The sequence below is a fragment of the Rhizophagus irregularis genome, chromosome 31 (genome assembly GCF_026210795.1).
Source record: "Rhizophagus irregularis chromosome 31, complete sequence".
Lineage (NCBI taxonomy): Eukaryota > Fungi > Glomeromycota > Glomeromycetes > Glomerales > Glomeraceae > Rhizophagus > Rhizophagus irregularis.
In genome coordinates, this window is record NC_089459.1 from 1141440 (window position 1) to 1213528 (window position 72089).

The following is a 72089-nucleotide window of genomic DNA, read 5'->3' on the forward strand; positions in this document are numbered from 1 at the left end:
ACATAATTAGTGAATAATTTCGTAAAATGAATAAATATATGCCAAATAATAATAAAATCTAATGAAATTTAATACACAATAAATTAAAACTAAATTTAAGTTATTTGTGAAATTTGAACATATTAATTATTATGTAGATTTTTTTAGCAACGGTATTTATATTATGTGATAATTGAATAAATGATCGGCAAATGATCGACAAATGATCAGTCAGTATTGTGACTAGGGAAACGGGAACCGTTGTAAGTCCAGAGCAATAAGTCGTTTCGTCACCCAAAAGCTGCCTAAAATCTGCAACTAAAGAAACAAACAAAATATTAGCAGACGTTACATTTTGTTAAAAATAAAAAAAAAGACAAAGAAAAAATATTTAAACACATACCGTAATGCATTTATGGAGAACCGGATTTCCAACCTTACCGAAATTCATGTCCATAGATATTTGAAGAAACTGTCTAAAAAAAAGTAATAAAACAAAATGTTACTAGTAAAAGTTTCGTTATTTTGTTAAAACAAATAACAAAGTAAAAAAAATATCTTACCTAAATCTAACGCGTCCAGATGACTCTAAAAAAGTGGAAGATGAAATATTAGCAAACATTTCGCTAAAAGAATTGATTTAAGTAAAAAGAATACTTCACTTACCAAAATATATGTCCCAAGAGACTCAAAGAATCACCTACAAAAGAAAAAAAGAAAAGAACTATTAGTAACATTTCATTAAAAGAAAAATAAAAAAAAAAGTCTGAAAGGGCCAAGTTTACACCAAAATTTATTCATAAAAAACCATTTTTTCTTGGCGCTGCTGGTAACTTTCAGTATTTTGTTTTAAACATCAACCATCTAAAAAAAGAGAAAAATTGAATGTTAACAATGCTTTGTTAGAATAAATAAATTCGAAAAAATACATTTGCAGATGTTAAAATACCTTAAGTTTATGTATCAAGGCAAAGGGCAAGAAACAATGCCTAAAAAAGAAAAAAATGTTAAAAACCGGTTAAATCAAGATAAAAAAATTAAAGAAAAAAAAAATGAAAACCTGAAATATTACGCTCAAGGAAACTAAACACCAGAAAAAGTGAGAGAAGTAAGGGGAAGGGTAAGACGAAGGAAATAGGAAAGTACTTTTTTTTTTCATGTGACTTATTTGTTTGATTATTGATCTTATCAGATGTGATACGCGGAGTAACGCGACGCGACAAAATTTTTTCAAATACGGGGTCTTTTTTTTTTTATATAATGAACATGATACATTTTGCTTTATCAAGTAATCAAGGACATTGCATACAATGTTACTAAAAATAAAAAGTATAAAGGGAAATAAGCAGGGGCATTATGTTTCAAAAAGGAAATTGTGGTAATGACGTAGGTGGAAGGAAGGAAAAATTACATGGGTTAAACCGGTACTACAAATTTATCTAGTTCCGTACAATAAATAGTCCTTCGCTACGCTCCGGACAATAAAATAGGGATGTCCGCTATGCTGTACCCGTGTGGAATGGAATGTTTTGGGTTTCGAGTATAACAAAGTTGTTCAGCAGGAGGATATGTCCCTTCTTTTATAATTTTGTAATTAAAGCTTTTTTTTTCATCAAAAAGTTTAATAAAAGGACTCTTAGGATAATTACTTTCTTCCTTCATTTTAGTGAAATTTATTTGCTTTGTTAAAATTCTGTTCACGGTATAAGTATCAACTCGTAATTTAAGTTTTATTGTTTATGGCAGGTACATGGCAAGGTACCTACTATATTACGTAGTATTATAAATAAACAGTGCAAAAATAACACGAGACTTACTATTTTTGGAAAATTTTATTTTTAGACGATATTTTTTGTTTACAAAGAATTGCTAGTATGCTACACAAAAAAAAAATCAGATAAATAAAAAAAAATGGTAAATTTAAATTTATTTTTTTATTAAATAATTTTTTTGTATAAACATTAGTGGTATACACGATTAAAAAAATTATTTTTTCATTAAATAAATTTTTGTATAAACATAATGCTATACACAATTAAAAAAAACACATTCTTATTATTGTTTATTTGATTTTTTTCACTTTTAAAGATGGAAAGGAGAAACTTGTGACAGCATAGAAAAAATTTACAAAGTTTATTAAATACCGTATATATTTTTTCATATAGAGTTAAATATTAAATAAATATCAACAAACTTTAAATTATCTTCCAAATTCCAATAACTTTCAATTTTTGTAAAGCGATTATTAATTGTTATTATTTACGATTAAGTGGATGTGTAGAAAAATGAAAATTATAATGTAAAAAGTAGAAAATAATGAGTAAAAATTATAATTTAAATAATAATGTAAGGATATTATTCTATTATCAAATCTACAAATCAGGTTTTATTAATTCCAAAATCAATTTATAATTATTAAGGATTTACGAGAAATAAAGGTTTTAATGTGAGAGAATTAGAATATAAGATAAAATTTTTAATGTGGGCGAGTGAAAAGAATATTGTTTAATATCAAAACATTATTATATGACCAAACTTTGGTAATAAACGTGAATAGAGAAATTTTATTTTGAATTTTTTTTGGAATATATTGTTTTTTGAAATTATCCTATATTCTAGGATTGCATTACCAACTGAAGCAGAAATTCAAAAGTGAAATGCAGGATCAGTGAGCATGAATAACAAGAGATCATTGTTCTTAAATATTAAAAGGCAAAAATCAGAGCTCAAGAAAAGGTATTAATAGTTTTAAATAGAAAGACTACTCAGATTGGAAGGTTAAAATGGGTTAATGAGCGTTAAAATGAAATATTATATATATATGATTTATAAATAATATTAAATTAATGCAGTAACGGTAATAATAATTCCGTTTATTAATGAAAAATTTATATGAGAGATGAAAAGTAGTGATGGGACTATGGGAGACGAAAAGGAGTGATGAGAGATGAAAAGAAGTAATGAGAGACGAAAAGAAGTGATGAGAGACGAAAAGAAGTGATGGGAGACGATGAGGAGTGATGGGAGATAAAAAGAAATGATGGGAGAGATGGAAGATGAAGAGGACGAAAAGAAGTGATGGGTGCAATATGTTTATATTGGTAAATTTTACAATGATAAATTTTTAATGTAAGAAAATTTAGAAAATACTAAATGAAATTTAGATTATTTTTTTTTAATTAGTTATTTAACTAAAATTAGACGTTTATTTATTTATTAAATTTATTAATAAATTTGTAATTACTTTACGCAAAGCTTCCTAGATAATTAAATTATTATTATCTTAATTTCTTTTTAAAAAGGCAGTAAGTAATAAAAATTTGTTCAATTAAAGAGTTCTATCATTTTAGTAAATTTAGTCTGATTTTTTGATTGTTTTATTATTTAAATTTCGCCATGCGTCCCCAAACATATCTAAAAAAAAAATTCACAAGGAAATCTTGCAAAATTTAGTTCTATTATTTTCACATTCCCATATTTAAGATATTTTAAATCTGACATTGATCCAAAAAAAAACGAAATTGAGCAGTACCCGCTTCAAATTTATGATTTTCCTTGTCTACACCACCCATTATCTTCCATGTGATAGTCATCTCGCCATTTTCTGATAACTTTGCTTTAGTTTTCCTCTTGTTACTAATATTTGAATTATCAATTTCAGGTACATGTAGACGAACAAAACTTAATTGTCCTTGTCCATAATTACGTTCCCCCCAGTTCTTATCATTTAGTATTTCTCCAATTTCATCAAATGCATTTTCTCCCTTGAAACTGCAAAAATAATAAGATCTACACGAAGAGTAACGAGTTATATGTGACCTGAAAATGCCAATGAAAGCATCCTCACTACAATGTATTGAAAAAGATTGTTCTCCTATTGCATTATGATGATTCTTGAGTCGCTTTTGTAGTTCTTTAATTATTGCTTTTTTTAAATGTGTAAGTTCCGAATCTGGAACAGGTTGTATATGAGGCGGGAGATTATTATATGAACTATGTTTTAATGTTTCATGTCGTTGCAATCCTGACTTACTTTTAAATCCCTTAGTACGCTTTTACAGATTGAACAATAGAACCTAACCGAGGCTTGGGATCCTGTCATTAAAAACCTGAGAGAAAATAAAAATATGAGAAAAAAATAACTAAAAATAAAAAAAAATAAAAAAAAATAAAAATAATGCAATTTTGCAGCTTCAGAAGAAAAATTGGTCGATATATACACCTAGTTCAGTCGGATGAGAAATCGTAGTGGTGGGATGAGAAAAGCGCGTTTTTTTTTATTAATTATTTCGATTTGCAACTGGCCAAGATAATGATAATTTTTTTGATTGATCATCTATTCACCTGACATTTCACCTGATATGAAATTCGTGTATGCGGATCAGTTTTGGTGTGAGCAAAAAGACTAATAAAGGAAATTATATTAATGATTCAAATCCGCCCATATGTTGATGAAAGAGAAAATCAGGGGATCTCAGTACTAGCCTGGTATAATCGTCAAAATATTACTTTTTGTGAGAATAACAATAATCCTGACAATTATTTACACACTTATTTAAGGATCATTTCTGTAATCCCTTCAGAATCAGTCAATGGAAACATCAACTGCGAAATAGGAAACAAAAACAAGGTGAAACAATTTAAGAATATATCGCAGCAATTACAGAATTATGGAAAAGAGTAAATTTCACTGATAAATGAATGGAATTGGATAAAATTCATGAATTTATCAAAGGTTTAAGACCTGAATTTGTTGTACCTGTACAATCTGCTATGCCTCAAATAGTAGAAGAAGCAATGGAAAAAACACAGGCATTAGAAACTGCTTTTTCAATGGGAATGAATTTATCAGTCTATCAATGATGCCAGGATATTTACAAAATATGAATGGAGGAATGATTTCTGTTCGAACTAACTTAGCCATGTATTAACCTGCCTATTCAATGAGTTATTCCTAACCAGAAAGTGTAAAAAAGATAGTTGAACGAAAAATCAGTGAAGGAATTACTGCAGCATTAAGCCAAATGTACACAGAAACTAAACCAACCAACCCTACTCCAAATAATAACAACAATAATAATCAAAACAAAAATAATTCAAGATGTTATGTCTGTAGAAGAACTAGACATATCGTGAAAAACTGTCGTCAAAGAAATAACCAGCAAAATAATAATAACCGTAATAATAATGGAAGAGATTTAAGAAATGTTGATTGTTACAATTGTGGTAGGAAAGGACATATTTTTAAGAACTGCAGGTCACCATCATCAAACAATAATAAAAGTAATAATAATGGAACTAATAATGGTTTCCAAAGTAACAGTCGTTTAAACTACTAAATGCATCTCTAGAGGGGGAGAGTGCGAATTTCAGAAAGTCCTCTAATAAAAATAGTGCAAAAAGAGTGAATTGGAAGGACCTATTAGAAGAAATCAGACCTATTGAAAAGCCAATTCAACTGTTAAAAAGACCTATATATGTTCTTAACATCTTATATAATAATTTTAGAATTTATTTATCAAAACAACTACAAAAAAACAAAACAATGTATAATTTATGGCAAGTAGAAGGAGGAAAAGTAGAAAATCGTGAAACTTCTCTTCAAGCTGTGCTTAAAGAAACAAAGGAAGAAACAGCACTAGATATTAAGAAAGATGAATGCATATTTTATTCAACGATCCAGCTTTTAATTGTGATGTATATTTAACTAAAGTACCTGATTATCAAGAGTTACAGCGAACTGAACCTGAAAAACAAGGAGCTTGGACAATTACTTCTTTCAAACAATTACAATTTATGGAGAAATATAATGAATTAATCCCAACACTAGTTAATTATTGTACTAATATTCTTAACCAATTAATTAGAGAAGAACCAGCATATCTTAATCAAAAAGAAAGAGCTAAAGAAGCCTTATATGGAGAAGTGATTGTATATGGACAACCTGTTAATGTTTTAATAGATTCAGGAGCTGTAGGTTGTATTATTTCTAAAAGATTCCTAGACAAAGTCAATAAAGGAATTGAATTACCTACAAATATTAAAATCATTGATGTAACAGGATAAAAATTATCACCACTAGGAATGGTTCAGCAAGTTCCAGTACAAATGAGAAATATTAAAGTCTATATTAATATGATAGTCACAAACTCAGCTAAATATAATGTTCTGCTTGGTAATGAATGGTTAAAAAAGGTTAATACAAACATCGATTATGAACAGAATGCTATTACCATTAAATATGAGGGAATTCAATAACAAATTCCTGTCACATACTATTCACAAAAATTGGACCCAGCAAAATATACAATTATTGACCCATGCCAGTAGATGAACTAAAATTAGAAAATGAGTTAGAAGACATCATAGCAGTTCTATTTTATAAGACAGAAATAATCGAAAGTACTTTTCAAATCAATGATCAGGAATATCATCCAGGGTATTTGGAATATATTAAGCAACAAAGTCACAATAATACTGGCGTAATTAATAGTAAAGAGCCAGGAAAATGCCTATGTAAAACCTTAGGAGATCAAGAATTTGTGATAATTGTCAAATAGTTCAAGAAGATTGGAATATTTATCACATGATGCAAGAATCAGAAAATCCAAATGTATTTAATATTTAACTAGACCAGAAAAAGTTGTACCAATTGGAAAATTAGAGGAAAGTCAATATCAATTGCTTTATCAATTATTGGATAAAAATAAAGACTTATTCACTAAATCATTGCAAGAGTTAAAACAAATTCCAGAAGGGAACATATTATTATCACTGAAGAAGTGCCACCTATCAAAAAGCAAGCTTATAGGACAGCACCAAAGGAAAATGAATTTATTGAGAGTGAAATTAATGACATGTTAGAACAAGGGTTAATAAAACCTTCAACTAGCCCCTGGTCATTTCCAGTAGTAGTAGCGAAAAAGAAGAATAGAAAACTTAGGTTTTGCGTTAATTATAAACCTCTTAACGATATTACGAAAAAAAATAATTACCTGTGATGCACAATGGTTCACCACTTTAGATTTAGCATCAGGGTATTGGCAAATAAAAGTAAGGGCAGAAGACCAGAAAAAAACAGCCTTTATCACAAAATTTGAAATATACGAATTCAAGGTTATGCCTTTTGGACTTTGTAATGCACCTGTGACATTTCAGCGAACTATGGATAAAGTTTTACATGGGATAAAAGAAAAGTTTGTTTTAGTTTACCTTGATGATGTCATTATATATTCAAAAACTTTTAAAGATCATATTTAACATTTAGAAGAAGTTCTGAATAGAATTCGTAAGGCAAATCTAAGATCAAAAGCAGAGAAATGACATTTTGCAGCAGCTGAACTTCAATTTTTAGAACATGTTGTAGGAAAAGAAGGTGTTAAATCTGATCCAGAAAAAGTCAATAAAATGGTTAATTACCCAGAGCCTCAAAATATTAGAGAATTGTGCGGAGTCCTAGGATTATTCTCTTATTATTGATGCTTCATCAAAGATTTTGCTAAAGTTGCTGATCTAATGTACAAGTTATTAAAAAAAGATGCACTCTATGAATGGACAAATTTACAACAGAAAGCATTTGAGAATTTAAGAGATAAATTAATGACAGCACCTATTGTACAATATCCAGATTTCTTAAAACCTTTCTTTTTATATACTGACGCTTCAATTATAGGACTAGGTGTAATACTTGCACAGAAAACTGATGATCAAGAGCATATTAGTCGAACTTTAATACCTGCGGAAAAGAATTATACCATCACAGAACTGGAATGCCTTGCGATCACTGGTCAGAATAGTCCATTTTGTCTAAATTTCAAATTGATGAATATTGGACGAAAGTTGGTCTAAATTTGGCCAATCATTGCCAAAAAAAATTGTCAAAATTATTATGGATGATTTGCACAGTTCGCCTGCCATTTGGCAATCACAAATCAGCAAAAATTTATTAAAAATTGGAAATAAACTATTCGTCAACCTTTTACTAGACATTCGTCCAAATTTCAAATTGCTGAATGTTGGACGAAATTAAGTCTAATTTTGTCTAATTGTTAATGATTATATTTTATTATTTCGCTTTATTAAAATTACACATTAAAAATTATCATATTAAATATCTAATATCTACAGTATCTGTCTATTTACACCTACCATCTACCATCCACCATCCACCATTCACCATTCACTATTCACCATTCATTGTCAACTATCATCAACCACCATCAACCATTGTTCACATCTCAAAATTATCTACGACTTACTCTATCTGACGAAAGTCTGAAAGAGAAACTTACAAAAAAAAAATAAAAAACGGTTAGTAAACCGTTATTATTTCAATAAAAAAAAGTCAAAGTTTTGAAGATTCAAAACCTACCTATTCAATAGAAGTCCGAAAGAAAATTTACAAAAAAAACATAAAGAAACAGTTAGTAAACCGATTCTTTAATAAAAAAATTTATATTTTGAAACTTATCTAACCAAAAATTCGAAGTGAAAACCTACAAAAAAAAAGAAGAAATGATTAGTTAAAGTTTCTTCAAAAAAAAAATAATTTTGAAATATAAAACTTACCCAATCTGTTCAATATAAGTTCAAAGTGAAAACCTACAAAAAAAGGAAAGAAATGATTAGTTTTTTATTAAAAAAGTTTTGAAAAGAAAGTGAAATTTCAAAACTCACCTATCCAAAGCCCAATAACTGAAAGCTGAAATTTACAAAATAGAAAAAAGAAATAATTAAAAAAATGTTTTTTTTTTAAAGTTTCAAAGTTTACTTCGAAACTTACCCATATATCCAAAGCCCAAAAACTGAAAGTCGAATCTACAAAATAGAAAAATAAATTTAAAATAAATTTAAAAAAAAAATATTTTTTTTTAAAAAAAAGCTTCGAAGTTTTCACTTCAAAACTCACCCATATATCCAAAATCCATGAACCGAAATCTATAAAATAGAAAAAAGAAACAGTTAAAAAAATATTTCTTTTAAAAAGTTTCGAAGATTTTACTCCAAAATTCACCTGTATATTCAACATCCAAAAACCAAAGGCCAAACCTACAAAATAGAAGAAAAAAAATTAAAATATTTTTTTAAAAAAAAGTTTTGAAGTTTTATTTCAAAACTCACCCATATATCCAACATCCAATAAACGAAAGCCGAAACCTACAAAATTGAAGATAAAAAATTATAAACATTAAAAAAAATTATTTTTTTTTAAAAAGGTTTCGAAGTTTTAACTTCAAAACTCACCTGTATATTCAAAGCCTAAGAAACAAAAGCCAAAACCTACAAAATTGAAGATAAAAAATTAAAAACATTAAAAAAAATTATTTTTTTAAAAAAAGTTTCGAAGTTTTAACTTTGAAACCTACCTATATATCCAATGCCCAAGAACTGAAAAAAACCTACAAAATAGAAGAAAGATACAATTAAAAAAAAAATTTGTTTAAAAAAAGTATAAAAATTCGTACCTACGAATCTTTGAGTATTCTGTTTTTTGGAATCCCACCTGAGACACCTGAGACCTAAAAAAAAAAAAATAGAAAAAGAACGGTTAGAAACTGTTTACAATATTAAAATAAAAAATAAAAAATCAAGATTTATAGTTACTTACGAATCTTGATTTTTCGTTGTTCTTCAAAACTCGAAAGCCCACTGAACCTATAAAAAATAAAAGAAAAAGAACGGTTAATAACTGTTCATAATATTAAAAAATAAACAAAAAAAAAGATAACCAAGTTTTAAACTTACAAAACTTAGTTTTTTCCATTCTTCAGAAGTCACCCGAGAGCCAAACCTAAAAAAAAAGTAAAAAAGAACGGTTATTAGTATAACTGTTCATATTTTATTAAAAAAAAACAAAAAAAAATCCAAAGAATTCATACTTACGAATCTTTGGATTTTTGTACTTCAGAAGTCCACCCGAGTACTGAAACTAAAAAAAAAAAGTAAAAAAGAACGGTTAGTATTAACTGTTTATATTTTATTAAAAAAAAGGGATGAAAAAAAGTGAAAGAGGAAAGGGGAAGGTAAAAGGAAGGGAAAAGGGAAGGAAGGAAAGGAAGGGAAATGAGAACGAAGGAAGGGAAAGTAGAAGAAGAGAAAAAGGAAGAAGGAAAAGGAGAGGGAAAGAAAGAAATTAAAAAAGTTTAAAAAAGGATGCATTAGAAATTCTTTTTTATACGTGTATCATGTACAGATGGTGATCAAAAGTATACGGACATTTTAATTTGCCAAAATTATGCCGATCATCACGTGATGACGTAATATAAACAATACGTCATTTAACGCCTTATATCATAATAAAAACCTCCCCAATGTTTTTTTTTTAGTAAACATTCACCAAATATGTTCTAAGCTCACCCCAAAAACCCGATATGCGATTATTTATGGTTATAATTGTGGACAATCGGGCCGTTTAATTGCAGAACACTTGGGGTGTAGTAAAACTGCTGTTTATGATGTACTTAAACATTTTCGTGAAACTGGCTCTTTCACACCAAAAAAAAAAATCAGGTCGCCCTCCACTCTTTGACTCACCAGCACGACAAGAACTCAAAGCTTTTGTTAAAGAAAATGGTGAAAATCGTCGACTTTGTTCAAAAAAGCTTGCAACTGTTTGGACAGCTCGTAAAAAGCAACCTATTTCTGTGTGTACCATACGCCGAAACCTCAAAAAGGTTGGACTTAGTGCCTGTATTCCCCGTCATAAACCTGCAATGACAGAAGCACATCGTCAGGCTCGTCTTGAATGGGCATTCTTGCACACGAGATTGGACAACAAGAAAATGGAGAAGAGTGCTTTTTTCAGATGAAAGCACTTTTACACAATTTCAGAAAGGTCGTCAGGGGAAGGGTTTGGCGTGAACCAGGAGAAGAATTGAATCCTGATTGTATTGCAGTTACCGTTAAACACAGTCCTAGCAGAATGTTTTGGGGGTTGTTTCTCCATGGCGGGCTTGGACCAATTGTTCCGTTAAAAGGCTCAGTTACAGGTCAAACTCATGCTAAAATTATTCAAAACTATGTTGTACCTACTTTGGATGAGCATTTTCCACAGGGTAATGGAATTTTTCAAGAAGACAATGCTCCACCACATCGTTCAAAAGTCGCTAAGGCCACCCGTGAAGATGCCAAAATTGTGGAGCTTCAATGGCCAGCAGCAAAGCCCCGATTTGAACCCCATAGAGAACATGTGGGCAGAAATGAAAGCAATGGTGCATCGACGTCGACCCACCACCATCTAATATCAAAGTACTTGAGAAATATGTTAAAGATGCGTGGGATGATATTCCTCCAGAATATTATAAAAAATTAATTGATAGCATGCCACAGAGAATTGAGGCAGTTATTGCTGCAAATGGATATAGTATTAATTATTAATATATAATTTTTTTTACATAAAATTAATAAAGGACAATCAGATTAATATATTTACTTAATAAATTTTATTTTTATTATATTATTTTATATGAAATTTTTATTTTAAAAAATGTCCGCATACTTTTGATCACCATCTGTAACATGTAACATTTAATTAGTAACATAATTCAATCATAGATCATCGAATATAGGCCAATTTGTATTAAGGCTGGTCGATTTATGGTTTTTTTTTATGTTACAACTCAACCAAAAATCAACCAAAAATCAACCAGTTGATTTATACCAAATTTTTCCAATTTTTGTAATTAACCGAATGTGTGACGAATTATGTGATCGATTTGCCGAATTATTGCCGAAAGGTCTTATTGATAAAATAAATGATTTTGTGACATTATCTTTATGGAAGTAAATTCATCATCATCACTGACCATGCAGCACTCAAGTGGTTACTAAATTCAACAACGGAAAATAATAATAAAAGATTAGAAAGATGAAAGATTGCTTTATCAGAATATAAATATGACATTGTATATCGAAAAGAAACTAAACATGCGAATGCTGATGCATTCTTTTATCTTGACTCAACCTCAACTAATAATCACACCAATCCTTCAATCTCACATAACAATCATGAATGAACAACTATACAATGAATTAATATTATTTTTAACAACTCTTACTTTTATGGACAGCATAACTGATAAACGGAAAACCCAAATTCAGAAAAACTCAATCCAATATATTTATCAAAATAATATTTTATTTAGGAAAACAAAGGATGGTATAAGAAAAGTAATTCTACGTGAACAAGTAGAACCCATTTTATATCACTTTCATACAAATATGAGCGGTGCTCATTTAGGAATAGACGCTATAATTGGAAAATCAAAGATCAATATTATTGGCCACAATTAGGAGAAAATGTAAAAGAATATATAAGAACTTGTGATATTTGTCAAAGAAGAAGACCTATTAATCGGCGAGAAGAACTGATACCAATATTGGTTAAGGGACTATTTCATAGGATAGAAATTGACATTAAAGGACCATTACCGATCACTAGTAGTGAAAATAGATATATTATCATCGCCATGGATTATTTTACAAAATGGCTGAAAGAAAGAGTAATACCCAATATTAAAGCAGAAACAGTAGCTAAATTTATTTATGAAGAAATTATTTGTAGACATGGAGTTCTACAAGAAATTCTATCAGATAGAGGAACATCATTTATAAATAAATTAATTGATGAATTATGCGAAAATTATCAAACTAAATATTGTCTTACATCAGCTTATAAGCCTTAAACAAATGGAATGGTTGAAAAATTTAATCGAACAATTGGTGAATGTATTGCAAAATTAGTTCAAGATAATAATAAGGAATGAGATCAATTAATCGATGCAGTACTTTTAGCGTATCGAACAAAGAAGCATCACTGGTCGAAATAAAAACTTTCGGTCATGTGACAAATTGGCTGATCTGTTACACATTTCAGCTAAATTTCAGAAATTATTAAAAATCGGCCAAATTTTGACATATATGATTTATAGTCAATTTATTGAATTATTTAATCAAATGTTACGTGTTATGCATTACGCATATTAAAAGTTTAAAAAAGAATCATCTTATACATCCTTTTTTAAACTTTTTTTAATTTTTTTCTTCCCCTTCCCTTTCCTTTCCTTCATTTTCCTTCCCTGTTTCTTCTTCTTCCCCTTTTCCTTCCTTTATTCTCCTTTCCCTTCCTTCCCCTTCCCCCTTCCCCTTTCACTTTTTTACTTTTTTTTTATAGGTTCAGCTTTTGGGTAGACTTTCAAAGTACAGAAACTCCAAAGATTTGTAAGTACAAATTCTTTGAAGTTTATTTTATTTTTTTTTAATATGAACGGTTACTAACTGTTTTTTTTTTCTTTTTTTTAGATTTGGCCATTTGAGTGGGTTTCTGAAGTACAGAAACTCCAAAGATTCGTAAGTACGAATACTTTGGAGTTTATTTTATTTTTTTTCTTTCTTTTTTTTTAGGTTTGGCCGTTCGGGTGACTTCTGAAGAATGGAAAAAACCAAGTTTCGTAAGTTCAGAACTTGGTTTATTTTTTTTTTAATATTATGAATGGTTATTAACCATTCTTTTTCTTTTATTTTTTATAGGTTCAGCATTTCAGGTAGGTCTTCCAAGTTCTGAAGAACGAAAAAAACCAAGATTCGTAAATATATACGAATCTTGGTTTTAATTTTTTTGTTTTTTTAATTTTATTAATGAATGGTTACTAATAATCATTCCTTTCTTTATTTTTTAGATTCGGGTGGGCTTTTGAAGAATGAAAACCTAAAGATAAAGATTCGTAAGTACAAATCTTTATAATTTTTTTTTATCATTTTAGAATGGTTACTAATAACTGTTCCTTTCTTTATTTTTTAGGTTTGGATGGGCTTCTAAAGAACGAAAATCCAAAGATAAAGATTCGTAAGTACAAATCTTTACTTTATAATTTTTTTTTTGTTTTATTAATCATTTTGGAACGGTTACTAATAACCGTTCCTTTCTTTATTTTTTTAGGTGCGGTAGACTTCTGACGAACAAAAACCCAAAGATAAAGATTTGTAAATACGAATCTTTATAATTTTTTTTTTGTTTTTTCTTTATTATGAACGATTACTAATAACCGTTCTTTTCTTTATTTTTTAGGTTCAGTGGGCTTCTGAAGAACAAAAACCCAAAGATTAAGATTTGTAAGTACAAATCTTCATAATTTTTTTTTGTTTTTTCTTTATTACAAACAGTTACTAATAACCGTTCTTTTCTTTATTTTTTTAAGTGTAGTGGACTTCCAACAAACGAAAACTCAAAAATAAAGATTTGTAAATACGAATCTTTATATACAGTATATATATATTTTTATTTTTTTTATCATTTTGGAATGGTTTATTAACCGTTCTTTTCTTTATTTTTTTAGGTGCAGTGGGCTTTTGACGAACGAAAACCCAAAGATAAAGATTTGTAAGTACGAATCTTCATAATTTTTTTTTTGTTTTTTTTTATCATTTAGAACAGTTACTAATAACCGTTTCTTTCTTTATTTTTTAGGTTTGGTGGGCTTCTGAAGAACAAAAACCCAAAGATAAAGATTCGTAAGTACAAATTTTTACTTTATAATTTTTTTTGTTTTTTTAATCATTTTGAAACGGTTACTAATAACCGTTCCTTTCTTTGTTTTTTTAGGTGCGGTGGCTTCTGACGAACGAAAACTCAAAGATAAAGATTCGTAAGTACGAATCTTTATATATATATATTTATTTTTTTTTTGTTTTTCCTTTATTACAAATGGTTTATTAACCATTTCCTTTCTTATTTTTTTAGGTTTGGTAGACTTCGATGAACGAAAACTCAAAGATTCGTAAGTACTAGTACGATTCTTTACTTTTTTTTTTTTTTTAATTTTATTAATGAACAGTTACTAATAACTGTCCTTTTCTTTTTTATAGGTTCGGGTAGACTTAAGAATGGAAAAAGGAGAACCTTTAAGATTTGTAAGTAATATACTTACGAATTTTTTTTTTAATATTATGGAACAGTTACTAACTGTTCCTTTGATTTTTTTTATAGGTTCAGGTAGATTTCCGTCTTTCTAAGGAACAGAAAAAACTAAAGATTCAGTATGAATCTTTATTTTTTTATTTTTGTTTATTATTACGAATGGTTTCTAACCATTCTTTTTCTTTTTTTTTAGGTCAGTGTCTTCTGAAGAATGGAAAAAACCAAAATTCGTAAATACGAATCTTGGTTTTATTTTTATTTTTTTTTTATAATATTAACGAATGGTTACTGATAACCGTTCTTATTTTATTTTTTTTAGGTTCAGTGGGCTTCTGAAGAACAATGGAAAACCAAGATTCGTAAGTAAGTACGAATCTTGGTTTTTTTTTTATTTTTTATTTTTATTTTTTATTACTACTACGAACAGTTTACTAATAACCGTTCTTTCCTTTTTGTAGGTTTTGGAATCTTTAGAAAAAGTAAAACCAAGATTCGTAAGAGGCGTGCCAGAAATCAGCTGATTTGAAAGGGGTGGGCTTCAGATCAGGTCTATATATATCACGTGACATTTATATATCTAAAGTAATTTAATTATTTTTATATATAATTACTATAATGCAATTATCTTGACTTCTAGTGATTTAATTTTAATAAACTTTTTTTTTAATTTATAGCTCTCATTTAGCTCTACAAATCTAACTTTACAAAATAAAAAAAGTTTGTTTAAATTGAATCACTAGAAGCCAAGATAATTGTATTTACATTATAATAATTATTATAATGCAATTATCTTGACTTCTAGTAATCCAATTTTAATAAACTTTTTTTTATTTTATAGCTCTCATTTAATTCTACAAATATAGCTTTAAAAAACAAAAAAAGTTTGTTCAAATTGAATTACTAGAAGCCAAGATAATTGAATTTATTTATATTATAATAATTATTATAATGCAATTATTTTAACTTCTAGTGATCCAATTTTAATAAACTTTTTTTTTTAATTTATAGCACTCATTTAGCTTTAAAAGTCTAGCTTTACAAAACAAAAAAAAGTTTGTTCAAATTGAATTACTAGAAGCTAAAATAATTATATAATACTAATTATTATATATAATATTTAATATTTAATACTAGTAATAATTTTTTTAGCCAATCAGATTTCAATCAGGTGGGGGTGGGGGTTAAAGCTACTAATTGAGAGAAATCAGCTGATTTCTGGCATGCCCCTAAGTACGAATCTTGGTTTATTTTTTATTTTTTTTTATTATTATAAATGGTTATTAATAATCGCTCTTTTTTTTTCTTTTTTATAGGTTTGGCGTTTCGAGTGGGTTCTAATAAACAGAAAAAACCAAAGATTCGTAAGTAGAATCTTGGGGTTTTTTGCTTTTTTTTAATATTATGAAACGGTTACTAACCATTCTTTTTTTTTTTATAGTTTCAGTGGGTTTCCAAAAGATCAAGATTTGTAAGTATATATGAATACATGAATTATGTGATTGTGGAATTGTAGATTAGCAATACTTATTTGTAATATGAATTTATAAATAAAGTTGTAATTTTATTGCGAATATCAAATAAAATGAGTTGTAGCTGAATATTAGTAAATAAATTTAGTACAAATTTGCAACATAAATTAAGTAACATTCAGAAAACTATTCACCAAAATTTGCTATCTGAAATTGTTTCGAATGTTAACTGAATTTTGGCTGAAATTTCAAGCTGAACTTTAGGCGAGTGGCAGCGAATAGCAGCCAAAAAATTGGCTAAAGTTCAGCTAGCATTAGATCATAAATCAGCCTAAAATCAGCTGGCTGAATTTTGGCCAATTTGAATTATTTATCATTCACGCATAACACTACAGCAGAAAAAACACCATTTTATTTAACTTATGGACGAGAAGCAACTTTACCAATTGATTTAAAAATTCCATCTCAAATATCTCAAAGTAAAAAGGATCTAATGCAAAGATGAATTTATCAGTTAATAGTTGAATTAGAAGAAGAATGAAATAATATTTCGTTAAAAATTGAAAAAGAACAAGCGAAGTAAAAACAAGTATATGATCAACAAGGAATTTCAGAAAAATTAAAAATAGGAGATCAATTCTTAATAAAACGAATGTGACTTAAAAATAATTTCTCAGCAAAATTAGAAAATAAGTGGATAGGACCTTATTTTATTCATGAAGTACTTAATGATAATGTTTATAAACTTAGAAATTTAGATGGAAAACTAGTTAAACATGTAATTCATGGAAATAGACTTAAGAAATATCATGAACAAAAGTTGGAACCAATAGTTATAATTTGAAAATAGTAAAAAGTTTTATTAGAAAAAAGAAAATTATTATTGTTCATTGTTATTATTATTATATTATCATTATTATCATTAATATAATCAGAATCATCAGCAACAAATATTTGATCGTAAGAAGAAGAGGAAAAAGATGAATATGAAGATGAAGATACAAATGAGGGGGACTCTGATATATTATTGTCATCAAAAATGATTATACCATATTTATGTATGACGCTCATTACGTGATAATATTTAGTTTCAAAATATTTTGTACTATATATAGTTTTTTTATTATTTTTTTTCAGTTGTTTTACTTTGTTTTTTAATTCGACGATTTCTTCATCTTGTTGAATAACTTTCTTTTGGGCACTCCAGCACTCTTTTTGAGCGATAGCTCAAAGTTCATTATGGAATTGTGCTTCTTCTTGTTGTTGATAAAGTTGCCCATACTGCAAAATATCAAATTCCGTTAGAGTCATAATTTCTTCTTGTAAGGAATTATTTTCAGCTTGTAAGAAATCATTTTTAGATCGTAACGTTTAAACTTGATCTTGTATTATTAAATGGGAAAGTAGAAACACCAAGTTAGTCAAAGACTAAGTGAATAAATCGATAGTTCAAAAAAGTTCTACAGGGGAGTCCATTCAAGACTAGATATCCTAGAGGTACAAGTACCCATCTGCAAGCCGAAAAGAGAAATCAATTGTTCAAGAACCAGATATAAGATCAAAACCCTGTCTATAGGCTATCCCTATTTAAGAAATATTTTAAGAACCTTGTGTGCAATACTCATCTTTAAGTTGATAAACTTGTGATTTACAAGCAGTCTTTAGTGCCTTAAATCGAGTTTGTGATTTTTTGGAGGAAATTTTTGAACAACGGCACAGCATTTTAATATAAGGGTGTTAAGGAAATTATATGAGTTTTGACAAAAGTGATATATGCAAAAGATTTTGCAGAGAAGTGAAGAAAAGGGGAAAAGGAAAAATTAGGTTCTTAAATAAGAAAAAAACATGACGCGAAAAAATATGTTCTAATTGAAATAACAAAAATGACGCGAAAAATTCAGTAACAGCTGATAATTATTACACATAGAAATAATTAAGAAGAAGAAAAAGTTATTTTTAGAACAAGGAGAAATGTTTTAAAATAGTAATACGCGATTAACTAATTTAAGGGGTAAAGTTAATCAAACTAAATTAGTGAAACAATAATGTAGCGATTTACCGAAATTAGTAGTTGATCATTAATAATATTAATTAATTAAGTACGACAATGAAATTCTTATTTAAAGACGCGTTCTATTTTGTTATGATTCACTTTTTCTCATGTACGCCCACTGAAAATTGTGTTCTAGACTTATTAACTGAAGGAAATAGTTCGCAGATTCTGAGCAAACGTTATTCAGACGAAATGGATGATAAAACAAAAATTCATGTAACATACCGATGTTTATTATGAGCTCAACAATTAAAACAAAGAATTCCAGCTTTAATTTTCGCATATTTCTTAGAATAGCTTATTGAACAAAAGGAACTAACAAAAAAGCAAGTTAGACAAATAGTTTCAGAACATTATTATTGGATTTCTGTTCATATTTATTATATCTTCAAGACAAATCCTATTCAAATTTATTGTACTATTAATACTACTGTTAATTTAATAAGATCTTTAAGACAAAACGAAATTAAGCAATTGGTATTGAAAATTTAAAGACTCACAGGAGTTCGTTCTTTAAGGGAGAAAAGTGTTAAAATAGAAATGTGACGCAGTAATTTTATGTAGATCAATTTTAAAGATCATTTCATAGATTCCTTGATTTTTTCAATTTTCGATTTTGCGATTTATTTGATAAATCTGATAAATCTGATAAATTTGATATATTTGATTTATTTATTTTATTAATTTTATTTATTTTATTTGTTATATTTTATATATTTATTTTTTTATTTATTTATTTTATTTTATTTATTATATTTATTTATTATATTTGTTTTATTTATTTTATCAAATATTTTTAATTTTTATTTTATTATAAATAGTGATAGGATTTTATTAAGTAGAAGAAGTAGTTAGTTAGATAGTTTCATAGATAGTTAAAGAATTGTATTGTAGTTTTCGAGTTATACGAAAAGAGTATTATTTCCAGTAGTATAATTTAAGATAGTTAATTTCGCAACTAAGAGATTTTCTATATTTTTTGTCGTATTTAAAATCTCATATTATTTTAATAAAAACCTATTTTCTTTAACTGAACATCCAACATTATTTCACGTGATTATTTGTGATCAACTTAAGACTCTCCTATTAAGTTAAACTCCAGTTAACCTGTTAAAGCGTTAAAGTTTTTCAGTTGGCTTTAATCATTGATAGGATAACAATATGATATACTGTGCAGTTTTGGCAGTTTCAGATAGCATTCTAAAACAATAATTTTTTTTATTTAAAATTATCTTAAATATAAAATACCCAAATTATTAAAATTATACCTATTTGAAAAGCTTTTTTTCTGAAGTTTAATGGTCTGTTTAGCGGTCTAAAAAAGTCAGAACTCAGAAGCTAAAAAAAATATAAATAGAAGGTTATTATATTTCTATACTCTTTCTATTTAAAAATCTTTTTTTCTAAGCTTACCGATCTGAAATAACAGTTCAAAAGCTATAAAATATACAAATATACATTTTATTTTGTATTTTGTATTCGTTAAACTCTTATAAAAAAAAAGAAAAAAGACTGGTATACTTAAAAACAATGATTGTTTGAATAGTTTAATTACATATTGTATTATTATTAAATCCACAGCATTGTGAAAATGATCTATATACGAAATACTGATTTTTACTAATACTTTATTTATAATGTCAGTTAAATATCATATAAATATCAATGACCTAATTTACCGATATTTTTATGATGTTTCTTTGGAAATAATGGTTTATATCAGTAAAAAATTATTGTCATATTGGGTTAATGATATGTATATTATTTTTAATACGAGCTATCATAGTATATCAGATTTATGATATCTGACCGATATGTCATGATAGCTTATAACCTAATATGCCATCATTCGGCTAGTGATATAGTACTTAAAGTATATTTTTTTATTTTTTTTTATTTTGCATTTTGTTTTTTACTAACCTTATTTTATTTTTTTAGATTTTTTAGCTTTTTTGATTTTGCATTTTGCAATTAAGATATATTTAATATTACATGGCCATTTTTTTTATTTTTTATTTTATTCTTATATTTCATTTTTTACATTTTAAATTTCACCTTTTTTAGGTCTTTTAGGTTTTTTTTATAACTATTAAGATATATTTTTTATTTCTTTATTTTTATTTATTTATTATATGTGATTTCTGTTCTTTATTAACTTCTTTTATTTTATAGATTTGGTTTTTACTTAGTTTTTTATTTATCTTATTTTCATCTCTTCTTCATTTTTTTGTTTTTCATTTTATCATTTTCATTTTTTTATACTACCTTTTATTCCTTTTATTTTTTTTATTTTTTTTTATTTTATTTTATCTTCCTTTTATTTTTTTTATTTTTTTTATTTTCATTTAATTATTTTTATTTCTTTTACTTCTTTTACTTCCCTTTTGCTCTATTTCATTTCTCCTTTACTCTCATTTTGTTTCTTTTATTTTCTTTCATTCTTCCTATTTTTTCATTCACCTTTATTTTTTTTTCTTTTTATTCATATATTCTTTATTGTTGTAACTCTTTTTTTTATTATTTCTATCAAAAATTTAGTATTTTGAATAGCATAAGTTTGTTTTTTTCAATTAATAAATCATGTAATTTATTAAAAATTAATAAATTATTATAAACTTTTAGTGTGAAAATATTTTAAGCATATTTATTATATATTTTAAATTTTTTGATTGGCTAAATTTTTTTAAAATATATAGAGAATTTATATGAATTAACCTAAATATGACCAAATAATCTAAATAAAACTAAATAAACTAGATATAACTAAATAATCTAAATAATCTACTAGATATAATATAACTAAATAATCTAGATATAACCTAGATGCTTATTTTTCTATCATCTTGCCATCGTAGTCATAATTGAAAAAAATTCTCGTGTTACGATGTTTATCAATTTGATTGGTTTAGATTACGCATTTCGTGAAACTCTAGTCGACGCGTTTGTTCATTTATTCTCTCCAGTAACTGAAATTCCAATTTTGAAAAAAAAGGGAACGTATAAAGTGCCCATACTAATGATGACGACGCAAATCCTAGATCTGCAGTAAATGCATGGTTGGTAAATATTTCAAAACTAACACGCGATGCTTCTGTTCCTCCATCTGTTCGAAAAGTTACTTCTGAATTATTAACGCACCACACACTCCATGAATGCAGTGCAAATACTCGTTCCATATATCAGTGAAGTTCGGCAATGTTTGTCCTGAGGGCTCTATAATCACTAGATCATTTGAAACTTGCGTAGATGATGACATTTGCCCGTCTTTATTAATTGAGGTGTTACTAAGCACATCGGAAATGATTTCAGAGCTAAAGAGATCCGAAGTATGGAAAGGCCACTTGATGTAGATGGACCAGAAAAAAATTCATCTACGGGGTCGTATAGGGCATTGTGATCAACTTTCTGAACTTTAGGACACGGTTCTTCAGACATCATGTAGGAAGCAAATACCCGATCACGCTTCCCAGATGTGGCGGTTGAACAAAGTTCTTCGGATGCTCCAGCAATTTGTTTTGCTAGTGCAATTTTGGCTCAAATACGAGCCTGGAGGTGGAAGACTTCTGAGTGCGCTTTGGACCATTTTGCAATCATTGTCCGCCTGTTAGATCGAGACAAAATATGAGATTTTCATAAGGATGTTATCAAACAATTCAATACTTATAATCGAGCATGATTGCATTGTGAAACCTTTCATAATAATGTATTCAAATTGGGGCAATCGGCTACATCTTGCAGAAGAAGGTTTATTGGAGAGGCTTAAACCTGTTTTACAAAAGAAAAATGATAAGCAGTCTTTGTTGCAGAAGTTTGCGCAAGTGTGGGTAAATATGGGTAAATGAGACGTTACTCTGTTTGATCTGTTTGAACTGTATGCATTACTGGTTATCCATATTTTTATTAATGAGTTCACAAGTAAAAGGAATGTCCTATCACATCCTTCGACCACAGAGGCCATGTGGAGTACAATAATGAGCTTCATAACGGGAAAAGCAATACGCGATGGAGATATGGAATATACGTGGGGAGAGATTGTATTAGATTCTACGGACTTTTGGACTTACAACTATTTATGGAGACCAACACTAATGGTGACCGTGACATTCTTACTCTCCCAAAGGTTTCATCAGGTCATAAGGGGGATGAAATGGAACTTTCAAGTGATGGACGTGAATGCTTTGTCTTGGAAATACCTTTTGCTTCATATGACCAAGATAGGAGGAAGATGGCTGAAGATTTTTATAAGCTACTCTGAGAAATAAGGGACATGCTTCATGCTTCCAAGAAAGAAAAGTATGAATTAGGTTATGTAATACCTAAAGAAGGTTTATATGTATATGGTTCACAATAGCATAGCGGACATCCCTATTTTATCACAATTTTGCCGATCATTTGCCGATCATTTGTTGATCACTATTTTATCATATCACATTTAATATTAGATTTTTTTTAAAGTTAATCTCAGTTATCTCAGCATCCAGTGATCAGAATTTTATGATTTTTAGCTTGTTAGAAAGCTTAGGACTTGATGAATCCGATCATCTTTATTTTACAAAATTTGGAGTTATATATCCTGAGATATTTGCATTCGGAATCTTCTAATTATTTTATTATATAATTTATCTTATTAGTTGGAGTAATTATACAATTATAATTCATTAATTTTCATTAATCAAAATAAAATATTAATTTTTATTATTAAAAAATTTCAATAAAGTGACTTTTGCAATTTAATAAAAATTATTATATTAATACTAATTATATATCATTATAATTTAACCATTGTTCGATACATTATATCATATTGATTTTCTACATCACATTCTGTTCTTTCTAATATGTTTTCAATATTCTCTTCTTCATCATTTTCATCATCATTATTATTTTCCTTTTCAAATAAAGGGATTTCATTTTCTTTTAATGATGTCGACAATCTTTGATCCAAACTCTTAATATTTTTCTCAATTCCAGATGATAAATAATCAAAACAAAAATTACATTTATCATCATATAAAGTACTTAAACATTCTTTATGAAAACTGTGTCCACAAAGTAAAACAATTCCATTAGATAAATCTATACTATTTGATAATAAACAATTATTTGCATCACAAAATTTATCATCTGCTGGTATTTTTTGCGTATTCCAGCCTAAAGGAAGTACTTTACATCCACTTCAATATCAAAACTTGGAAGATAAAATTTTGGATATCTATCATTATTAATTTGTTTTGTATTTCCTATATTCTGATGAATCTTATCAAATATTGAGAATAAAAATAATGAAACCTTTTTTTCTAAAGATTTTAATTCTTTAATTTGAGACTTAGCTGGATTTCTCAAATTAACAAAAGAATTTTTAAAAGGATTATTATTTCTTTCAGCATCAATAATTTTTGCTTTTTGTATAATTTGTAACTCTGAATTTGATTCTGCTGTTTGATGCCTTAAAGAGCTATGAAAATTTTCAACAAAATAATCATTAAAAATTGGTAAATTATTTTTTAAAATATTAATTATTGGATGATTTTTTGAAGTCCAATAAAATACATCACTTAAAAACATAAGTGGTGCTTTATTATAATTATGTCTTCTCAATCTTTGAAATAATATCCAAATTTTTACAGTACTTTCTAAATATCCTTCAAAAAATCCACTTCTAAAAAGTATTGCATATATATCCAAAGTAAGTGGAATAGAATTATCTAATAAATCTATCATCATTTGATATTCTGCATCTTTTAAATTTCCAAATCTTTTTGTAACAATATCACGAATATTTTTCCATCCATGATAAGTTAAATGTAAAATAAGATTGATTACTGTTTGTTTTGGTTTTTGAGATAATATTTTTTTATCTCCAAATAAGTTATGATATAGCATCTCAAAAAAGAAATGATATGTTTGAAATAGTATTTCTCTGCTGTTTAAAGAGACATGAAGTGGACCTATCATAGGAATTGAATTTAACACTTGCTCTGGAACTCCAGAATTAATGCCTTTCTTAATTCTTAAGTGTTATAGCTCTTCTTATATTTACTTTGCATGCCCCGCCAATCAGCAATTACAGGAATGATAAAATTATTTAAATAATTTTCTTCAATATTTTCTAATCTTTCAAATGCTTTAAATACATAATCTAAACATTCAATATAATCCTTAAGTACTATGTAAAGGATGCAAAATAAAGTCTACTAATTTGCTATTAGGGACATTGATCTTAATTCATGGTAATTTTGAATTCTACCATCATAATTATGAATATTAAGTAGTTCAACTCTATTTTCATAAGAATCTTCAATTAAAAAATTTTTCCATAATTCTTTTTGCATATAATAACTTTTACCTAATTGATTCATAAAATTATTTTTAATGTTATTAATAATTAATTCAGAATCAATTCCTTTAGGATTATGTATTGAAAAATTATTTAATGAATAAAATGGTATTTTTGGAATTTTAGTATTTGTATTCAATAATATTGTTACAAAATGATAAATATTGTGAGTTTGTAACGAATTAGGTTGATTACGCCTATGAATATTATGGTAATCATCTATATTAAGAATAAACATATTTTCTATATTTTGTAAACAATAATTATCTACAGTTTGTTGGTGTTCATTTGAAATAAAATTTTTTTTACGATTTACTGTTTTTCTTGTTACTGAAACTCCTATATTTGCCAATGTATCAATAGAGAAGAAGAAGCTCCAGAAGTTTCCAAGTATGATCCAATATCAACTTTAATTCCATTAATATATTTATTATTAATGCTAGCTAAAAAATAACATAAAGAAACTAATTTTTTTTTGTTGTTATTATTTGTTGTTTCAGATTTAGTATTAGGATTAGTTCCAGCATATAATTCATCAAAAAATCCAATTAAATCTTTATCAGCTGTTTCTTTAACATAGTTTTAAAAAGCTATTGGATCATAAATAGGTTTAAGATTTAATCTATGTTGATTATTATAAAGAATATTAGACATTTTTATTATTTTACTACTTAATTTAATTTCACTTGAAATTTTTAATTGTGTCATAATTTCTTGATAATCTGATTCAAATTGTTGTAATTCTTCTCCAGTATATAAGATATCTTTTCTAAATAAATAAGTATGATTTCCTATTTTTGATATATTGTCATTATTATTTTTTCTAGAAATTGGTGCTTTATATTCTTCAGTTTGTAAATATTGAGAATCTTTATCAGTTTTTTTTTTACACATACTGCAAATCATTGCAAGTTCATCTAATTCTAATACTTTAATTAATCTTGTTGGAACTTTTTGAAGACTAAATTGTTTGCTTGTATTTTTTGATTGATTTAAGTATTCATCATGTTTTGGATGTTGACAAGTTTTTATTTGTTTAGTTTCTATTGATTCATTTTGTATAACTTCTATTGATTCATTTTGTATAACTTCTATTGATTCATCTTGTATAGCATCTATTAGTTCATCTTGTATAGTTTATTGATTCATCTTGTAAATTATCATTATCATTTAAATTGTTTTTTTTAATTGGAATAGGTGCTTTGTATTTTTCATTTTGTAAATATTCAGAATCTTTATCAGTTTTATTTCTACACATACTACAAATTTCTGAAGATTCATTTAATTTCTAAAACTTCAATTAATCTTTTTGGAACCTTTTTAAGATTAAGTTTGCTTGATTTTTTTTTTGTATTTTTTGATTGATTTTTATATTCATCATGTTTTGGATGCTCACAACTCTTATTATAATTAATATTTCTAGTTTCATTTAAAATAAATTGATTGTAATGTATTTGGCATAAATACATTCCAACTGAAATAATTAATTCAGTAGATTTTGGTATTTTAGTGTTATAAGTGATTGGCTTTATTCTTCCATTACATTCAATGGAATCAAAATTGCAAATATTTGAAAAAGTAGAAGTGTTATCCATTTTTTATAATTAAAAATTATGAAAGTATTTAAAAAAATATTGTTTTTTTATTTTAAATTGGATTGGATTTTCTAATTTTGCTAAAGCAATTTTTTTGTCTATTTATAAAAAAACTGATAAAATATAACATATAGAAAACTTTTAAAATAATTAATTTTATCTTATATTTTTAAAATAGTAAACAAAAATAAATTTTAGAAAATATATAAAGTTTTAAAATCAAATAATCATATATTACTTAAAATTGACTAAATATAGTATATAGGTAACTTTTGGTTTCAAGCGAATTAGGATGCCATTTTTTCACCATATATTTCTAAATGGTTAACAAATATATGATGAAAATTTCAGAGTTGGCTTAAAAGTCTGTGGCTTTGTACAAAGTTTTAAAGTCTAAAAATAGTAAATTTCCTAATTAAATACTAAAAATTTATATATAAAATTAATAAATATCAATTTTAGTAATGAAAAAGGTTTATTATTTTATTCTATATCGTTAAAAAACTTAAATTTATCAATTTTTATAGCCCGGCCGAATGTATATCGGTGTAGCCAAGCCAGATCGGCCGATTTTATATAATGTGATAATTCATAATAGAAATACAAAATCGTGAATATCTTGGCATCTAGTAATCCAAAATTAATGAAAATACCACCATTTGACTCGTCTCGATGAGGCGAATCCAATGAGCACAACTTTATCAAAATTGGATGACTGAATTTCGAGATATTGTTTATTGAAGTTTGAAAAATATATATGATCAGCAAAATGATCGGCATGGTGATATAAGCATGTCCGCTATGCTGTTCACAATGCTATGGATATAAGCAAAATCTGTATGAGATGGAGTATATCAAACCTTTTTACATAGTTTGAAAAATTGGGTCTGTGAAATTTTCACACAATGATATTAAGGTTGGTTGCAGTTAATAAGTAATTATTATATATTGAATTACAACCTTTAGCAGTTGTAATATTATAAACATAAGTTGTAAATTGACTGTAAATACTATACTATAGTGGTTAGCTAAAAGATGGTAATTATGATTTACAACCATTATATTTACTTGATTTTTGACTTACAACTATTTATGGAGACCAACACTAATGCTGACTGCGACATTCTTACTTTTCTTCCAAAGCGGTTTCATCTGGTCATAAGGGAGATGAAATGGGACTTTCAAGTGATGGATGTGAATGCTTTGTCTTGGAAATATCTTTTGCTTCATATGACCAAGATAGGAGGAAGATGGCTGAAGATTTTTATAAGCTACTCTGAGAAATAAGGGATATCTTCATGTGCTTCAAGAAAGAAAAGTATGAATTAGGTTATGTAATACCTAAAGAAGGTTTATGTGTATAAGGTTCACAATGCTATGGATATAAGCAAAATCCGAATAAGATGGAGTATATCAAACCTTTTTACATAGTTTGAAAAATTGGATCTGTGAAATTTTCACACAATAATATTAAGGTTGGTTGCCATAAGTAAGCAATTATTATATATTGAATTACAACCTTTAGCAGTTGTAATATTATAAACATAAGTTGTAAATTGACTGTAAATACTATACTATAGTGGTTAGCTAAAAGATGATAATTATGATTTACAACTATTATATTTACTTGACTTTTGACTTACAACTATTTATGGAGATCAACACTAATGGTGACTGCGACATTCTTACTCTTCCAAAGGTTTCATCTGGTCATAAGGGAGATGAAATGGGACTTTCAAGTGATGGATGTGAATGCTTTGTCTTGGAAATATCTTTTGCTTCATATGACCAAGATAGGAGGAAGATGGCTGAAGATTTTTATAAGCTCTCGAGAAATAAGAGATATACTCCCATGCTTCCAAGAAAGAAAAGTATGAATTAGGTTATGTAATACCTAAAAAAGGTTTATGTGTATAAGGTTCACAATGCTATGGATATAAGCAAAATCCGAATAAGATGGAGTATATCAAACCTTTTTACATAGTTTGAAAAATTGGGTCTGTGAAATTTTCACACAATAATATTAAGGTTGGTTGCCATAAGTAACAATTATTATATATTGAATTACAACCTTTAGCAGTTGTAATATTATAAACATAAGTTGTAAATTGACTGTAAATACTATACTATAGTGATTAGCTAAAAGATGGTAATTTTGATTTACAACCATTATATTTACTTGACTTTTGGACTTATAACTATTTATGGAGATCAACACTAAATGATATTACAGACTTGCCCTTGTTTTGCGAATGATGTGAAATTTTATCTCTGCAAATCAGGTTTGGAATAACTTAAAGAGCTAATATGAGGTTAACAATTCATAAGAATCATCTGATAATGATTATACAAAGCAAACCCCCAAAAAGTATAGTACTTTAGCTATGGTGAAAAATCATGTGATTCCAATTTGATCTGATCTCTTTTTAATAATTTTTTTTCACAATTTACTGTAATATCTTTGCTGGATAAGCCAATTTTTTAAAGATATCATAAGAATATTTTTAAAACATATGTCACCTTCATACAATACTTTAAAATTATCATTAAGAATGCAATATCTTTAGAATATTGGAAAAGTTTTTTATAATTAAATTTTTAAAAATATTTTAAATGCAAATAAAGATATTTCATACAGTATATTTTTAAATGCTTTTAACATACTATTAATAGTTATATGATAATATTATTACAAACTATATATTCAAAGTAATTATAAATGTAAATAAAGATATTTATATACATGATATTTCAAAATACTTCTAATATGTACTATATAATTATTATTCAAAGTAACTAAGCTAGTATAAATTTGTAATAATCTATTGCATTAGATATCATTAATGACATCAGCATAAAGATGATATTTTAATACTAAATCTTTAGTAATATAATCTAAACCTTTTATTTTATGCAAGGTTTCTTTATGATTATGATTACCATTTAGCTTTTCACCAATATGGAAGTTTAATACTTTGCATAGAAATGATTTTAAAATATCTAATGCATTGATATCATCTATTTATCTTTTATTGCAGATGTGTAGACCATATATGTATTAAAAATTTTACGTATAAAATCATCAGATACATATTCTGTAATTATTGATTTGATAAAAAAATGAATTCTACTAGCATTTCTGTTAATAAAATCCATGGTTAAATAATCATATTATGATAATAAGAAATAAACCAATATTAATAAAGTTAACTTACTTTTCTTTATTATAATGCTCAATCACAATATTGGCGTATTGTGATAAATTATTATTTAAATTACAACAATATGCTTGAAAAATTTTTTTGCTTTACTTCTTGTTACATTTATATATATCAGATTCATCTTCAAAAATTAGTTTTTTTGGTCACATTGCATTGATTATTGATTCAAAAGTTGTATCAGAAAGGTTTTACATTTTTATATAAATTCCATTACAGTTATAATTACATGATTTTGATCCTAAAATATAAAAAAAAAAATAATAGATAAAGAAATTATTTAATAATACAGTAATTATTATTAAAAAAATCTAAATTTATACTATATTTTCATTTTTGAGGTGCAGATGATAAGTGAGATGAAGAAAATGATAAATGAGACAAAGAGGATGAAATTATAAAATTAGTACGGTTATCAAAAAATAATTTGACACGTTTTTCAACTTCACAATTGATTGCAGTTTGTATCATATTCTCTAAATTTTCTGGTTGCAAAATATTTGCAATTGCTGCAGATATTTCGTGTAAATCTATATCTTCTGAAGATATTACTGAATCTTGGAATACAGTTTTTTTTAAAAGATATCATTTCGTTAATTTTCAAATAGGTGTGATGGTTTTATTTTGCACATTATATAAGTCTTAATTATCTGATTTCCAATTATCCCAATCATCAAATATTCTAGTAGTATTAGAATTTTTGCTCTTTCTGCTCTTTCTATTACTGCTAACAAAAGTACTATTACTTAAAGGATCAATTGTATCATCCAAGTGATCCAACTTTTGATATTTTTGACCTAAAAAATATGCAAATTTAATTGTAGTAACATTTATATTGTATTATTAAATCTGTACTAGATATATTTACCATAATTTTTATATTGCTCTTGTAGTCGTTCTATGCCAGCTTTATTTTTGTCTTAATCTGGAATTTTTTCATATATTTAGTAAATATTTATAATACTAATATACTAACACTTTAAAGTTAATATAATAAACTTACCTTTTTATGATTTTTACTTTAGGTCTGGGGTGACCTATCTTATAAGTAAGCGAGATCCTCTCCTACCCAAACAATAGCTGCATGTTTTAACTGATGTAGTAGATTTACTAGTACTTGTTTCAACTGATGATTTATAACGTTTTGGTGGCCTACCTTTTGTTCTATGATACTCAGGATTAGCTATCTCAGAAATGGAATTCAAATCACTTAAGGGTTGCCTAATTTCATGATGTATTTCTTTTACACCTAAACCATTATTATTCTAATACTTCATAATAAATTGTATAAGGGGCGTGCCAGAAATTACATGATTTAGTAGGTGGGTAGGGGGTCAGGTCTTGCAATCGGATGTCACAATATACCTTTTATAGTAATAATATATCTTTTATAGTAAATAATATATAATTTGTTTATTAAGAAGCTTTTTTTGCAATTATCTCACCATCTAAAAGTCCAATTTTAATGAATTTTTTTTTGTTTTATAAAGTATAAAGAGAGCTACAAAATAAAAAAAAGTTTATGCAAATTGAATTATTGAATAGTAAAATAATTGTATTATAATATATATGTAATACTGTATATAAAAATTTATTTATTAAGAAGTTTTTTTGCAATTAACTTATTATATAGGCATATAGCAGTTCAATTTTAATGAATTTTTTTTTGTTTTGTAAAGTATAACAGATAAAGAGGTCTACAAAACAAAAAAAAAAGTTTTATGCAAATTGGATTATTGGATAGTGAAATAATTGTATTATAATATATATAAAATATATGGTAATTTATTTATTAATAAACTTTTTTGCAATTATTTCACCAATTTCAATGAATTTTTTTTTATTTTATAAAGCATAAATGGGATTACAAAACAAAAAAAACGTTTATGCAAATTGGATTATTTTTTTTTTTTTTTTAATGATTTATATATGCTTTATTGATATGTAGTTTATATACCATACAAACAAATTATCATAAGCTATATCAACCCAGTAGGATGTAATCGTCAAAATAATTGGATTATTTGATAGCAAACTAATTGTATTATAATATATATATTAATATAATATATTATATATTATATTATATGTATTTTTTTAGCCAATCAGAATTCAATCACATAGTGGGTAAATGGTCAGGTCTCTAATTGAGCATAATTACGTAATTTCTGGCATGCTCCTAAGAATTCCAATTAATTCAGCTGTAGCATTTTTTGACACTGCAATTTGTATACCAGTTTTTGCCACTGACATTGCAGTACTAAATTGGATCTTTTTATTAACAGTTTCTCTAACAGTTTCTATATAAACATTAGAAATTCTAAGTCACTCAATATGGTGCAATGGCAATAAGTCACTTTGAATTCCTTGAGAGATTATAATTTTGACAATTGTTTCAGCAGATGGTGCTACTTCAAACCAATGTGAATGAATAAATTCCAGATAAAAAATCGCTTTGGTAAATTAAAGAAAAATGCGATACTGATATCTACATGCCATTCCTTGATTAATAATCAACATACACGTACAAAGTGATGTATAATCTGTAAAAACTACAACATAATGAGGTTTAATTAAATGTTAAAGTTATTGAAACATAAATAACTTCACAAATTTCTTAAATATTATCTTCAGGTATATCCAATAAAAGTTCATATAGCTGAATTTGAGGCATATCATAAATATGCTCAATTATGCCAGTGGATGAAAAATTAGATTCATTAACCTAGATATAGAGTATAATAAATAATGAGTATACAATGCAATGAAAATCTAAAATTTTTTCCTAATAAACTAACCCAACCTATCCTAATCTAATCTTAAGCTAATGCAAATTGAGTTTTTTTTTCCTAACAAACTAACCTATCATAACCTAACCCTAATCCTAATCCTAACCCTAAGCTAATGTAAATTAAGTTTTTTTCTTAACAAACTAACCCACCTAATCCTAATTCTAACCCTAAGCTAATGTAAATTTAATAAAATAAAAGACAACAAAAATTCACTTACAATACCAATTCTAAATGAACTTACTTAGTTTTTTATGATTAAAGTACCCTGATATAATATAGCTTATTTTATTTGGACTTGTTGAAGTGATAATGGAATTGGGGATAAATAATCTTTTAATACAGAATCAATATCTTTAAAGATTGTAAAATAAGTTAATGGAAGGCCAGATGATGGATTTGATCCATAATAATCCTTGATTCTGGTATATTGTGATTCATTTTCTAATTTTTGTTCAATTACTTTGCCTAATTTTTTCAATAAAGTATTCCGATCCAAATGCTTTTTAAAGACGTCATTAATAGACTCAACCTGTTGAGTTGATTCTACACCTGCTGTAAACACTTTTACAATAGAATACCTGGTTCAGGATTCATGACTAGAATATAATTTTTCAAGATAAGAGTGACATTGTTTATATTTTACAAGCATGTTATTATATCTAAATTTAAACTGATCTTAAGTAATATAGCTATTTCTCATATGGTAAAAGTTTTCAACAAAGGTTTTGGCTATATCACCATGTAATTTAGATCTAGCCTTCTTTTTAATATTTTTAGAGATATGATAAATACATAACAGATGGCGTGTTTGTAAATATATTATATGAATAGCAGCAATCATTGCTAGGTCTTCATCTGTAAATAATACCAGGGGTATTAGATTATTTGTTGCTTTTAATGTACAACACAATATCCATTCATAATCAGCTTGTATTTTATATTTTATTAAAGCTTAAGCAAGAATTCTTAATTTAAAGTTATTATCAATGCCAACAAATAAACTGAGTGCCATATCATAACAATTTGTCTTAGCTATATTATCATGAATTATAACATCATGAAATTTAAACCAGAGTTCATTGTGTTGTTGGCGAAGAGTCCTGTAAGTTCATTTGATGGCCTTTCTAAACGTGGATAAACTATATAATCAGGATCTTTATCATGATGTTTTAAAAGATCCATAAGTAATGTAGCCGTATCTGACTTATCATGAATTTGTGTACCAAGAAACTTGTTAATTGCATTATACAAATTTTTCTTTTTAATATAATATTAAGAAAATTCTTTAATGAGAAAGTTATATTGTTGTCCAGCTTCCAGATGACCATCAATAGTATAATGTTTAATCTTATCTAAAACTGACTGTGAAAGATGAAGATTTTTTGGAGCCAAGTTTATAGTTTCAGTATTACATATATGGTTATAATCATTAACAAGCTTCATAAGATAAATAATATCCAGTTACCCACTTGTTTTCCAAAGTAAAAACTGACTTGTCATGGACAGTTAGTCTTAATTGAAACACTATCATGATATGTATTAATGTCCTCTACTTTTTTTGGCTTGTTAATACCTGACTTCTAGCAATTATAATCATAGCGACGAATAATAGATTTATCATTAGCATCAAGATCTTTTCAGCATTTTCTTGCAATAAATCCATGCTGTTTTGCATAAGAATTGAATACATATTAAACTATATCCCAATCTTTAAATGAATCTCCAACTCTCATTTCAACTGCATCATTTTTATCATCTATAATGTAATTCCAAATTTATCTGTTTGAGTAAAATTAACATCTAAGTCATCAGTAATTTGAGTACTAAATAGAGAATTAGTTTGTTGTACTAAAGGCTTTTGAAAGTTTATGTAAAACCCTTCCATTAGATTCTGTAAAAGTAGTTCATTAGTTTCTAAATTTAACACAGGTTGAAATGCTAAAAATTGGCAAAAAAAATGGCGCGAAAAGCAGTGGCTATTCTTGGCTATTCTTGGCTATTCTTGGCTGTTTTTGGCTATTTGCGAATTAACCTATACTATTTGTAAATAGTTTATATAAATTTGCGAATAATTTATGCAATTCTATCCATTTTTTTTGCCTATTTTTGGTCATTTGACATGTGTAATATAGTGAACATAACAAAATATTTCAAAATTATTAAAAAAAAAATCATACCTTAGTATATAATAAATAAAGACAGGAATTGTAAATGATATTAAAAGGAAAAGGATGAGTAAATAGGGAAAAGGAATGCTTATATGATAAATGAAGGAAAGAAAAAAGTTTACGGAAAAAGAAAAAAAAGAAAAGCTTATGGGAAAAAAATGATGAAATCAGATAATCAATAAATGTTTAACTTATATAGTTACACAAATCACACAAAGCTACAAGCTACTGGTATAAATTACCACTGGTAGTACATAGTAATTTCCATAATTAAATAATTTAAATATAACTAAATAAACTAAATATAACCAAATAATTTAAATATAATTAAATAATCCAAAGTTAATAACCTAAATATAATTAAATAATCTAATTAAATAACTTAAGTATGATCATTTTTTATACCTTCTTATTTTTCTACTATATTCATTGTCTTTAAAATCACTTTTCTTTATTTTTTTCTATTTATTTTTATAATCATGTAATTAATTAAATAATCAAAATATAACTATAATCAAATAATTTAAATATACCTATTTTTGTATATTAATAAATATTTTTTAATATAATTTACACTTTTTAATTGATTAGTTGTTAAGTTTTATGTTAAAGGTGCAGACTGTTTACATCTGTTTGGATTACCAGTTTTATATTGAAGTTTCTACCTTTCTGCATCTTTTTGATTATTTATTAAAATGTCAAAGATGTTTCTTTCTTTATATATTTTGTTATTCATTTAAATGCCAGATTGTAGTAAAAAACTAAATAATCAGCATTACAAATTGTAATGCATATATGATTTGTATCTAAATTTGGCTGACACTATAACATAACTATAAATTCAGATTAATTTTTAGAGCATGTGATTTTGAAGATCCAAGCTAGTATTATAGTAGTAACTTGGTAGTATACATGCCACCCAAATTATTTTGGGCTGCCGTAATTATAAGTAAAATCCCAAATTCAATTATGACATCCCAAATTATTTTGGCACTTTACATAGTAAATTATATATAAATTGAATGAATTACGACATCCCAAATTATAATTATGGCATCCCAAAATAATTTGGGCAGCATGTATATTTGGTAGTACTTGGAATTCCTTTGAAATTGTTATAGAATTGGCAGAGAACTGGAATATTTCTATTAATCTGCTAATTTCAGTACCAACTTGGATGTTACTTTCTCATAACTTTTGAATAATTTTTGAATAACTTTTGAGAATTTGGTTTAGTGATCAGTTAATTAGTGAATCAGAAATACGATAAGTATTATTATGGTCAGTCTTTTTGATTGATAGAAAATATACTCTTTTGCAATCTAACTATTGCTTATTAGTTATTAGATATAAGTATGCTGATTTTGTATTCTAATATTTAAAATATTATTGTATTTTTAATATGTTTTTAGATATATTAGAATGCAAAATAGAATGTAAAATAAGACAGATTTTTATATGCATCATTTGCAATTTTATTTTAATAAAAAATTAAAAAATTTACTCAATCACTTTTTAGGGCAAAATTTATTATATGAGAAAGTGTTCTTTTTTTATTTTGACGTATTTTTGTATTATTTATTTTAGTTGTTTTAGGACCTAGATAATCTAGTAAAAATAAAATTTTATAAAAAAAAATTTTTTTTTCTTTATGTGTAAATAAAAAAATAAAAAAAAAGTATAGAAATTTAATTTTTTTAGGTTACCTAAATCACTTTAGTTATCTAGAATAGACCATTCAATAAAACATTTAAATGATCTAGTAAAATTAATTTGCTATTTTACTTTTACCTAAAAATTTCTAAGTTACTTAAGACAGATTTTTTTTAAGGTAAATTTTTTTAAGACATTCAACTTCTTTCTATAATAGTATATTTTTAAATGATATTTATCTAAATGTAAATTATACATTTCATACATTAATGTGATAAATTTTCCATATTACTTGCAAAGGCTTTACTAATGTTTTTTTTAATAGATTTTACATCCTTTTTGCTATTACAAACCCTTTTATACATATTCCTTTTGTTGGAAAGATATTGGAAAATAAATTTGTTTTTTATTAAGTATTTTTTAAATTTTATAATTATTTTTTTTATTTAACTAAAACTTTTTTTTAGGATAATATACTTTAAGTATAGCTAGAATTATTTTTTGAAAAAAATAACCTAATCTAAGTTTTCAAACTTTTTAATATGTCTCCTGTCATTTTTTACTCAGAGACTGAAAAGATAATATGATAAACTAGATGATCAGATATGAAGGTGAAAATTATTTAATAGGTATTTAAAACTGTAATAAATATGTTATAAAAAATAATAAAAAGTTAACTTCAACTTTTAACAATGAAATAGCAAACTATCGAATGTAAAAAAAGTTAAAGAATACATTAATCAAAATTTTCATTATCATTAATGGCTAGAAAGCAGTTATTATGATTACTGGCATCAAAGTATTTTTTGTCTAAAATAAAAAACATACTTCCCATTGGAAAAGATAAGGAGAAAGGTATTGTAAACATGAGTTTATTCTGAAAGGAATTTATAAAGACATACCTTATTTGTGATTATCATGCAGAAAAAAAGCTATATCTCTGTATTATCACATCCAATAAAGACCAAAAGTTTATTGCTCTCAATATCATCTTAAACTACAATTCAAAGGTTGATCCTGAATGTAAAATAGAGATAGCTTTAGACGATACAGGTATAAAGTTATGAGAAAATATAGGGTACTACTTTTCAGGTAGGTTTATAAGCAATTATAAATATAATTACAGTGCACCTTATTATACAAGATTCTCATCACTGCCAACATACATTTTATGTCTATATTGATAACTTTCACTGTCCTCATATACTATATAAATTATTCTTTAAAATTTTAAAAAATTTCGGTTAAGTTATTTTTAAAATTAATATAATAAAATCCAATATTTTAATAAATAAACCAAAAGAAATATTAATTTTAAAAATAAAAGTATGTAGTTTAAAATTTTTGAAAATACTTTTAAAATAAGCTTTTTTTTTGAAAATTTATATAATTGATAACTTATATATTATAGATTATATAAGGTAGTGTTGTCATGGAACACGGACACGGACATTGGACAGTCCCGGACCGGATAGTTCATGTCCGGGACATTTTGTCAGCCGTTTTTCTTGTTAATTCCAGCCAAAATATTTGTCAACAGCTTGTCTGTGTCCGCAGAGTCCGCGGACTATGGACGCGGACATAGATTTTTTGGACATCCGTATCCACAAAAAATCGCCGGTATCTAAAAAAATCCATAAAAATTTTCAACTAAAAATGAAATAACAAATTTATTGTATAAGTAAAGGTTAATCAATGGGGTGTATTGTTATATTTTTAAATAATGCTATCCTTTAAGCATTGACCATTGAATCATAGACTTACAAAAAGGGAGTCATTATTTTCATAAAAATAGTAACACAAGCTTTGGTATACAGGCACAATTACTGTTTTTTAACGAAGAAAGTTTACCAAGGTTACGTACAAGCTCAATATTTCAACAGGTATTCTTGTTAGTGGTTAGTTGACTACCTCCATCTAACCTTTGACATAATTCATCACTACAATTATTCGATGATATACTACAGATGACTTTGGATTTTTCAATCTTTATTATATAAACAAATCATAATTTACTTTGATAATTTCTTTGAGACATAGCTCTTTTAATATTATTATGTTGATATAAAATTCGGTAAAATGATAGTAGCTTTAACTTATAGTTATTTATTACACGCTGAAAAAATTGCCTTTATTTCTTTTTGTAAATTGGTTATATTAAAACATCCGGAATTCCGGATGTCAATGAGGGATTATTTTTCAAAAATTTTTTTTTTATATATCCCAACCTCATTTGGATAATATTATAAATTAACACCCTTAATTATACATTGATCATCGACATACACAGCATGTATTTTGATTTTGAAGTGCCTTAGCTGATAGGAATATATTCTTGAAGTTCTTCAATTGTATTTTGGTTGACTAGATTTTCTCATTGTTTTACCGTGAAAATATGAATTTGCTTCTGTAGCTGAAGTTTCTACATGAAAATTCTCCTTGTTCGTAACAATAGCCGAGGAGTTTGAACATTCATTACCTATGAACTCTCGTCTTTAATATAGTTCAAAAAAGAAATATTATTTTAAGTATTATATTTGAATAAAATAGATTTATAAAGGGGGGATAAGAAAAATATACGTTTTCTGACAGACGCATAGGCATTAGTTGGTTTTCAGTTTCCGACGGGGCATTTCCACCTACCAGTTTCGTAAGAAGTTCCTGTTAGTATTTCGTTACAGTGATTCTGCTATCACCGAATTTCGTATTTGAATCAGTGCCGATCATACCGGATCAGCAGTTAATAATTTACGTACAGTGTTCCGATTAGAAAAAATTTTCCTATCTATTATGAATATCTTTTATATCTTTTCTTTTTTATCCCACTTTTCGTTCTTTCTTTTATAGGCTTTTAAATGCTAATAACAATCCAAGTTTTCTAACCACAACTGATAGACAAAAAGAAATAACTAAGGTTATGGCTTTCAAATTCAATTGGCCTGATTTTACTACTGAATTCGTTGAGCAAGCAAAGCAACTACTAACGACAGCACTTAATAAGAGTAATAAACCAGCCAATATAGTAGATCATATTGTAGTGAAAGATTTAAACATGGGCACAAAGGTTAGGGCATGTTTTTTCAAAATAATATTTTAATATGTGATGGCATAAATTATTTACGAGAAATTTTATGTAGCCTCCTGAGTTGGAAATAATGGAAATTGGAGAATTGGCAGTTGATAAATTCAGAGGAATATTCAAACTGATATATAGCGGAGATGCCCATTTAACTTTGCAAACTAAAGTACAGGTATAAATAACATCATTTATTAATATTAAATATAAATATAATAATTTACTTGATCATTTATATTTTATTTAAGGCAAATCCAATGAACAGTAATAAATCAGATGTAAGCATGTATACTCGGAGAGGAATTCTTGCAGCTGATCAACCTCTTGTTGTACCTATGCTACTTCGATTAAGTAATTTAAAATTACGTGGGATTATCGTATTAGTAGTCAGCAAGCAAAAAGGGATTACACTTGTATTTAAAAATGATCCATTAGAAAAAGTAGATATTTCATCTACCTTTGATAGTATTTCTAGCATACAACGATTTTTGCAAACAGAGATTGAGAAAAGATTGAGGATAATGTTCCAGGAAGATTTACCTTCAATTGTTCATCAATTATCATTACGAAAATGGCTTAATTGTAATAAACAAAAAGAAGAAACAACATTTAAACAAGAACTATTAGAAAAAGATCACAACTATGACCATAGTCCTCTCCATAATTTACCTGAAAATACTCCTTATGATACAATGTCTATGCCAGACCTTCGTTATCATACACCATTATCAACCCCAAGTTCGGAATTCTCAAGCATCTCTCCCGAATCTTCATTTTATGCGGAGGATGGTTATTCTAATATGGGAGATCTTGACTCTCTGGATGGTTACCCAGGATGTTCTACATATTCAAATTTCGGTGATTTATTTGACCGTCAAAAGGAAGAAGGCTTAAAAGCAATATCTCAACCGAACAAAGATCATTATTCAGATGTAAATCGTCCTCGAGTTTTTCATCGTCAACGATTTCTCGTATCTCCTAAACCTCAGAGAAGAGGTTCTTTACCAACTTGGTTACCTTCTGTACAAGAGCAACAGTACGATGTTAGAAAACCATTAAGACGACATATACATAGTGAAGTAAAACACCCGTTATCACCAATAATAACGGATCATTTTACTGAAACGGTCTCTCCGGCGTCAAGCTCGAATATTAATAAAGTGACAATGGCAAATCTTCAACGCCATAATCAATATCAAACTGCTGAAAGAACTCAATCTCTAGGGCATCAGAATTCTTTATTTTCATCTAATACATCAGATGACGTAACTTATAACGTTTCTTTAAGTGATTCTCATCAGCATATCAATCACAAAAGCGTTTCAGCTTCTACATTCTCATCGAATGAGCATGATGTTTTTTTACGTCAGCAAGAGATTGTTCTTCAGCCATCTGAAACATCAGTTGCTGCAAAACTTGCCACTTTGATGAATTCTAATCATACTATTTCTCCTTACACCCGTACTTTACAACATCTTACCTTTCGGTCTTTTCCACACCCAGCCAACAAAACATTAACTAACAAACGGAAATTACCTGGTAAAGTTGTAGTTAAGAGAAATGTTTTGAGCTTTCCTAGTCTGACGACTGGGTTCGAACATTGTAATAATAATGTTCATGATTCAAATAATAATAAAGATTAATAGACCAAAAAAAAAATTTTAAAGGGATACAACCGATGAGATTGAATAAAAATAACGATTTGCGAGGAAGATGTTAATTTATTTAATATAATAAAAAAAGTGATGTGAGATTAACACAATTAACACATATTTCATCAATTAGAATTAGTGTATTCTAAATCTTTATCCTACATTTTAAAACAAACTAATCTACGACAATTCAGTATACATACATATAACTCTTTGGTTAATGAATTTGTCAATGATTGCTACATTTGACAAAACATCTATTTTAGGTAATAATATAAGGTAAATATTTCTTTACAAAAAAAAATAAAATAAAGAAGCCTGAATCTTTATAAAAGAACGGTCGCGACTGAATCAAAGATAAAAATATTTCTAAATTGAGAATTCTCAATCAGAATAAATCTTCATATATAAAGAACCCCATGTCGGTATAAACCCAAGCTTAACCTCTAAATCATGTTAATGATACTAATAAAAAAAGGGGAGAAATTATTATACAAAGAAATAGTAAAAGTGTAATAAAAAAAAAACCAAAAATAAATAAATCACCAATTTATTGGTTATGTTCAGGTTGATTTTGTTAGATGTTAATTGTTTTTCTTTTTTTTTCTCGCACTAGTCAGAAGATAAGGTCGAGTTCTCCGTCAGATGACTTATTATATAAAGAAATGTGAAATAAGAATGTGCAATCACATGATCAAAAGTAATCAAATTTATCGTTTACATGATTACTTACCGAATCATCCACATGATCGGGTCTGTTAATTGTAAAAGTACGAATTGAATAATAATCAAATTTAAAAATTTAAATATTTGTAAATAAAGAAAGACGCAATTCAACTTACGCATCGCCTAATGTTGCCTGCAACGACTTGACTCGATCTTTTAATTCATTTTTTTGCATTAGGAGCTGTTGTATATATTCCACAGCTGAATAGTATATATATAAAAAAATCATATATTAGAGATAAAAGTATCAAAAAGAATCTGCAATATCCACAAATGTTAATCCTTTTGATATTACTACTATTCTATGAATATTTAAAATAAAATAAATTACATTTTTGAAGAATCAATGCCTCGCTTCGATGACATTGACTAAGTGTTGGTACAATTTCAACTAATTGGTCAAAACCCAAACGAATGTTCTGTCGTCTTTTCTGTTCAGATGCGATATGATTTGCTTTTTTTTCTGCCTCAGTTAATAGTTCGTGATGTCCTTTTTTCCCTCTTCCTCCACGATTCGGTGCCGGTGTTGGAGGTTGAGTATTATTTGATTCTGATGTGGATGCTAATTTTGGCGATGCTGGTGTTGCTTCTGTTGTCGATGATGATCCAGTATTTAATCCAGACGGAGAAGAAGAAAGTGTAGGAATTACTGTAGATGTCGTTGAATTACTTCCTTCATCTGATTTGGATTCATTTAATGATGTATTTACGTCATTTGAATTTTTAATAGACTTTCGCCGAGAAGGAGTACGTTTTAAAGCTTGTTTTGCTACTAAATTTGATCTTGGCGGTGATTGCGATCTTTGTCTTCTATTATTAACTGTCGTTGGTTCAGTCTTTATATACAATGCTGAAGGATGGTTATTTGCGATGGATTTGACTTTTCCAGTACTATGAATATTTAATCCATTATTTAGCGATATTTGATGATTTAAAGGATATTGCGGTTGTACATAATTATTATGAGCATGCGAAGATGTTTGATGAAAATTAGCTGTCTGAATATAGCCATGGTTTGCCGGTATGGTAATGGAGGCGGAACCGATAGGTTGATATATATATCCACCAGTTCCAGCGTACCCAGCATTAGCATCAAAGTTAGAACCAAATCCTGCTTGAAATCCTCTTACTGAAGTTTGAGCGTCTATGACGGTTTTCAATAACGAATTTTATAAAGGAATTGCATTAATTTTTTGCAAATTTCAAATATAAGTGATTTATACTAATTTTCAACATACCGTGAAATGAAAGACTCGCTTGACTGTGATGTGTGATATCCATCATATGATTTGGTGGTTCTTCGGTTGCGATTGTATTAAAAAATTCAGTAATAAATTTTTGATCTTGTTCAGTTAGAAGACCATCGTGTTGCATTTGTTCTGGGTATCTGAGCATACTTTCCGGGTTGGCCTGGAAGGACATTGCGTGCACACGAGTAAAAACTGACAAAGTTCAATTTCAGCAAAAGGTTAATTAAAATTTTATGTCAGGAAGTTACCAATGTCCAATTGTTGTATAATTACAAGGTAAATGTAATTGATTTATTTGGTTTCGTAGACAATTATCGATTATTGATGTGAGGTGGGTTGATCTACTCCTAAATTAAGCTCTTCCTTCTTATGAATCTCACGCCTTTGTACTACCAATGACAAGAAAAGTTGCTGTCATGCGTAAGTCCACGTACCAGGTAACGGGAGTATAAGCAATGTCACACCAATCAAAAAAGAGTATATATGATTAACATTTACCAGATCAAATCTTTGCTTTCTTTCATAGCTAGTACACATGTCTTGTGCACAATCAATTTCGCCAGAAGTGCAGAAGTATTTAGATCAAGTTGTTTCCAAACTTCCAGAAAGTAATTGGTCTTTTATGCAAGGGTTTTTTCTAGGCCAATTAACGGTTGTGATTTTGGTACTCGCTTTTATCAAATATATGTTATTAGAAGATGTTAAAAAAACCAATCTCAAGGTTGTTATTTAATATCATTAAATTTTATGTTTTTGAAAACTGATTAAGTGAAAATGTAATCAGAATGAAAATAAAAGAGTAATGTTTTTTAGCGTCCTCTTCCTATCTCTACGCCTCTGAATACGAAAACAGCTTCATCTTCCCCAGCATCAATTATTTTATCTAAAACACTATATGATCCAGCCTCACCTGAATCGACAGCTTGGCTAAATGTCTTATTTGCACAGACTATATATCAATATAGAAATGATGCTAAAACAGATAATCGTTTAGTGCACATAGTTGATAAAATATTGAATAGTGGAGTTAGGCCTAATTTCGTGGTGAGTCATTAAAAAAAGGGAAAAAATAGCGGATAAGATTTTAAATATATTACAAATAGGGACCCATAGAGGTTACGCGACTTGATATTGGAGAGGAATTTCCTATATTTAAAAATGCACGAATAAGACCAGCTGATGCTCTTGGAAAAATGGTATTTAATCAAATGTGATAAAATTATATAGTTATTGTGTGTAATTGGGAAATTAATTAATTAAAAAATTATCTTATAATAAGAGAGTTGAAGTTGATTGTGATTATAGCGATCATATCACTCTTGGCATCGATACTCAAATACTTCTAAACTGGCCTAAACCAAAAATAGCCGTATTACCAATTTCATTAGTTATATCCGTGATCAAATTTTCTGCTACGGTAAGGCAATTGAAAATAAATTTGACATAATTTGGGATACTACATTTGTAAATTTAATATATTCAACTTATACTATACCAGAACATTGACAATGCCGCAACTAAATAATTTTAGATAACTTTGGAGATAGTGACTTCTCCGGAATCCTCATATATTTTAGTCTCGGTGTTACCAGACTTTATTCTCGAATTTAATGTCCAATCTTTAATAGGCTCACGATCCAAACTTGAGGATGTTCCTAAAATTACTCATATCATCATATCTAAATTACGAAATGCGTTCTGCGAGAATTTTGTGTATCCTAATTTTAAAAAAATTAAGATGCCTGATTTATGGAGTCCAAATAAAAATCCCGAAAGCTCAGATGAAAATAATTTACAACAAAATTCTTATGGAGAAGAAATCAACGATACAACTAAAACCCCATCAACATTGACTGAAGGGTTAAGACAACGCAAGAATGTTATTAAAGATTATCCGCTAGTACAAGATGCAGTGTTTCTTGCACACGATGTACAAAACACAACGCAGGCTCAGGTGTCTTCTTTTAATTAATGTTGAAAAACTAGGCTACTATTTATTTAAAAGTAATAAATTTTAGTTTATAATTGTTTATTATTACTATTATTGCTATTATTTTTTTTAAACATCTCTTGTATAGGTCACACTTGATATTTACTTATAACTTTCAAAATTTCGTCTATTTTTTTAAAATTTTTAATCCTCAGTTATTATTAATACAATAGAAGTTTAACTTTAGTTTATGAGATTTGGTTCGATAAGAAAATTTGCATTAAAGTAACATTTAAAAGGATTTTTTACTTAACATATATTAAAAATGTCTGGATTTTAAGTGTATTTTCAAAAGAGCTGTGTTTATTAAAACAAAAATATATCTCTGAAAAATTGCATACTGATAATATACAAATATACTGAATTTTAAGGATATTTAAAAGTTTATTAAAGTATTATTTATGGTAGTATTCATATCCAGAAAAGATTTATATAAAACCAAATGTGCAAAGGTTTATTTATATACCAATATTGCTGTTTTGGAAAAAAAGCATTAGTATATCAAATTATCAGTTTATAAAAAAAAATTTATATGATAATATAATATTATTATAAATAACATAATTAATATCAGTATAAAATATTTTAACATATATAAACATGCAATTTTATTTTACATTTATAAAATTCAAAAAATTTATTAACAAAATTGTATTAATTATATCAATTATATATTATATTAGGGATTAGAAGTAAAATTGTATCATCAATTATATTATACATGCTGTCCAAATTATTTTGGAATGCTATAATTATAATTTGGAATGCTGCAATTATATGTAATTTATTATGTAAAGTGCCAAAATAATTTGGAATGCCATAATTGAATTTAGAATTACAGCAGTTCAAAATAATTTGGGTAACATGTAAAAATTATATAATAATATCAGAAATTAACTATCTAATTTAGGTTACTTTAAATAATTTTTGTAATGTATTTAATTCACTTTAATTCGTGATTTGCATAACAATCAGAGAAAATTTACGAAATTACTATTCAATTTAGGGGAAAAAATAAAAAAGTTATTTGCGATTATATTATTTTACAGTGATTTAATTTTGATGAACATTTTTTTGTCGTGTAGCTCTCTACACCTTCTAAGGTTGCAGGCTAAACTGGTTTTTGAATTTGGCAAAACGTCTAAACCTCAGTTTTGTCAATTTTTTTATAAGAGTTTATTATAGTTTTGTCATTTCATATGATTTTTATAGTCAAGTTTCACCAAATTTTTATTAATATTTTAATATAGTTTTGTCAAGTTTTGCGTTTATTATGGAGTTTCGCCCGCAACCTTAACGCCTTCTATAAAATAAAAAAAGATCATTGAAATTGGACCAATAGAATGTGAGATAATTGCAAAATCAATTTTTTCTGGAATCTGATATGCTCTGGGAAAAATTGATTTTGTGATTATCTCACATTCTATTGTTCCAATTTTGATGATCTTTTTTTTATTTTATAGAAGATGTAAAGAATTACACGACATAAAACTTTTATCGAGATTGAATTACTGAATCACGAGATAATCGCAAAAAACGTTTTTATTTTCTTCCTAAATTTGAATAGTAATTTTCTCTGATTGTTACGTGAATCACAAATTAATTAATAGAATTATTTAATGAAGATCATCCAAATTATTTAAGACCTAAATTTTTGAAATTACTTTTTTTGTTTAACCCAATACATTTGGAAGTTTATTAAATAAAGTATTAAAGGCTTAAAGCTAAATTAATTTATTTAATTATATAAGTAAAATAAAAAAACCCTCTAATATTATTAATAATCAAACTACTTGTTATACATAAAAGCATGAATTTTTGCTCAGAAGGTAGGGTTCATTTAAAATAACCCATTCTTAACTATAATGCCCTCTTTTTTTATAAAGCAACCATTATGACCAAAAAAGAAAAAAAATATTTAAGTTCCAGTAAAGCAAATGAGAAAAGTAATATTTCTTTAGATCACTTCTTTCACAAACTTCTAAAGAAAATAGGAATTAGGCAACCAAGTTATAGAATCTGATTAATATATAATTAAACTAAGACCAATCAGCTGTAAATCTTATATATACAAATAAACTTCAAGATCATACATCAGGAAATTTGTTTAGGCGTAATTTAATGTAATATTTCAAAGGTGGTGTAAAATTTCGAAATATTACACTAAAAACATAATATTACAAAAGTTTATGCTCTTAAATTTGAATAATTATAGTAATTTAAGAATATCTCGCTATCTACTGATCCAATCAAGACGATCTATAGCTCATTGGAATCAGCTCATCAAGACGGATCGAATGGTAGTAAAATCGCATTTCTACAGTTGATAGAACGCTCTATAGTATGCAGTAAAGTTTTAAATTAATAGAAAGTCATCTATCAAACGTAAAGATACGATTTTACTACCATTCGATCCGTCTTGATGAGCTGATTCCAATGAGCTATAGATCGTCTTGATTGGATCAGTAGATAGTGAGATATTCTTAAATTACTATAATTATTCAAATTTAAGAGTATAAACTTTTGTAATATTATGTTTTTAGTGTAATATTTCGAAATTTTACACCACCTTCAAAATATTACACTAAATTACGCCTAAACAAATTTCCTGATGTAATTGTAGAAGATCCTATGAGAATCGTACATTGAAATAAATTTTGTTATTTATTATCAGATGTCTAGATATATAATCAAAATAACTGGATACTAGTAGCTTTCTTAAAATACAAATAATATCCCAGGGTGTTTAGACCTGGTATTACAAAACTATATAAATTTTATATATGGGTGTTTGGACCCAGTGTTACAGAATAATAAAATTTTATACATGGGGTGTTTAGACCTAGTGTAACAGAATAATAAAAATTAATCTTTATTTGTAGTACATTGTTTACAATTACAATTGTTTTTGCTTTTACTCTTTGATTTTTCGTTAAATTTTACATTCTGTAATAATGTCTTATAACAACTGCATTAAAAACACTATGGATGTTTTTGCATATGAACAAAATGCTACTTCAACGCATCATGTGATACACATCAGTTTTATATTCATTCTTCATTGAATTTTCGTTATCTAACTAAGTAATAAGTGGTTTTATTTCTTTTTTAATAGTCTATTGATTCATACCTGTCAACATTTGATAACACTTTACAAGATAAAGTTCTAGATACAAATGAACAATATACAAATCTCACATCATATGTACAATACACTACTCCAACACACTTCGCGTCATATATTGCTCCAGATGAACAGTATGCTGATGATGTTCTAACATACCTAACATCATACACTCCAGATAAATATGCTGCTACTCTGGCACACTTCATATCAAATATTAATGATACTGCTTTGACACAAGTCACATCATTTGTTACTCCAGATGCTGATGATACAGTCAACTCTCTTTATAGTCACACATTTGGGACAGTCCATATTTGGTGATTATAAAGAGATGTGACTATATAAAAAATTCCTTATATTTGTATATCATAATTCCGGCCAAAAATTAATATAATTTTAGCCAGAATTATACTTAAAACTTTATTGTATCATAACTTCGCCAATATTAATCGTAGAGAGATGATCGTACCGCCATTCGATTCGTCTTGATGAGACGGTTCTAATGGTATAAAATACGTCGAAATCCAATCACTAGATTAATAATTTCCAAAATTAAAAATATATTAATGGTTTTTGTGTAATAACTCTGCCAATATTGATCCTAGAAAGGCGATCTTACTACCATTCGATTCGTCTTGATGAGACAAATCTAATGGTATAAGATACATCGAAATCCAATCACTAGATCAATTTCCAAAATTAAAAAATATTAAATGGTTTTTAAGTAATAACTCCGTCAATATTGATCACAGAGAGATGAGCTTACCACCATTCGATTCGTCTCGATGAGGCGATTCCAACGAGCTATAAATCGTCTTTTTACAATCACTAGGTACCGAGAAATCTAGCAAAATGTTAAATGGTGCAGTAAACGTAAATCAAGAAATATTATAATGCCGATGCTTAACATTTTGTTGAATAACTCGTCAGCCAGTGATCGGAAAAGGATAAAACTGGGTTGGTCACCCTATCTCAGTGGTTAGTCACTGAGACCCTCATTAAGCCTGAGTATGGTGAGGTCGCAGGTTCGATTCCCATGACCACGGAAATAAAAAGAATTTTACTGCGACGCTACAACCAATAGCGTGAAGGTACAGGGATTAGTGTAGTTGGACTGCATCATGGTGAATTAGTGTGTACGGTTAGGCCGCACATTTCAACTAAGGGTCATGGTGTCCTTCTAACGTTCCCTATGAGGCCATTGGCATGCGCGCAGTCCTGTCCTGGGTCACTACTATACCTTGGGGGGACTTCCTGTCCGGGTGGTCACTCTACGATACCACTTGGGGTCAGTAATGGCTAGATGGTCGTTCTAGATAGTAAAGCTGAGGGTGCAATGTCTTAGTGGTAGTTAGACCTTCTGTTAGGTCTTAGACCAACCAAGGTGTTCGTGCACTGAACAGGTAGCATGGCTATGGGGTTCAATTCCCTACTCCTTGGGTCCCGGGTTGGTGATCCCTGGTGGTTGATACCCACCATAAGGGGTGATCCTGGACAGATGCCTGCTACTTCCTGTCCGAGTGGTCACTACAAAGTATACCACTTGGGGTAAACAACTGTACTATCGGTGCTAGGTAATCGCAGGCTGTAGTGGCCTTTGAGGTGAGACTTAGCACCTAAATGGTGGTATGGAAGGGTACTAGATGGTTGATGTTACCTGTCGAAAGTCCTCCATGAAAGTAGATGCTCTCTAAAGGTCGTTAAATAAATTGAGTATCAGTATCATGCAATGGGTATAGGATGAGTAGGCGGCGTGTACCTAGCTTCAGATCAGCCTAAAATGGCCCGATGGGGGATGTCTTCTATAGTGGTGCTGTTACCTGAGGAATTAAGTACTCGGTATAATGGTTGCCCATTGAAGATGATAGGACACAGACCAGTTAGTCTCGCTAATGAGGCAATGGGTGGTCTGGCCGTAAACACTTGCAAAGGAAAAGGATAAAACTAAAAACTAAAACTAAAAAACTCTCTCCCGTTCTGCTCACTTGACAATATTTACGAAAAAATAAAAAATTTTTTTTCGGAGTTTTTTATTACTTTTTCTTTATAATTTCTTTATTTTAGATAACTACTCGACACTTTACAAATGGGTAAAGATAACAAAAAGAAAAATAACCAGTCTAACAAAGATACTACATCTAAACGTCCTGCCTCTAGCTCTCCAACTGGCAACGTTTCTGGTCAAGGTTCCTCTGCTGTCCTGGCCCTTCGAACACTCCACCTTCGACCACCTCTACTAATAAACGTACCAGAGTCAGTGCTGACGACTCTGTCATGGATGTCGATAAACCTCTCACGCCTCCCTGGCCCTGTTGAGACAACTTCCGCCGAGATACCTTCTCAACCCGATACCTCCTCTCTCGACGCTTCGCAACACGCCCCTGCTAACAACAACGATAAAGGCAAAAGCCCTGAAATTACTCCCGCAGTCTCCTTCCCTGAACGTGCTGCCTCTCCGGACGCGTCCCAAGCTGCAGTACAATCTCAACCTACACTTTTCTACGCCTTGGCCGCTCCTAATGACGTCGATGGCTTTTGGAATCACTTCGCTTCAAACCGCGACGCGTGCGACGCGGTTGATCGACAACTTTCCTTGTTCTCCTCTTATGGTAGTCGTGCCACGTGTAGTGGATCCAACGATTTGAAGAGGATCATCGTACATTTCCGAAAAAAGGATGATCTAGACAAAGCCACAGCCTCCCCTATGGATTCTTTGTTTGGTTTGCATTTCCATGCATATGACCTCAGGCTATTAAGGCAGATGAACACGCGCGTACCCTGGTGGTTACCGATATCCCCCTTTTTCTAACTGACGCTCTTTTGCGTGGTACCTTTTCTCGTTACGGCAATATTACTCGTTGCCATACCCGTTTATCTAAACTTTATCGTACTGCATACATTACCTTTGAATCTACTGGTGCTTTACAGAACCTCGACTCTACCTGGGGCGTCCTTTGTGGAGGACATTGTTTGCGAATCTGCCCCGCTACTTTCTTTCACCTGAACAACGCGCCGAAAGACGCGCTTATGTTGCTTTACTTGCCGGTCTGCCTCCGCGTGGCACTATAGCGGTCGATCTTGCTGAAATTGCCGATGAAATTTCCGCTAAATCTATCAATGTTCCCTTCTCTATGAATTCTTACAATCCCAAACCTTACGCCTATTGCCATTTTGCTTCTGAAACGGCTATGGAAAATGCTAAATCTATTTCATGTGCCCTCAAGAAAGTTGGCCTTACCTGGCATTCTCCGGATGAAGTCACTTCTCTTTGTCATGATGTGGTCGCCCTAATTGTAACCCTGATCGATGTGGTTCTTCATCTAGACCTAATCGCCCTTCTCGCCCTTGGCAATCTAATGATAAATTACGTGCTTTATATAATAAGCATCTACCTCCTTCTCATCCTGCTAAACGACATAACCGTTTTGCCCGCCCTGATAACAATAATGATGGACAAAGCCGTACCAATGCTTCTCGCCATCGTTCTAAATCCAGACCTAACAACCGACAACAATCTCGTTCTCGTTCTCAACATCGACCATGGAATCGCGACAATCTTAACAACAACAATAATAATCAACGTCGTGGTATTCCTGATGCAAATGAACTTGATCACTATGCTGATGGCATGGATGTTACATACCCTGCTCCTCCTACTGTGCTTACTGATTGGAAATCTATTGGTGCTGCTCTTGAAAAAGTAGTTGAAGAATTAGCCCTTCTTACCACACAATTTGCTACCATGAACAGCCGCATCACTAATTTGGAATCTGCTATGGCTGCTCGTCACTGGTAAAAAAATGATTTATCCTACACATATCTTACACATATTGGGTACTCAAAATGTAGAAAATCATACACAAATAATACACATATCATACACATATCGGGTATTAATATATATATCATACATATATCAGGTACCTGATAGGTATACTATATATATAAGTACCCGATACGTGTATTGATATGTGTATTATTTGTGTATGATTTTCTACATTTTGAGTACCCGATATATGTAAGATATGTGTAGGATATGTGTAGGATAGACCATTTTTTTACCAGTGCGTGCTCCTATTCCTGGCCCTTTTGTCACTAAACCTCCTTCCTACATCCCTTCCTCTATGCAAGGATGGGATGATACAGTGAATCGAAATGATAATAATATCCTCGTTGATGTTAATTCTCCTCCTTTGCAATCAACAAGTGGTTTTTCCCCAATTCCTCATTTTGCTCCCATTCCACCTTCTAACGTCACCCCTTCCTCTCCTATTGATATGGAACAGCGACTCTCCTCTCTTTCTGACACTGTTGCCTCTTTGGCTGGCTCGATTAAAGAAGGAATCCAACAAAACAACCTCATCATAGCTCGGCAACAAGGCCAAGCTAATCAATAATTGTTCTCTTTTTCCCTCTTCTTTATTACCGATTTATCAGGGTGTAATAATGATGGACAACAATAAATATAATTTTTCCCCTCACCCCTCTCCCCTTATTAAATTTGATCAATTAAATGTTAATGGTTTATGTTCCCCAGTTCGACAACAACATTTGCTTAATTTTTTTCTCCACTCCTCTTTTGGTGCTTTATCTATTAATGATACGCGTCTATCCCCTTCAAATGCTAAATTTATTTTTAAAAATGAACACTCCCAACATCACTTTAAGTCCTATTGGGCTTGTTCATCTTCTTCTTCTCGCCCTCATGATGGTGTTGGTATTTTGTTACGTAATCCCCTTCATAAACATGTTCAAACAATTGATCCTTGGAACGGTCGACTTCTTAAATTAGACTTGTTCTTTCATCAAACTAAAATTTCTATTATTTCTATATATTATCCCCCTTCTGGTTCTGTTCATCAATCCATTTGCAATGATCTTATTGCCAAACTTCTTTCTTGGCTCGATTATGCCCGAGCTAATAATTATTTTGTAGTTATTCTTGGCGATTTCAATGCTGATGTAATCGCTCATTCTAATTATTCACCTAATCATTTTAAGCTTCTTCGCTCGCTTTCTTCTCGGTTTTTTACCGATCATCAAGCTCACTCCTCTACAAATGGTCCTGATCCCACTTTCTTTCATGATAATGGATCTTCTAGACTGGATTATATTTGGTCTTCACCTGGTTTTCCTGCCCCTGGTCTTTTTTCGCAAGTGGTTACTTGCCCGGATCTTCTTGATCGTCCTTTTACAGATCACAAAGTTCTTTCAACTGTTTTTGACTTCAGTTCTTGCCTGGCTATTTTGGCTAAGTCCCGTCTTAAACAAAAAAAAGAAATGCGTACTATTTTCTCTTACGCTTCCACTTCAGTTGAACAATGGATTAATTTTACCACTGAAGTAGATGATTCTCTTGGAGTTTATTTAGATAGACAATATCACCCCAATTTTGATTTCTCCTTTCTCTTGATCGTATGTGGCATGCATTGAAAGCTGCCATACTTAGTGCTGCAATTGAAACTTTACCCTTTCAAAAAGTCTCCAACACACACCGACATTCGTACTCTCCTGAATTAACTAAACTTATTGCTATTAACAAGTTTTTAGATCGATTTTTATATCGCCTTACTACTCGTCGTTCTAATCGGCTTACTCAGATTGCGCAAATGACTGCCGCTTTGCCCTCCCATCTTGATAATCTTGCATCCTTACTCCCTGATTACTCAATTCCTACCTATTCTACAACCCCTGTATCTGTATTTAAATCGTTTTTACGATCACAGAAAAATTTAGTTTCTGCCTTTTTATCTACTAAATTCGCCCAACACTTTACGGACTCAGTGGAATATTATACCGCACTACGTGACGAACACTTTTCGAACTCGCTCGGCACCTTTATAGATTCTGCCTTATCAGTAGAAAAACGTTCAATTGTTCTTGACCGTGTTCTGGTCATTTTGGACTCAACTCCTACTTTATTAACGGATCCTTCGGATATTAAACAAGCTGCTGTTTCTCATTTTCAATCGATTGTTTCTCCTCCGTTGGTCCGCTATTCTTCCATCACTTCATTTCCCGCCCGATGGCAACAAGCTTACACTCCTCTTACAAATGTGTCTGCTTCATTATATGATCCTGTTTTGGCGCCTATTTCCCTACAAGAATGGTCTACTGTGATTTCCTCCATGCCAAATAACAAAGCTTCCGGCCCTTCAAAAATTTCTTATGAAATGATTAAACATCTGTCCGGGGAAGCCTTGGATTTCTCTCTTTTATTGGCCAATACCTGCCTTTCTCGCGGTGATATTCCTGCTGACTGGCGTGAAGCTGTGGTTTATCCTATTCCTAAACCTCACGAATTTGATGCTCAACTCAAAAACACTCGACCTATTACCCTTCTGGAAACAGTTCGAAAATGTGTTGTTAAGGTCGTCACAAATCGTCTCTCCAATATTCTTGCTGATAATAAAGTTCTTCAAGGAGGTAACTTTGCTGGCTTACCTGGTGGTTCTACTGATGTCCCTATCAAAATGCTTGATGCGATTATCCATCAACATAAACATGACTCTACTGATGATCAGGAACTATGGATCATTTCTCAAGATATCTCTAAAGCTTTTGATTCTATGGATTTAAATATGCTTAAACTAGCTTTAGATAGATTACATATCCCTGCACTTTTAGTGCGATTTATTTTGAATCTTTTTACACGCCAAAATAATAAGATTATTACTTGTCATGGCGATACAGCTGCTTATAGAGTACGTGTTGGTATCGATCAAGGAGAAATCATTTCCCCTCTTCTTTGGGTTATTTATTTGGATCCCTTACTCACTGTTTTGAATCAAGAAGCACGAGATCCTTTTATTTTAAAATCTTCAGCTCTTTTAAATTATTCTCCACTTGAATTTGAACAACATTCTTTAACAATTTCACATTTAACGTTTATGGATGATTCTACACTTATTGCTTCTTCAAAATCTGGAATAGAAGATCGTCTTTCTATTACTGCTGAATTTTATACTTTAAATAATGTTCAAGCTAATTCAGCTAAATATGTTCTTCTTTCATCTTCTTCCCCTTCTTCAAAGGTTATTTTTGATCTTACACCTTCCTTTTTAGTCTCTGATTTATCTCTTTCCCTTTTTTCTCTATCTTCGCATGCTTCCTTTCACTTTTTAGGCGTTTGGTTTTCTTTATCCGCCTCTTCTAATTTTGTTCTCAAACAAGCGCGCTCCATGGTTAAAGATATGGCAGCTCTCCTGGGACCGAAGAAATTATTAGCACAACATGTGGCCTATCTCTACAATGCTGTCCTTCTTCCGCGATTGGAATTTCGTCTTCAAACTACCCTTTTCTCTGAAAGTACTATTCAATCAATTGTCAAGCCTCTGTTTTCAGTACTTCGAAGAAAAGCTGGTCTTGCTACGACTACTCCGTTGCCCCTGTTATTTCTCAAACTTCCCTTTTCGATTCAAAATGCTTTCTATCGCTTTCTTTCTTCCCATATTGCATCTTGGCAAAAAATTTTCACTCATCCTGATTTCAAAGATTTTGCCCTTTATGCTATCTCCTATCTTCAAGGATATCTGGGTGCTGAAAGTTGCCCGACTACTATTAACTTAGAACCATGGTCACAGATCGTTTCTTTGCGAACGCACACTTTGTTTAATTCGTTATTGTTTTCTTCGCGATTGAACATCACGTGGTCTCTTTCCTTCCGGCCTCCGAGGCATGATCTACAACCTGCTCTGCCACTCCGATCTATTCTACCTCATTCCATTTTTCAATCGAGTTGGAAACTTTGGAAAAACTTGAATATATTTGTGCTTGCTCAGTTGGTTTCTCCTTGTGAACGTTATCTTATGAATTGGCCTGACCTTCGTTATCTTGGCATCGTTGGTCGTAAAGGACGAATCCCTAATTGGTTTACTTTTATCAATAATAATTTTCTCTCTTCTTCTTCTTCTACTTTACTTTTATCTTCATATTTTATTAACTCTTCTTTTACTTTAGCTTCTCCTTGTTTATTAGATCATACTGTTAAAGATTATTCTTTTTATCCTCAATGGGCTATTAATCTTGACTCTGCTACTCAAACTTTATCTGTTGGTCGTGTGTGTATCACTTACAAGAAACAAAACTCGGCTATTATGTCTCATTGGCTTCCTGTATCTATTTCGGCTGATGAACGATCCTATGACCCTTGTCCCGGTTGTGCTCTTAATATTCCAGCACTATCCAAGAAATCTGCCATTAAACAACGCTGTAATAGCGAGAAGTGTTTTTTTAATGTAATCCTATCGGATACTATGGGCTATCCTACCAGAAATGCCAAAGTTTTTGCGGCTTACCTTCCCATTACTCTATCTACTTCATGGAGCTATGCGACTTCCTTGGCTCTCGTTCATTTTTCAAAAGCGTCTCCTGCTCTTTCTCCTCTCTTTACGGATAGAATCGATAGAATTGAAGACACTATCTTACCACTTTCTGTGCAATCTTTGTACACAGATGGTTCGTTCCATCCTGCCAATGATTCTTCGCCTTCTTCCATGACTTCTGCTTGGATTGCTCTTGATGATGTTGGACTTGTTCTGGAATCTTCTTCCATGCATCTCCCTTCTTACTTTCCTTCCGCTTTGCGTTCCGAAATTTCTGCTGTTCTATTAGGATTGAACGCCCTTTCCCGTGATTCGTCAATCTCTATTCATACTGATTGTAGTCAGTTAATTTCACTATGGACACGGTTTGTTGATGCTCCTTTCTCACCGAAGTTGCTCCGAGAACCTAATCATCTTCTTTGGCTTTCTATTCGACAACTTATCATGGATCGTAATCTTAATGTCGATTTGATTAAAGTCCCTGCTCATGGCGATGATATCTACAATATACAAGCAGATTCTTTGGCAAAAGATGCTCATTCGTCTTTACAACCCACTACTTTACTTTCAACATTTTGTTATACTCCATGCTTGTTGACTTTTAACTCCTTGCCTATTGACGTGAATATTCGACATTTTCTCCGCTCTATTGCAGATGCTCGTGCTCTTTTATCTTTCTGTTCACTAGCGCGTTTTACTGCTCTTGGTTCTCCTTCACTTTTTGATTGGGCTGGTATATATTTTTGCCTTTCACAAATTAAAGGTTTCGCTTCACATAGGAATGGTCGTCCTGAATTTTGGATCTTCCGCATTAAACTTCTTTTGGATATGTTGCCTACCTTAACTACTCTTCAACAACGCAAACCTTACTTATATTCTCCTGACTGGCTCTGTCCGCAGTGTAATTCTGCTCCTGAAGATTTGAATCATCTTTGGACTTGTCCTTATATTTTACCGGATTTAAATCCCTGTTTAACACACCGGTCTGAAGTCATTAAATTTAGAGATTCTTGTTTATCTTCTTTCCTATCCTTGAAATCTTTGGATATTTCCTTTCATACCGAATTCTTTGCTTTGGATTGTTGGAACTATGAAGCTCCTTCTTCATCCTGTCTTTGGCTTACTCGTGGATTGTTGCCTGCGCATTTAACGGCATTTTTGAATCAACACTTTCCTCTCTCTGTTATATACAAGATTATTTCTCCCCTTCTTAATGACTTCCAAGTCGAATTGTATGGTGAAATTTGGCTGTGTCGGAATGTTCTTTTCCATGCTTGGGAAGAGTCGCAGGGTATCTCGGCTGCTTCCAAATTACATGGCCCATCTATAAATTCTTCTCCTATTGTTTCTTCTCCACATACAAATAACTCTTCTTTGGCGACAGTTTCTCAGGATTCCTGGATTTCTTGGATATCCTCTTCTATAATTCGGGGTGGATCATGGATCTCGCACTTGGATTTTCTGCGCCGCTTAACAGTTTAACCTCTTAGGATTTCTTTCTGGTAACGGACTGGATTTTTGGATGTTGGATAGTTGACTCACACTGGCCTTCGGGTAAAGTTGGGGTATGCGATTCTGTAATAGTCTAGTTTTTCTTTGCTTTAATTTTATTTTAGTTTAGATTTCTTTACTTGTATGAATCGTGAAGCTACTCTTTTTATTTTATTAGTTTATTTTCTTATTTTTGTAATATTGTTCGTTTGAATTTTCGATGTTAAAATATAAATAAAATAAAGTCATAAGACTGTTTGCACGGAAAAGGATAAAACTACCACCATTCGATTCGTCTCAGTGAGACGATTCTAACAAGCTATGATACATCTTTGTACAATTATTAGATGCCAAGTTATTTAATATATTCTTTATATAACTGTGATTATGAACGGTTCTTTTTAATATAAGATTTTTGAGGATAGGTGTAAATGTGTAATAGTGACTATAGATAGATTGTGACTATATAGGATAGATTTTAATAATAAAGTGTTTTGAACATTCAACTGGTGTGACTATATAGTAGAATGTGACTATAACAGGAGTGACTATAGAAGGAGTTGACTATACTCTAATACAATATGTTTCTCCAACATATTTCATGTCATATGTACGTTGATTATCCATTTATTTATCATAGCTTCTTGTTAATATTTCGACTGATTTATTCATGTTTCTAATAACCTTCTGAGCCAAGTTTGCCAACATCAGATAACACTTTACAAGACGATGAATCAGATGGAGACAGTGATAATCAACCTTTGGAATTGGTCTCTGGGTTCACCTTTGCAAGTTAGGATGGATTTAAGAATTAGTTGAATAGGTTTGCATTAAAAGAAGGATTTGATCATAAGATTAGAACAAGTGAAAAAAAACAAGGATTTTTAAAAAGGGTTGCTTATGAATGCATCAAGTCTGGCTCACATAATCCACAAATTACTTCAGATCCAACTAAGCGCTGTAATACTTTTTCTTCATGAGTACTCTGTTCTGGAAACTTAATGTCACCTGTCCAAAAAAAATGGTGTTGTAAAGATCAATTCATTTAACAATCATCATAATCACTCTCTTATTCCAATTATTCATGAAATAGCACTGCATTTTCATAAATTAACACCTAAAATGTTAGAAGATATAGAGAAGTATGTTAACCTATCTTTTGCTTAGATATGATTATCCAGACCAACCTATTCATAAAAAAGATTTATACAACACGGTATATCAATTTCGTCAAAAAAACAATCTAGGTGCCACTGATGCATTCCAGATACTCCAGTAATTACTAGAATGGAAGGATGATGAACCACTCTGGTTAGGCCTAGACTAGACCCAATTTCAAGGAAATTAAGCTCTCTTTTCTGGATGTTACCAGTACAAAGGGAGCTATATAGCAAATATAATGACATTATAATACTTGATACAACATATAACACGAATAGATTTCAAATGATGCTATGCATCTTAACAGTAATTGATAATAATTATAAGACTAGGATTGTGGTAAGTGCTATTATTGAAGATGAAACATTAGACACCTATAGATAGATCTTTGATACTATATTTACTGAAACAGGAGTTTGTCACAGAGTTATCTTCACAGATTCAGATCCTTCAATGATTCGTTCAATTAAAGAGATTTATCCCAATACCTAGCACTTGCTGTGCATTTTCCATATTGATCTGAATCTCAGAAAAAAGCTTAAAGGAAAATTGGGAGGAATTTCACCATAAGTTCTATGCATGTTACAATTCTCTTTGTGAGGAACTATTTGAATGCAGATGGTCAAACAGCAACAAAATATCTATCTGAATCACTCTTTGTTAAAAAGAAATCATGGGCAATACCCTGGATATACAAATAATTCACTACTGGAGCCCAAAGTATACAATGAATTGAATCGATTAATAAACATATACATGATAAAGTTGATCAAGTTACCTCATTATGTGATCTATTACAGAGTATTAAAGATTATGTTAAAAATGAAAAACATCTTGAAAAGTTTGAAATTAATGAATGAAATGCATTACCTAAAGTTGGAATGCCAATGTTGAATACGAGATTTTTTGGATAAATGGATGCTGTTATCAAAGACTTCTTAACACCGGTAATGCTTGGAAAATAGCGATCACAAATAAATCAATCAATATGCTATGATGCATAAAATGGTAACAATTAATAGAGGCAAGTAATGTTGATTTTTGATATTGAGTTAGATTTCATTATACTTCATCCATATGTGATTTTGTGACTAAATCATATTTTCAACACTTCTAGATGATAGAAACTGATAATGAAAAAATAAGTACAGTTGGACCTCAATATATCGATGCTGTTAGTTTGGTAAAATATATCGTTACATTAAATTATCATTACATAGTGAATTATAATGCAGGCCAAAGTCTAATTTTTGGTGGAATTGTGCAAACTCTGAGTTTATTTAAAAATTAAATTATAGCTTCTCATTAACATACATTTCATGAAACAAAAGTTGTTCACATTTTGTGTTGAAACAAGAGCTAAAAAATCTAATTACTTGGATAGAATGATGGAAATCCTCTTGTTAATTTGGGCCAAATTTATAGTGCTGACCTGAATTAAATCAGTATAACCTAAAATATTGGTATACCTTACTATAGACTACTATAAAGGGACAAGGGTAAGTATCAGTACATGTTACATCACGAAATTATATATAATATTGGTACAATGAGGTTTTTTTATTAATTGTGAAATGGAACAACAAAAATTTATTGGTACAGGTAATTATCGGTATATAGAATATTGGTACATCAAGATCTAACTGTATTGGCAGGAGCAAGATACATGACAAATCCTTTTCCAATCACTAATTCATAATTCCAAACCAATGGTACTTGGATATTAATATTCATTCAAATGATCTTTTGCAACAACATCCTTCTATTCTGGTATATGGCATAACATAAGAAAATGTGAAACAGAAACTTTCAGCACTTTTTTTTGTTTCAGGCTGATTCACATGGTTCCCAACCACCTGTAAAATCAAGTAAAACCATTTACGCAGAATTATTTGAGTTATCAAAGAAGGGTATTGATTATGCACTTAAAACATATATGCAATATGAGTTAGTGAGCTTACTCAAGGATTGAAGTAGAACCCTTTGCTAATGTTAATAACCCAGCTATTATTAAGTACAAAAAACAACCTCCAAAAAGGTTTAAATCAAATGTTGAATTGCCTTTGTCTAAGAGATTTAAATTTTATATCAGAAAAGATAAGATACAGGTTAACATAATAGACAACTGGCGTTATAGATGAAACAAAGGAGTGAAGATGCGAAAAGTGGACATTACTCAAAGATATGTCAAAATTAACACATTTATATAGCATATATAACATGTATGTTTAGCATTTATTGCATGTATGTATATGCTGCCTTTGTATGTGATTTATGTTACATGATTTTACAATAAAAAACGCCACAGTTAAAAGTCACATGTTCTGTCTTAAAAATATTATAAATATTTATGTCACGTGATCTGAGTTCAAACACCCTGTATACAAATAGAAATTGCCAAAATAAAATATACAGTATAACAAAAAAAAATTAAAAAAACATAAAGTAAATAAAAACTGGCTTCATAAAAGTAATTTTATTTCTGTTTTTCTTTTTTTGAGATGTGTAAAAACAGTCAAAAGTAAGGTTCAAAGTCTTTATTGAGAGTTGTTTAAGGGGAGCGTGTAGTCACGTGATTTATAATAAGACTATCAATGGCGCAAATTTAAAATATGAAGCCCAAGAACAAAAGTACTTTAGTTTGAATAATTATGTATTATTTTATTATTATTTTTGTAAAGACATGTGAAAACATACCTATAGAATACAAATATATTAAATTAATTAATGATAAAATGCTTTTTGTTAAAAAAATAATATTATGTTTTCCAGTAGAGAGATTCTAAACTTTCACTAAGCGATTTGCAACCTTTTTGGAACTTCTTTTGATATTTTCTCCAAAATATAATATTTAAGTCTAAATAAAAACTATACCTGGTGAACTTTCAGGTTCCAAAAGGTAAGAAAATAATATATTTTTTTTAATATTTAGTAATTTACAAATGTTTTATTAGACATGAACGTTCTGAATAGCACAAAAAAATTTTTGCGCCATGATAGTCAATTAAAAGTCACGTGATTACACTCTCCCCTTAAAGATAAATATCAATTTGTTCTACAATTAGTATACCATTATGATATGGTGTAACTCTGATTACTTCCAAAAAGTAAAAATATATTTTGCAAATAACTTTTAATCTAGCAGTCTGATTTTAACAATTTTTTTTATTTTGATCAGAATAATAAAAGTTATCAATTAAAAAAGATCATTGAAATTGAATCATTAGATTTGGAAATAATTATTTTTGGAAGGTCAAATTTTAAGTTTGAATCAATCAAGTTTCAAAGGAAAAATTTGATTTATGCAGAATACTATTCATAATATTAGATAAAGGTTAAACATTAAATAAGCTATTGAAATTTCAAAAATAATTATCTGTTCCAAAGTTAAAACCAAAGTGGAATTCATCTTTCATATTTAAAATAATTTGTTAATGGGCTGGCAATTTGTGAAAAACATCTAAAAACACATCCAATTTAAGATGAGTTTTAGTCTAAAAGTTATTAGAGGGTATTCTAATCAGGAGTCTTGTAATTTAATGAATAGAAAAGGTCAGCAGTATAAAGTAAATAATAGGTAAAAAAAAAGGTATTGAAGAGTTATGTTTGAAGCATTCCAGTAGGCTAGTGAAAGTCTCTTAGAGATAATTTTTATATAGGTACTTAAGTCATTGTAAAGTTAATATATGCTTCTTAATAACATTATTTAATACATCAAAAAGCATCAGTCTGTTAGTATAAAGGTTGTTTTGTTGTAAATAAGTAATGAAATTTTTAATAATAAGATCTTCATCAAAGTTTCTTTTCATGTTTAAAAAAATATATTAATTTTCATAACATTACTGTTTAAGGTAGTAGTTTTCTTTTTTATATTGTTATCCTGTCAATTATTAAAGCTGACTGAAAAACTTTAATGCTTTAACAGTTAACTAGAATTTAACTTAATAGGAAAATCTTAAGTTGATTACAAATAATCACATAAAATGATATTGAATATTCAGTTATGGTTGTGAAATTAACTATCTTGAATTATACTACTGGGAATAATGCTTTTTTTGTCAACTTAAATACTATAATACAATTCTTAATTATAAAACTATCTGTGGTAAAATCCTAATACTATTTATAATAAAATTAAAAAATAAAAATATATGATAAAATAAAGGGTATTGCTAATAAATATCATTAGTGGTGATGGTCACCAGTAGTGGATTTATGATGTAATATTGGTTAGTATTTTATTAAATTTTAATTCAGGCCAAAAGTACATCTTAATGCTGGTATGGTGACAATTACCACTGGTAAGCTTTAGCAATTTTCTAAAATGAATAATAAATAAATAAAATAAAATAATTATAACAAATAAAATTAATAAAATAAATACAAATTTATCAGATTTATCAAATAAATTAAGAAAATTAAGAAAATCAAAAAAATTAAATGATTTACAAAATGATCTACATAAAATTACTGTGCTTTTCTTTCCTTAAAAAATGAACTCCTGTAAGTCTTTAAATTTCCAATACCAATTGCTTAATTTTATTTTATCTCAAAAATCTTATCAAATTAACAGTAGTATTAACAGTATAATAATTTAAGTAGGACTTGTTTTAAAAATATAATAAACACAAACTGAAATCCAATGAAATTATTTGTTTTACTTGTTTTTTCAATGATTCCTTTTGTTCAATAAATTGACTTAAGAAATATGCAAAAATTAAAGCTGGAATTCTTTATTTTAATCATTAAGCTCTTAATAAGCATTGATATGTCACATGAATTTTTGTTTTATCATTCATTTTATTTGCATTTTATTTGAATAAGGTTTGTCTTGTAATTCTTAAAAACTATTTCCTTCAATTAGTAAGTCTTGTAACACAATTTCGTAAGGCATTATGGTATATAAAGTAATACCATAAAAAAAAATAATAAAAATAAATTAAAGTTTAATCATTATTTATTATATATTTATATACATATTAAAATTTTTTGATTCTTTAACATAACTCCTTCCATTAAAAGAGAATTTGCAGCATTAGTAAATATTCAATCAAGATTGTTTAAGCAAATCTGAGATTTATTAATTTTATTTTATTTCTACAAGAGTAGTCAGTAACAACCAATACAAATTAAAGACAATACATATGTGAATACGAGAGGCTAAAATGTGTGTATATGACTTGCTAAAGATCATCTAGCGCTAGGAGTTTAAGGGTAGAGTACACACTATAATTAATTTTAATAGTCACGTGATGGAATGTCAATTTCAAAATAATACAAGAGAAGATCGGTCTAATAAAAAAATGGCAATTTGTGCCAAACCTTTTTCATATTTTTTGTGTAAGCTCTTTGGAATCAATAATATTCATGATATAAAAATTAAAGTTCGTTTAATTTTATCATGATTCTTTTATGTTCGTATGAAGTTGAGTAAAACTGCCAATTTTCTAAAAAGTCTGCCAATTTTCTAGTTTGTTTTAAGTAACTATAACTAAAACTCTTATATTATATTAAAAAATTATTATAAAAACCAAAAAAAGTAAGTTTATTTTGTTGTTTATTTTCTCAGAAATGAAAAAAAAAAGAAAAAAAAGTTATTTATTATAATATGGTTTATATTATATATTATAATTACTATTTCTAAGTTAATAAAATATTTTTGTTTTTTTTAAACATAGGTTATAAAATACATGAAACAAAAGACTATTTTAATGTACTATAACTGATAGATTAGTTGATATATTTAATCTTTATATTAGTTTCAGTTCTTTATTTTTATTACGTCAAAATTATTGATTGTAAATATTAGTTTACTATAAGATAGGTTCTCAACGAAGTAGTTAGTTTTTTGTGGTATTTTTTTAAAGGAAAATTAGCAATTTTACTTTATTCTTTATTAAATTTTATGTTTCTTTCGTTTAAATCAGTAAATTTTTTGTATATGCCGATCATTTTACATGTGATATAATTAGCCACGGTAATTAATAAAAAATGATTATATAGGTGTACTCTACGTCTCTACCCTTAAATCCCTTGCCACCAGACCTCACCCTTGGATAAAGAGTAGAGCTATACTTAGGTGAAATTACACCACCTAGTCTAACCCAAACACACTGGGTAAAAATAAAGGAATCAATTGGGACAAGCCCCCTCTATAGCCACAGGCGTATAGAGCAAAATAAAATATAAAAATTTGGCAGCTAACAATGCACTATATTCTAATTAATACATGTGACTATAAATAGAAGCTATACTAATTTAATCTACGTAATAAAGTTAAAATCTCTGCTAAAACCTTACTGTTACCTTTATTACGTCCTTACTCTTTGAGGAATTCTTTGCCTTCAGGTTTTTCAACTGGTTATCATTATTAGCGGCTTTTGTTGAGGACTTCTTATCTTTCTTCTTAGGCTGATTACTATTTGAATTTTATCCAGTACTACCAGACTTCTTATTTGGAGTATTTTTAGGCTTCCTTATTAATAATAGAGAAAACTTGAGAAGTATCTAAGGCCTTGAGTGTAGCTTCCCAATTCTCGAAATAGCCTACAAGTTTCCTCTTTTCTTTGCTTATTTGTATACACATCATTAAAAATTGTAATGGTTTACGGTTGGCCCACAAGGTAGCCATCGTCATTTCTTCCAGAATGTCATGAATAATGGCTTGGAACTTTTCATGTTATTTCCTTTTTCATAAAGTCCAACTTGTGGGGAACCATCTCACAGGTATACCTCCCAGGTTAGTCGTCCAGAACTTAGTAAATTGGGGAAGGGTAAATGAGTTCAAAACTATTTTGACTCTAAGAGTCTGATATTTATGTTGCTGTTTAACTGACAACTTGATAGTATGACCCCATAACGTTAATTCTCCTAAGATTTTCTCAACGTCCCAGGTATACGGAATATCATATACAATAATATCTCTGACTTGCTTTCGCTGGTCATCGGCTTCTTTGTATCCTGTTAGTATTTGAGTGGCCTCAGGTACAGTAAATTCTTTTCCTACAGGATTTTTTAGCTGATGTTTATGCATCAGTATTTGCCGTTGTTGATTGATTTTTGACTTGTTTATCATCTGTAACACACGCCTTTTGTTTATTTTTCTTCCAGGAAGTTTTGGGTATCACAGTTTGATCAACAGGGGTCATTTCCACATCTGGCAGTATTGGAGGCGTTTCAAGTACTAGATTTGGTGTAATTTTTGTATTTAATGAACTAGTAGATGTAAACAATTCATCATCTTCAGAGGGATATTCCAAATCTGTGTCATCACCCATATCACCATATACCTGATAGGCGCGGGTGGCAAAAGAATCCCACAACCTGGACAAAATGTAAAGAGCTATCGAGAATATTAGTGAAAGGGTGATAGGTTGTATATTTGTCGCCTTCACCTGTGATGCAAAGTTGTTCAGGTTGGCACATTCGCCAAACGTATCTACTAGAAGCTGAGCTTTGTCCATAACCTGTGGACTCTTATCAAATAAAGTTTTTAGGAAACCATTTTCTACAAAAGAACTGAGCTGAGCGGTTACTGTATGTAAAAAAAGTCACTATTATAGAAATAAACTTTAAAAAGTCTTCTGCGTTATTTGGATTTCTAACTGAGTCTCCCATGTTTGACATTTTTATTTTATATAAAAAATTTTAAATAAAGTGAAAAAATTTAAATAAATTTTTTGCAGAATTTTTCGTAAAAATAAAGTTTTTGCAAATCTGAGATGATTATAATGAGTGAAAAATAAAAACTATTAAGAAAAAGTGAATTATAATAAAATAGAATGTGTCTTTTAATAAGATACTTAATTAATCTATGTTACTAGTGATTAATTACTAATTTCAGGACTATAGTATCCTGCCGCGATATACGGTAGTTTAATTGATTTTGTTCTTTAAATTAATTAATCATGTGCCTTATTCTAAAAATAACTTTTTCTTCTTCTTAAAATATTTTCATATATAATAATTATCAGCTGTTATTGAATTTTTCATGTTATTTTGATTTTTTAACTGAACGTATTTTTTTGCTCTTATTTAAGAACCTAATTTTTCCTTTTCACTTTTTCTTTACTTTTTTGCAAAATTCTTTGCATATACCAACCTTTTATTAAAACTTATATATTTCTTTTAATACTATAATTAAAAATGATTTGTTGCTGTTTCAAGACATCCAACAAAAAATACAAAGTATTAAAGGCTGCTCGTAAATCAAAGGTTTGTTAACTTAAGAGTAAGTATTGTATGCAAGGTTTTTAAGATGTTTCTTAAATGGGGATAGCCTGTAGACAGGATTTTGAGATATCTAAGTCTTAAATGAATTCCCCTGTAGAACTTTTTTGGACTATCGACTTTATTTATTTAGTCTTTAACTAACTTGGTGTTTCTACTTTTCCATTTAATAATATAAGATCAAGTCCAAACATCACAATCTGAAAATAATTTCTTACAAGAAGAAGTTGCAACTTTCATAGAATTTGGAATTAGAGCTCCGAACAGATCAGCCAAATTCAGGTAACCTGACCTGACCTGACCTGAAATTCAGGTCAGGTATGAGATTTTTGAAAAAAATTCAGGTCAGGTATGAAGATTGATCTGACCTGATTGACCTGTTGACCTGAAACTATTGATTCTACTATATAATAAAAGTGAGTTGCAGTATTGCGATTCACTTTTTTATATTGATTTTATATAATAAAAGTGAATTGCAGTATTGCGATTCACTTTTTTATATAGATTCTATATAAAAAAAGTGAGTTACGGTATTGCGATCCACTTTTTTATATAGAATCTATATAAAAAAAGTGAGTTACGGTATTGCGATTCACTTTTTTATATAGATTCTATATAAAAAAAGAGAGTTACAGTATTGCGATTCACTTTTTTATATAGATTCTATATAAAAAAAGTGAGTTACGGTATTGCAATTCACTTTTTTATATTGATTCTATATAATAAAAGTGAGTTGCGATATTGCGATTCACTTTTTTATATTAATTCTATATAAAAAAAAGTGAGTTGAAATATTGCGATTCACTTTTTTATATTGATTTTATATAATAAAAGTAAATTGCGATATTGCAACTCACTTTTTTTATATTAATTCTTATAAAAAAAGTGAATTGCAATATTGGGATTCACTTTTTTATATAATTTTAATATAAAAATGTTGAATCGCAATATTTCGAGAAAAAATGTTGCGAAAACGTTTTTTTCATAATATTATATTAAAAAAATGTTTCGTAACATTTTTTTTTTGATATTTCAATAATAACGTTGCGAAAACATTTTTTTCATAATGTTATATTAAAAAAAACGTTTTGCAATATTTTTTTTTAATATTTTAATAAAAAACGTTGCAAAAACGTTTTTTTTTTATAATATTATATTAAAAAAAAAGTTTTGTACCATTTTTTTTCAATACTTTAATAAAAATAGTTCTGAAATTTTTCAGGTTTCAGGTCAGGTCAAACAGACAACCTGATATAACCTGACCTGACCTGACCTGAAAAAAAATTTTAGGTCAGGTTTATTAATTAACCTGACCTGACCTGACCCATTCGGAACTCTATTTGGAATTTTGCAATTTGGGCTAATTCATCAAAAATAAGAAGCCACATTTCTATAATGAACTTTGGACTATCACTCAAAAAGAATGCAAGGAAATAAGTCAACTAAAGAATGTTAATAAAATAACTGAAAATAATTAGAAAGTTCTTGAAACCAAATTATACCAAATAATATCTATTCTAACTAAGGTTGCTTGTCTAAACCTCTTCAAAATCCTACGATTAGTTTCGTCAAAATTTTACTATAGATTTATTATAGTTTTGGCAGAGTTTCGGCAGTTTCGGCATTTATAATAAGTTTCAGCAGTTTCGTCTTTCTCCAAAGTTTCGCCAGTTTTTTAATATAACTTTAATATAGTTTCAGCAGAATTTCGCTTTTTGGCAAAACGCCATTTTGCCTAAACCCTTAGGTTTCGGCAAGTAACCTTAATTCTAACTAAGCATGGAATAATTTTCTCTATTTTTAATAAAATTATTTTTAAACTTTTTATTATTTTTAAATTATAATTATTGGTTCCAATCTTCACTCATGATATTTCTTAAATTTATTCCTATGAATTATATATTTAACTAATTTTCCACCTAAATTTCTAAGTTTATAAACATTATTATTGAGTACTTCATAAATAAAATAAGGTCCTATTCATTTATTTTCTAATTTTGCTGAGAAATTATTTAAAACTTGATTTTCTAGTATTTTTAATTTTTCTGAAATTTCTTATTGATCATAAACTTGTATTTACTTTACTTGTTCTTTTTTTATTCTTAATTGCTAATTCGGTTAAGATCAGCAGTGTCCTATGGTGCGGCGCATCTATACTCATCAAATGAAAATTGGGTATTTTTAAACTTCAATAACTCATTAAAATTTTATGTTAAACTGAAAAAGTAAACTGATACAATTATAGATTAAAGGATTCTCTTTCATTCTATCGGATTTAATTTCCTCTAACTTTTATAGATTAAAAGTTATTAGCTTTTTAAGTTGGAGTATTTTTTATATAAGTCTATGTAAAATAGTGAAATTTCGGAATCAATTTTCCACGTGATTACGATTTGAGCCAATCAGGTAAATCTAATTTAATAAATCACGTAATGATCAATGGGGATGTTACCAAATAAGGCTAAACTATTACTTAATTTGGTAAAGATCGGCCTAAAATAAATTTTTGGACTGTTGATGAGTATAGATGCGCCGCACCATACTATGTAAAATTGGGGAAATTGGTGCAAATAATAAAAATAATTATCATATGATCTAATAATCCAATTTTGATGAACTTTTTTTTGTTCTGTAAGACTGGATTACCTTTATAAAATAAAAATAATTTCATTGAAATTGGACCATTAGGTTGTGAGATAATCACAAAAACATATTTTACTGACAACGATCAGATTTCATTAATAACAAAGCAGACAATTATCTCCTGATTCAGTGATCCAATTTCGATAAACTTTTTTTTGTTATTTAGATCTCAATAATCTCTACATAATAAAAAAATTTTGTCAAAATTGGGCCTCTAGATCATGAGATAATTGCGAAAACATATTTTGCCAGACGATTTTTAGATTCGTGATATGGCAAAATATATCTTTGTGATTATCTTCCGATCTAGCAGTCCAATATTGACAAACTTTTTTTTATTGTGAAGAAGAGGTTAAGACCTAAAAGACAAAAAAAAATTATTGAAATTGGATCACTGAATTAGGAATCAATTCTTTTTTTATGATTTACTAAAATTTAGTCATAATGATAATATGAAATACTTTTTCACGATTTTCTTATAATTTAGTATTTCAATTTCAATAAATTTTTTATTTTATTGAGGAAATCAAGATCTATAAAACAAAAAAAAGTTCATTGAAATTGGATCATTGGATCAAGAGATAATTATTTTCTTTTTTTGCCCCGATTTTACATAGTAAGACACTGTTGATCTTAACCGAATTAGCAATTAATGAGACATCACTTTGTTATGGACAGGTATTTTTCCAATTTATATAATAATTTATTATAAAAGTATTAATAAATATTTATTAATTATAGGTTCTTTGGAATTTTTAAATCAATTGGTAAAGTTGCTTCTTATCCATGAGTTAAATAGAATAATATTTTTCCTGTAGTATTATATTTTTTTGTTTAATATGCTAAAAGTACTGTATCAATTAATTGATCTCATTCCTTATTATCATCTTAAACTAATTTTGCTATGCATTCACCAATTGTTCAATTAAATCTTTCAACCATTCCATTTATTTGAAGTCTGTAAACTAAGATAAGACAATGCTTAGTTTGATAATTTTTATATAATAAAAGAATTTTAGTTTAATATATATTTGCCATTAAAGATAAAAGTGGAGATGAAGAAAATGATGGAACATTTGCTTTCTTTACTCCTAAACTATAAGTTCAAAAAGTAATCTACACAACTATTCCTGTGGAGTATCCAGACACCTTGCTAGAAGGAGTTGTGACAATATTTAATGTTACTGGTTAGAAGAACCACATAGATGCTTTTTCAGATGTAAGTATATGTTAAATTTATCTTTATCCTATTTGGTTTTATTTATTAGAAATAATAAAAAATTATCCTATCCTACACATTATTTACCTTATCTTTATTAACTATTTCTACAGGATCCATAAAATCTTCTGCATTATATTCTTCAATATCTGAAAGTTCAATAATAGAGGACATTATAATTTGTAGTTAAAAATTAATTTTTGAAAAATATAAAATTTGAGAGATTGATTTTCAAAAAAAAAATTTTACGCATTACATTATTGAGTACACGTTTTTGATTTGTGATCAAAAATAAGTTAACAACTACCTACTATATTAATTTAAAGTCATGTTGGATAATTGATTTATATGTAATATTGTAATTAAATCTTGATTTAAAAATAAAATCAAATTGCTACTTCTTACCATTTTAGACATTAAAAATTATGATTTTATTTAAAATAATCTCTAATAAATAAATTCCAATATTTTACAGTGATTCATGAAAAAAATTTCAATATAATTGTTCATAATTTAAGTATAGATCGGTAATCTAAAAAATTATGTAATTATAAATTAATATTCACATTCACTTAATTTGGTAAATAAATAATTAACCATGGCATAAAATTTGCTTTAGGAAATACCTATCAAATAATAAATTCTCACACTTCTATTCAACTTGAAAATTACTGTAAAATACCTTTTTTCTGATCTTTTGCAAATTTTTTAGAAATTTTGGCTATTTATATGGAGTGATGTTGTAATCAGATGTACAATATATCACATTATCAATTGATTTAACTTGATTTTAAAAAATAGAACGTATATCAATTTTTTTTAAAAAATTATCTTAATTTATAATTCTATAAACAAAAATTATATTTATTCTATAACCAGTTTTTATTTTCTCATTATAATATCTGGAAAATGTGTTAAAAAGTATGAGTTGTAGTCAATTGATTAAAGGAAAAATCTTTTTGAAAATATAAAAAAAGATGATCACAGAAAAAAATTTAGTATTCACATACATGATAGTAGGTA

At 28.7% G+C, this 72089-nt stretch overlaps 12 protein-coding genes across 13 annotated transcripts; 6 read left to right on the top strand and 6 right to left on the bottom strand.

Annotated features, from left to right (window-relative positions):
* Positions 1 to 222: 222 nt before the first annotated feature.
* On the bottom strand, positions 223 to 601 carry OCT59_022353 (uncharacterized protein; the record flags this gene model as incomplete). Its single annotated transcript, XM_066144754.1, has 3 exons — positions 223 to 297; positions 383 to 455; positions 543 to 601. The coding sequence occupies 3 exons, from the start codon at positions 599 to 601 to the stop codon at positions 223 to 225; spliced, it is 207 nt and encodes a 68-aa protein (XP_066006184.1).
* A 2866-nt stretch (positions 602 to 3467) lies between these two features.
* OCT59_022354 (uncharacterized protein) lies at positions 3468 to 4081 on the bottom strand (the record flags this gene model as incomplete). The annotated part of the gene is made up of 2 exons (XM_025328732.2): positions 3468 to 3972; positions 4056 to 4081. 2 exons carry the CDS (start codon positions 4079 to 4081, stop codon positions 3468 to 3470), a joined length of 531 nt encoding a protein of 176 aa, XP_025165341.2.
* Positions 4082 to 8238: 4157 nt separating this feature from the next.
* OCT59_022355 (uncharacterized protein) lies at positions 8239 to 9742 on the bottom strand (the record flags this gene model as incomplete). The annotated part of the gene is made up of 12 exons (XM_066144755.1): positions 8239 to 8265; positions 8455 to 8474; positions 8548 to 8580; positions 8656 to 8680; positions 8762 to 8783; positions 8888 to 8916; positions 8993 to 9027; positions 9100 to 9135; positions 9223 to 9258; positions 9482 to 9497; positions 9587 to 9633; positions 9724 to 9742. The coding sequence occupies 12 exons, from the start codon at positions 9740 to 9742 to the stop codon at positions 8239 to 8241; spliced, it is 345 nt and encodes a 114-aa protein (XP_066006185.1).
* An 11557-nt stretch (positions 9743 to 21299) lies between these two features.
* Positions 21300 to 22040, top strand: OCT59_022356 (uncharacterized protein; the record flags this gene model as incomplete). The annotated part of the gene is made up of 4 exons (XM_066144756.1): positions 21300 to 21355; positions 21421 to 21475; positions 21574 to 21741; positions 21858 to 22040. 4 exons carry the CDS (start codon positions 21300 to 21302, stop codon positions 22038 to 22040), a joined length of 462 nt encoding a protein of 153 aa, XP_066006186.1.
* Positions 22041 to 22116: 76 nt separating this feature from the next.
* OCT59_022357 (uncharacterized protein) lies at positions 22117 to 23171 on the top strand (the record flags this gene model as incomplete). Its single annotated transcript, XM_066144757.1, has 2 exons — positions 22117 to 22239; positions 22338 to 23171. The coding sequence occupies 2 exons, from the start codon at positions 22117 to 22119 to the stop codon at positions 22668 to 22670; spliced, it is 456 nt and encodes a 151-aa protein (XP_066006187.1). The 3' UTR covers positions 22671 to 23171.
* Positions 23172 to 23183: 12 nt separating this feature from the next.
* OCT59_022358 (uncharacterized protein) lies at positions 23184 to 24990 on the bottom strand (the record flags this gene model as incomplete). 2 transcript variants are annotated; one of them, XM_066144758.1, is made up of 4 exons in its annotated part: positions 23184 to 23496; positions 23580 to 24393; positions 24456 to 24581; positions 24663 to 24990. In XM_066144758.1, 4 exons carry the CDS (start codon positions 24988 to 24990, stop codon positions 23184 to 23186), a joined length of 1581 nt encoding a protein of 526 aa, XP_066006188.1. The 2 variants fall into 2 exon arrangements, with proteins under 2 accessions (XP_066006188.1, XP_066006189.1); XM_066144759.1 differs by lacking the exons at positions 24456 to 24581; positions 24663 to 24990 and having other exon boundaries at positions 23580 to 24298.
* Positions 24991 to 25091: 101 nt separating this feature from the next.
* On the bottom strand, positions 25092 to 26347 carry OCT59_022359 (uncharacterized protein; the record flags this gene model as incomplete). The annotated part of the gene is made up of 3 exons (XM_066144760.1): positions 25092 to 25321; positions 25424 to 25867; positions 26149 to 26347. 3 exons carry the CDS (start codon positions 26345 to 26347, stop codon positions 25092 to 25094), a joined length of 873 nt encoding a protein of 290 aa, XP_066006190.1.
* A 1651-nt stretch (positions 26348 to 27998) lies between these two features.
* Positions 27999 to 28229, top strand: OCT59_022360 (uncharacterized protein; the record flags this gene model as incomplete). Its single annotated transcript, XM_066144761.1, has 1 exon — positions 27999 to 28229. The coding sequence occupies one exon, from the start codon at positions 27999 to 28001 to the stop codon at positions 28227 to 28229; it is 231 nt and encodes a 76-aa protein (XP_066006191.1).
* Positions 28230 to 39095: 10866 nt separating this feature from the next.
* On the top strand, positions 39096 to 40897 carry OCT59_022361 (uncharacterized protein; the record flags this gene model as incomplete). Its single annotated transcript, XM_025308623.2, has 4 exons — positions 39096 to 39242; positions 39316 to 39429; positions 39503 to 40793; positions 40893 to 40897. The coding sequence occupies 4 exons, from the start codon at positions 39096 to 39098 to the stop codon at positions 40895 to 40897; spliced, it is 1557 nt and encodes a 518-aa protein (XP_025165337.2).
* A 53-nt stretch (positions 40898 to 40950) lies between these two features.
* On the bottom strand, positions 40951 to 43406 carry OCT59_022362 (uncharacterized protein; the record flags this gene model as incomplete). Its single annotated transcript, XM_025328729.2, has 8 exons — positions 40951 to 41371; positions 41453 to 41555; positions 41640 to 41661; positions 41749 to 41833; positions 41964 to 42776; positions 42871 to 43074; positions 43156 to 43229; positions 43381 to 43406. 7 exons carry the CDS (start codon positions 43404 to 43406, stop codon positions 41523 to 41525), a joined length of 1257 nt encoding a protein of 418 aa, XP_025165336.2. The 3' UTR covers positions 40951 to 41371; positions 41453 to 41522.
* A 161-nt stretch (positions 43407 to 43567) lies between these two features.
* Positions 43568 to 44984, top strand: OCT59_022363 (uncharacterized protein; the record flags this gene model as incomplete). Its single annotated transcript, XM_025328728.2, has 7 exons — positions 43568 to 43603; positions 43696 to 43926; positions 43986 to 44078; positions 44162 to 44299; positions 44414 to 44782; positions 44869 to 44886; positions 44961 to 44984. The coding sequence occupies 7 exons, from the start codon at positions 43568 to 43570 to the stop codon at positions 44982 to 44984; spliced, it is 909 nt and encodes a 302-aa protein (XP_025165335.2).
* Positions 44985 to 47856: 2872 nt separating this feature from the next.
* On the top strand, positions 47857 to 48320 carry OCT59_022364 (uncharacterized protein; the record flags this gene model as incomplete). The annotated part of the gene is made up of 2 exons (XM_025328727.2): positions 47857 to 47901; positions 47988 to 48320. The coding sequence occupies 2 exons, from the start codon at positions 47857 to 47859 to the stop codon at positions 48318 to 48320; spliced, it is 378 nt and encodes a 125-aa protein (XP_025165334.2).
* Positions 48321 to 72089: the final 23769 nt, after the last annotated feature.